This window comes from Gobio gobio, assembly GCF_949357685.1.
Source record: "Gobio gobio genome assembly, chromosome: 4".
Classification (NCBI taxonomy): domain Eukaryota; kingdom Metazoa; phylum Chordata; class Actinopteri; order Cypriniformes; family Gobionidae; genus Gobio; species Gobio gobio.
In genome coordinates this window covers 51196466-51267044 of record NC_137100.1, presented here as the reverse complement: position 1 = coordinate 51267044, position 70579 = coordinate 51196466, and the positions used below count along the sequence as shown (strand labels likewise).

The 70579-nt window shown below is 39.7% G+C and overlaps 3 protein-coding genes across 4 annotated transcripts in view; 1 reads left to right on the top strand and 2 right to left on the bottom strand.

Moving 5' to 3' along the window:
• Window positions 1-18920, bottom strand: part of LOC307125438 (sodium- and chloride-dependent GABA transporter ine) — a gene marked incomplete at its 5' end in the record, with an annotated part of 38064 nt that extends 19144 nt beyond the window's left edge. Inside the window, 4 exons of the mRNA XM_079815287.1 lie at window positions 190-341; window positions 524-734; window positions 16999-17133; window positions 18662-18920. Coding sequence (XP_079671413.1) covers window positions 190-341; window positions 524-734; window positions 16999-17133; window positions 18662-18920 — 757 coding nt within the window. The remainder of the gene's footprint in view (window positions 1-189; window positions 342-523; window positions 735-16998; window positions 17134-18661) is intronic.
• A 7771-nt stretch (window positions 18921-26691) lies between these two features.
• On the top strand, window positions 26692-57204 carry limk2 (LIM domain kinase 2). The gene is made up of 16 exons (XM_079813985.1): window positions 26692-26886; window positions 27522-27618; window positions 38594-38729; window positions 43172-43281; window positions 44103-44294; window positions 46577-46682; window positions 48701-48909; window positions 49060-49246; window positions 49629-49715; window positions 50028-50159; window positions 50729-50785; window positions 53398-53463; window positions 54018-54195; window positions 54404-54459; window positions 55917-56074; window positions 56963-57204. The coding sequence occupies exons 1-16, from the start codon at window positions 26871-26873 to the stop codon at window positions 57123-57125; spliced, it is 1950 nt and encodes a 649-aa protein (XP_079670111.1). The 5' UTR covers window positions 26692-26870; the 3' UTR covers window positions 57126-57204.
• Window positions 57205-61584: 4380 nt separating this feature from the next.
• Window positions 61585-70084, bottom strand: pik3ip1 (phosphoinositide-3-kinase interacting protein 1). Of its 2 annotated transcripts, none has more exons than XM_079814879.1 (6): window positions 69807-70084; window positions 69412-69525; window positions 68921-69040; window positions 66350-66544; window positions 66179-66257; window positions 61585-63108 (listed from the first exon to the last, which is right to left on the bottom strand). In XM_079814879.1, exons 1-6 carry the CDS (start codon window positions 69874-69876, stop codon window positions 62892-62894), a joined length of 795 nt encoding a protein of 264 aa, XP_079671005.1. In that variant the 5' UTR covers window positions 69877-70084; the 3' UTR covers window positions 61585-62891. The 2 variants fall into 2 exon arrangements, with proteins under 2 accessions (XP_079671005.1, XP_079671006.1); XM_079814880.1 differs by having other exon boundaries at window positions 61679-63108; window positions 68921-69037; window positions 69807-70081.
• Between the last annotated feature and the right edge of the window lie 495 nt (window positions 70085-70579).

Genomic DNA, 70579 nt, shown 5'->3' with positions numbered 1-70579 from the left:
AAAAATGTAAAGGTTTATTCGCCTGAACAAATATAGTTAATATTACAGTTAACATACTAAGCCTTTTTGAACACAAACACATAATTTTTTATTTTTATAACAATAAAAACACTATCATTTTGTAGCTTAAATATTCTAATGTGCCCTAAATTAGATAATTAAAACACATTGTATCTATTCTGAAATGACGTGAGCTCTGAACTCTGACCTTTCCGGTGGATTTGACCCCTTTAAAGATACAGAAATAAACAATGGCCCAGGCCAGGACTAGGAGGCCAAAGAGTTCCCAGCGAATCCCTCCAGCGTGCTCAATCCCTCTGGTCATTTCTAGGACCTTATGACTAAAAAAGAAAAACACAGAACACATTGCAATTGGATGGATGGATGAAACTTTTCAAAATTTTCCATTTCCATTACAGGAAATGAAGAGTCCCCCAATACAGTGACATTACATACACAATTATAATCAACCTCTGACAATTCTCACCAAATATGGCATAAACCAATTAAATCTGTCACTCACTCAAAGAACTGTTGACTGGCTGATTGCAGATGTGTGGCATTGCCAGGAAAACCAGTGGAACAGTTGCCAACTGCATTCCACGTGTTATTGCAGGATTGCCATGGCAAAGAGGGGCTGAATGAATTAAGCAGGTAGTAGAGAGCCCAGGTCATGAGCACGTTGTAGTAAGTGCATAGCACATAAGAAATCACCACCGTGGCAAGCCCCACACCTGAGGACAGACAAAGAAACAGTGAGACACCAGAAAACGGCAGAGTTTCATGTCACCTTATCCGAGTCATATTGGAACAGCACTTAGGGCTCTTCAGAGGCTCTGAAATAATTAGTTTAAAAAAAGAATAAAACCGTTGACCTCCAGACGTAAATTTTTAGGTTGACGCACAAGTTTCAAAAGAATAGACAAAGCAAATATTCATGACAGATGTTTTCATTTCACTTTAGGTCAAGTTATATTAAGAGAACTCTTATCTGACAACATATCTAAACATACGCTAAGAAAAGAAAACCCAGTTTCTCATTATTCTTTTGTTATCCTTTCTGAGTGAATATGTTGGTGGTTGGCCAAGACACCAGGGGTTTCTTATGGCTCCAGAGACCTTGTGCAAGAGGTTCTGGGAGAAGTGTATTTTTTGTATTATTATTGAGGATTGCATGAATAAATCCAGTGAGGCTGTTCAGTGTTATGTTGTAGCTCAGATTTCAAAAGACTTCAGCAACACACAATCCTGCAGAACTAAAACATGTGCTTACATGTGATCCCGATTGAATTGATATTGCGGGGTATTAAATGTGTTGTTGGAACAAGTCGTCTCATAATCTTGATTTTATGAAAAACTTAAGCTTCAAATAGCTTTTTACCACTTACTTGTAGCTTACACCAATGGTTCTTAACTGGTTTTACAGTATCAATTGGTGACCCAAATTGTACAAAAACGTATATAAAAACTTGTTAAAAACAAACTTCTGCATAGGCCAAAATGTGACCCTGGACCACAAAACCAGTCATAAGTTGCACAGGTATATTTGTGGCAATAGCCAACAATACATTGCATGGGTCAAAATTATAAATTTTTCTTTTATGCCAAAAATCATTAGGATATTAAGTAAAGATCATGTTCCATGAAGATATTTTGAAAATGTCCTGCAGTAAATATATGAAAAAAAAATATAATTAGCAGTAATATGTATTGCTAAGGACTTCATTTGGACAACTTTAAAGGCGATTTTCTCAATATTTTGATTTGTTTGCACCCTCAGATTCCAGAATTTCAAATAGTTGTATCTCTGCCAAATATTGTCCTATCCTAAAAAACCATACATCAATGCAAAGCTTACAATTTCAAAACATTGACCCTTATGACTGGTTTTGTGGTCCAGGGTCACAAATATATCAGGCCAAACCACTTGTGTTAGGCACAATCAGAACTGTATTCTTTTATGCTGCCAAATTGGATGAGGGGATGCTACGCAACCTGTCCACGTAAGTATCTGCCTTTCATGAAGTGACTGATGCAAAAAAATATCATAATGTTAAAGGCTGTGCATGCAATTAAACTCGAACAACAAAAGCTGAGAACCACTGGCTTACACAATAGTATTTCTTTCTTAAAGCTGCTGTCCGTAACTTTTTTTGTGTTCAATATTTACAATAAATATTGAATAATAATAATTATATAATGAGAATATACAACATGAATCCATTTTCCAAACCGTGCTTTTGTCTTACCCTGAATCATTATGGTACACTTATAATTAGTGTTTATATTGGGACTATTTCAGACCAGACTGGTAGGAACCGCTGCGGAGGAGCACAGTCCCTGCGTGACTCACCATAGCCATAAACAGAGAAAAGTAGCTCTGGCTGCAATGTTCTTCCGCAAAACGCATGCAGTTCTGTTTATTAACCGCTAGAGAGCAAAAAGTTACGGACTGCAGCTTTAATGATTTCATGTTAATTGCATCCTGAAAAAACAGAGAAATAGGACTCTTAGCACGCCATACAATATGTTTTTCTTTATAAAGGGATTCAATGGCCAGGGCTAAACTTAATACACTTCACTGAAATTCTGAACAGACTTGCTTCCAGCGTTTTTGATTCATTACTTCCAAACTGTAATCAGAATTTAATCTCATATTAGCCTGAAGTGAAACAGAATTTGATTTAGAAACTGGATATGAACATCAGGAAGATGTTTAAGAATTAAGTGTTGAATAATAACAAAAACATTCCTCAAAGACCCGTCCAGTCATCAACAGAGTTCTTCAAATAAGCTTTTACCATTAAAAAAAAACCTGTACAGAGACAGGGAAAAAATGCTATATTAGCTATTCTTAGTGATATGTTTAAGATTTACTTGCCAAAACAAACAGTTCTGAATTCAATATTGACAATATAGTCTATTCTGCATGACCTAGATATCTTGTAACTCAAATCAACATGGTAGGAGGGTGACAATGCAAAGATCACAGATTTTTTTTCACCATGTTTTGATGCCAGCTTTAAATCCTTGGATTAGCTTTCATCACTCTCTGTGGATCTTGGCATTGTTTTGTGTCCTATTCCCACTGCCTAAATGGAATGTTCATTAGTTGTTTCAGGTCTGAATAGTAGAAGGCACTGAAAACAGGAATGTTGTTGTTGGCACATTCTGTGGAGCCCGTTCAGGTCATGTTGAGCATTTTGTTCTCCTGAACTTGAGCCTAAATTATTCCACTGCTTAACAATAATATAGACCAGAGGCATTATGGGATTATTGGATGTTCTACTTGAAATCCAGAATTAACAGTCAAACTGACCGAGATCCACTGCATGTAACAATAGTGTAAACGTTGTGTTAAACTTGAAGTTATTAAAAGGTTTATATGCATTTCTAATTGAGAACAAGTTTGTTTGAGAACAAGTTTGAACTTAAAATACCATCACATATTATTAACACTACTTGACGCGTAAATATGTATTATCTTTCAGAGTAAATAACCCCTAAATCCATACTGTTATTATCTTATGGACAACAGCTAGGCCCCAAATATTATAAGTGCACAATGCAAAGTTTAAATTGTGTAAACAGGAAATCCAATTAAGTAGTCTATAAATTATTTTAATATGGTTAAAATATTGGCATATATTAGCATGTTAAATCCTAAGCATGAAATGCTCTATGGGCAAAGTAGTAATAACATTAGCTGTATCAATCCACAGCCTAAGAAAATGCTCCACTCTTCTACACAATGGTAACCCAGTGTAATTTAAAATTGTTCTAATATTCCCAACACAACTGAACATTAAACACTATCAAGTATCCCCCTTTGCTCATCTTGCTCAAAAACATATTAAATAACATTTGCATGCTGGGAATTACAGTTTCAGCAAAAATCACTTTCGAGTACTTGACTGGTTCACATTCGCCCAAAATAATTGAATCTAGTAGATTGCACATTATAGAGAATTCCATTAATCGAAAGCAAAGAAATCAAGTTTAGAAGAGAAACGCAACTGTATTGCATAAATCGCAAATAATATAATTGAGTAAATTGGACAATAGGGTTTTTTTCAGTGTCGTGCATAAACGAACCCATATAGAATTCATCCTCTCCCAGGTACCACATGAAATCCTAGCACCAGTTCCACATTTTTTGTATCACATTAGTGCTGTATAACTGGACATAAATGCCTGCACACACACTCTCGTTTTCCTGTTTAGTGCACAGTAAGTCATTCCAATGTTTTGTTCTAAATGAGCAGAGTGTTAGCATTTTGACCTTGGGAACCTTGTTATATCATGCAACCCTGATGTCAACAATGGTTGAAGGCTAACCCATTAGAAAACTCCAGGGACAGAAGGGATACTTAGGTACCAAGATAGAACCCATTAATAAAAGTCCGAAAGATATTACAAAAGTAAAAGGAGGGGAGTTATTATAGAGAAGAGCCACTGAATAGCCCATTACTCACTTTTTCTGGTGGATCGTCAGAAACATCAAAAAGAATGTGACATAAGAGTACATTTCAGTCAATAGAATATACATAAAGAACTACCTACTTCAGTCCCTCTGCTAGCAAGGAGCCGTAATCGGCTGAAATGAGCCCTATATCAAGGGACGGACCCAAAAGATTTGACCGGGTAGACTATCTCTGTCTTTGAGGAGAGAAGCCTTTAGTTAGCAGGTGAAAGAGTCAAATTTAAAAATAAAAAAAGGAAAATGAAATAAAACCAAATGATGAACAGTGATGGCTGACCTTGATGTTGACACTCACTTTAGTCACAAATATGTTGCTCTCCATTTACAGAATTTAATTGTTGAACTTTTATTTTTATTGAATTAAAATTGTATTTTATATTTATATAGTATACAACAATTATAATATACATATATAATTACATTAATATTTTCAATACTTTTGTAATATTTTATGAAATATAACAATAATAATTTAACTAATTTATTTATTTCCTCTATTTATTATCAGTAATAAATATTCTCAAGAAGTAATTATGTTGTTTTCACTCATGTTTTCATAAAAGTAAGAGTTCAAATATAAAGACAATTGATTCAGGTACAGAACACAGGAGATCAGCCATCACCGGATCATCAGATATGAAATGCCATAGATACAGGTCCACACATTTTTACAGGGAAAATCCAACACAAGGGTGAGAAGATAAGCTTTGCACTCGGTATCCATCGGTATCCATGCTTGAACTGCCATGCAGAGAGATGGGTTGATTCACTAAACATAGTCCAGCAAAATGATAACGGGTTATTGACATGATGTGCATAATTTTGTGTCCATTTTGTTTAAAGCTGTAATTGGAAAACTTTTGTACTTGTATGTTCTCAAATCTGTCAAGATGGCACAACAGCAAACATGGGTCTTTTATTATGAAGGTAAAAGGTAATAACAGTAAGCATGATAATGCATCATCCAGAGGGAAAACTGATAAAAGTAGATACTTTCAAGTATGGGACACTTTACACTTTCCATGTCAAGAGGTGCAACCAATGTAACTAGGATTTTTTTTTTTTTTTGTATTAAAAAAAAATATTTGTATGAACTTTGTTAGCATAGGCAAAAGCTAAAACAGGCATCCAAGTAGAAGCCTGTTCAATGTAAGTTGCAAAAGTCAGGTGGTGCAATGGCAATAAATGCCCCAATATGATACAAAAAAAAACATTATTTAAGCTAAATGAAAAACAAATTTTAGCAAAAATTGTCTATTATTAGTTTAAAAAAAAATAATTATTGTTCTAAAATGTTAGTTTCAAGTGAAATATATTACACTTTCAATAATTTTCATTAAAATCTTTTAAATAATAAATGCCACTATCGTATCAAGTAAATGGGTCACACTTTATATTAGTATATATTATACTACTATTTACTTACATACAAACATGTTAGGTATGATGTACTTGCTAATGTTGTTTTGCAAAACACTTGTGCTGCTATTGAAGTGGGATATGGGTAAGATTAGGGACAGGTTTGCTGGTATGGGTAAATTTAAGGGTGGGTTAAGGGGTAAGGGAAGGGTCAACAGTGTATTTACAGATATCATCAACGATTTATCACATGTATTTGAAAAAATTAAGTACAATGTAAAATCATCTATGTACACAATAAGTGCATTGTATCAAATTGTTAATCTAAATGTTAGTACATAGTAGTTAAAGACATTTAATATAAAGTGGAATTGAAAACAGATCCGGCTGCAAGAGAAGCATGACTTTTTTTTACAGTGTATCTAACCAATCTATTGCACTGTAGCCTATTCCAGTTTCTATGTTCCGAATGTAATGTCATGATTTATTCTGCTTTTGATCAATTTACTGCTTTACCTTTGTTGACAGTAAAAATTAACAATAGAAACAAATAGAGGCCTGTTCCATAAAGTGCACTAAGAAAATTGGGGATTACAGCCCAAATCTTATCTTACTTGATTTAAAACAAATCAGTCGTGGTTAAATGGTTCCATAAAGGATCATTTAAGTTCAAGAAATCCCACTAATTTAACCCAAGCTCAATGAGACAAGATCATTTGATGTGCAAGCTACTCTTAAGCAGATCTAAAGGTCGATCATGGATCAAATCAATCCACCATGGCAAACAGCATATTTTGTGCTGCTTAATGTGCTTGAGACGTGGTGCTTTCCTCAGTGCATAACATACATTTCACAGGTATATGCTCCATCTGTAAATGTTAGAAAGTCATGCCAATCTTTCCATTTTGCCGTCATGAGTGGACAAGGCTTATGCAAGTAAGTCTCCTCTAAACTTCACAGTGAACGAGCGCTGCTGCACGCCAAACTGAGCGCAATAGAATAGGAGCTCAATTATTCTCACAAAATATACAATTCTTTATAGAGATATAACTTGTATTAAAGTGGAAGAGATGACTTGCGTTCCACGCTACACTGAGGCGCTACAGTGATCTGTCACGTCACATTTAGGAGCGTCAAAACACCACTTATTGTTTGAATTTCGTGATAAAATGGACAGAATTTGAAAGTTGACACTTGTTTCTTAAGTAACAAAGCACAGTGCTTTTTGCGATTATTGGATGAGCAGTGCGCTACAAATGATGTTTAGGGTAGGGAAAAACCGCAGACCTGGCAACCCTGGCTTGAACTACGAACCCTGCTTTAATGTCACTATTTTTTAACTGTTAATGCGCTATTGTATTGTCTCGTTACGTTAACTTGCCCTAAATTCAACATTTATATTTATTCATTTTGCAGACGCTTTTAGGGCTGCACGATTCTTGCTAAAATGTGAATCACGATTTTTCTCCATGGGAATTGAGATCACGATTCTCTTACACGATTCTCATTTTTTCTTATACTTTTAAAAAAAATGAATCAATTTTAAATAAAAGTAATTATTTACAATTAAATTAAAATGTAGAAACAACAAATGTAGACAGACTAGATGTAAATATATGCTTATTACTGTTTATTTCTATTTTTATGATTATTTAATATCTTGCCTTGTGGAGAGAGGGTTTTTGTTGTCTTATTTCGTTGTTTCATTTTGTTTTTGCGTTTTTGTAAAAAATGAAAACTATAAATAAAATATTTTTAAAAAAATGTTATAAGAAAATGCTTAACATGGCTTAATGTACTAAGACAGTGTTACAGACATCCCAACCTGAAAAAAGTCATTTCAGGGAGGTACGCCCCCCCATAAAAAAAAAAAAAAAACCTGAAAGGAGGAAAAGTATCCCGAATTTCACCACAGAACATGACTTTACTTGTATATTATAATATAATATATCATTAATATATAATTTCTATAGGCCTATGCAATTATTTGTAAAAAAAAAAAAAATTGTAAAATTATGTAGATCACTTTTACTATTTACATAAGCTGCTTAAAGGGTTAGTTCACCCAAAAATGAAAATTCTGTCATTAATTACTCACCCTTATGTCGTTCGAGACCCGTAAGACCTCCGTTCATATTCGGAACACAAATGAAGATATTTTTGTTGAAAGCTGATGGCTGAGAAAGGCTTCAGAGGCCTCCATTGGCATTCAGTACACTTATACTCCCAAGACCGATAAAAGGCACTTAAAATGTCGTTACAAAGTCCATCTCACCACAGTGACTCTACAATAATCTTACGATGCGACGACAATAGTTTTTGTGCGCAAAAAAAAATCAAAATAACACCTTTATCCAGCTTGTTATTGCCTTCCGCGTGTGCCTCCACGACGCATGCGCGAGAATATGACGTAGCGCCGGGGTTCGGGATTCCATGAAATGCACACTCTAACCCCATGGAAAAAGGTGTTATTTTGATTTTTTTAGCGCACAAAAACTATTGTCGTCGCATCGTAAGATTATTGTAGAGTCACTGTGGTGAGATGGACTTTGTAACGATGTTTTGAGTGCCTTTTATCCGTCTTGGGAGTATAAGTGTACTGAATGCCAATGGAGGCCAATCTGAAGCCTTTCTCAGCCATCAGCTTTCAACAAAAATATCTTCATTTGTGTTCCGAATATGAACGGAGGTCTTACGGGTCTCGAACGACGTGAGGGTGAGTAATTAATGACAGAATTTTCATTTTTGGGTGAACTAACCCTTTATAGTATTTATGTAAACTGCTTTTATTTATATTTCATTGCAACTTTAAACAGGTCTAAGGAGTTTGTTGTTTTCAGCAGCATGATCTGAGGGAAATACACGGAAGTGAATCGCCAACATTAAGAAATGAGATCGCATTTATGTTTGAATCGAGATCGTGATTTTTTTTCGATTAATCGTGCAGCCCAAGATTTTATCCAAAGCGACTTACAAATGAGGAATACAGCAAGCGATTCATCTACAAGAGGCAGACAAACACGAGAAGTGCTCTAAATACAAAGTTTCAGACATTGCTTAGCCTTAGAGTATTATAAGATATAATAGGGAGTGATTAAAAGAAAGTCAAAGACATGATATATTTTCTTCACACACACACACACACACACACACACACACACACACACACACACACACACACACACACACACATGTTGGGTTTTCATGTTTTATGGGGACTTTCCATAGGCGTAATGGTTTTTATACTGTACATACCGTATATTCTATCCCCCTACACTGCCCCTACCCCTAAACCTAACCCTCACAGGAGACATTCTGCAATTTTACATTTTCAAAAAACATCACTTAGTCTGATTTATAAGATGTTTTCCTCATGGGGACCTAAAAATGTCCCCACAAGGATGAGAATTTCGGATATTGCTATCTTTGTGGGGACATTTTGTCCCCATAACGTGATGATTACCAGTCCACACACACACACACACACACACACACACACACACACACACACACACACACACACACACACACACACACACACACACACACACACACACACACACACACACACACACACACACACACACACACACACACACACACACACACACACACACACACACACACACACACACACACACACACACACACACACACACACACAGTACGAGTTGCAGTCAGACATGTTTTTCCGCACCCTTTTGATTGACAAGACACCATCGGCCCTGATCATCGGCCGATAGTGAAAATTATTGCTTTTACCGATAACAATTATTGGCCGATACATTGGTGCATCTCTAATATATTTAAACATTTGATCATTTACAATATACAATTAGTAATTGGCAATATGCAATATAAACGATAGAAAATTGGCCTACGATAGAGATTTGCATGTTGATGACGCAATCTACCCGCGAAATTTAGAGCCACGAGCTGATTGTGCATTGTGGCTGCAATGCATCAACGTATTCGTCATCTTGAGAAAACATGGCTGAAAGCAAAATGGAGGAGCTGGTGAAATAGACCGGTACAAACATCCATTATTTGGACTTCCGACGAGCAGCAGCAAACTATACTCTGTAGAGTGTGTGGGGCAACAGTTCCGACTAAGAGAGGCATATAATAATTGCCTAATACTGGAAGTATTTCTCTAATTCACAGTATATGTTCCTTTATTAAACACAAAAAGTGTCTCAAGTACTACGTTTTGGACATTACCCAGAGCATCATACGTTAGGGTAGGGAAGGAGTAGAGCACTATAGAAGGAAAATAAGGAAAAGGATTTTTTTTTATTTTTAAGATGAGGTTAAGTGCTCACGGAAGAGGTGCGTTTTCAGTTTTTATTAAAAATATCTGTGCATTACTCAAAATATTTTTTTTTGCCTAATACTGAAAGTATTGTCAATACAGTGTCTGCTCCTTAAGTAAAAAGACAACAGTATTTCCTGTTCTCTGCATCTTGTTGGCATTTAAGAACGTCTCGGTTACGTATGTAACCCTCGTTCCCTGAAGGAGGGAACGGAGACGTACGTCGGAACTGACCGACGAATTGGGATCTATTTTCAGAGACCAATCTACTTCGAGTGTATAGAAACGAGCCAATAAACATTGGCATGCGGTTCACGCACCGCCCCGCAGCGCGGGTATAAAACACGGACGTGAACAACGCATACCGCTTTTACAACTGAGGAGCCGAGATGTGACTCGGGCCTGCAGCTGAAGCACAGCACCTGGCGATGGGACGTACGTCTCCGTTCCCTCCTTCAGGGAACGAGGGTTACATACGTAACCGAGACGTTCCCTTTCAGTCGGTCACGTTCGACGTACGTCGGAACTGACCGACGAATTGGGATCCCTACAAAAACGCCAGGGTGCTGGCCCTTCCAGCGCCCTGCTCAAGCTCACTGGGTGCTCCTAGTTGGAGCAGCAGACAGGGTTTAAGCAAGGAGGTCCGACACTGCTGTTTCTGCAAGACCCACTCAGCGTGACTATTGGATAACGCTGGGAAAGCGTGCCCGTCTCGGGAGATGGTACGCTGCGGAGCCACGTCCACCGGAGGAGGAGGGTGGAAAATACTCATACGGACTAACCTATCTGGGTAGTAACAACATATGGCAGTCTCTGGGGTGGTTCCAACCTGGTTCCAGGGGGGAAAGAAGACCGCCAGAGACGACAGAGCGGGCTCTGTCAAGGGAAAGACACGGGGCTATCCGAGTAGGGTAGCAGGTACCGTGGAAATACACATATGGGGTCACCGTGAGGGAACCGCTACATATGGACCCAGCCTAACACACACGTTCCACAAGCATACGGGTGCAGGCCTGGTGTCAGATGGCCGCCACGTCTTGACACCGAAGGGGTGACGGAGGAGCTCGACAGGGTTCACCATTTCTGGGGAACACAACTGGAGAAAAAATAACGCACGTATCCGGCCATAGGCGGGAGTGGCGTAGCAAGCCGACACAGGAACGGGCACTTCGCGTTTACCGGCAGTTGGAGGCGAGTACACGGGAAGAAACCGGCTCCACACGGAGGCTATAGAATCTAGCGAACGTGTTAGGTGTCGCCCAGCCCGCAGCTCTACAGATGTCTGTCAGCGAGGCACCTTGAGTCAGCGCCCAGGAGGAGGCAACACTCCTTGTGGAGTGCGCTCGCAACCAGAACGGGCAAGGCACGTCTTGCGATTGGTACGCTAAGACTATAGCATCCACTATCCAGTGGGCTAACCTCTGCTTGGAGACAGCCTTTCCCTTCTGCTGGCCTCCGTAACAGACGAAGAGCTGCTCTGAGGTCCTAAAGCTTTGTGTCCGGTCAACGTAAGCGCGAAGAGCGCGGACGAGACATAAAGCCAGGGCTGGGTCTGCTTCCTCCGAGGGCAGCGCTTGCAGGTTCACCACCTGGTCCCGAAAGGGAGTGGTAGGAACCTTGGGCACGTATCCGGGCCGGGGTCTCAGGATGACGTGAGAGTTACCGGGCCCGAATTCTAGGCACGATTCGTTGACCGAAAGCACATGCAGGTCCCCCACCCTCTTGATTGAGGCCAATGCAGTCAGGAGTACCGTCTTCATAGACAGGATTTTTAACTCAACGGACTGCAAAGGCTCAAAAGGAGGGCCCTGAAGTGCTCTGAGCACCAGGGCTAAGTCCCAAGAGGGTAGCGAGATAGAACGAGGAGGATTTAGTCTCCTCGCACCCCTGAGGAACCTGACGATTAAGTCATGCTTCCCTAAGGATTTACCTTCCACTACATCGTGATACGCCGCTATTGCTGCGACGTACACTTTCAGGGTGGAGGGAGACAGCCTTCACTCCAACCCATCTTGTAGGAAAGAAAGCACAACATTAATCGAACACTTCCGGGGGTCTTCGCGGTGAGAAGAACACCAGTCAACGAACAGGTTCCACTTCAGGGCATAGAGGCGCCTTGTAGAGGGGGCTCTAGCTGAAGTGATGGTGTCTACCACTGCCTGTGGCAGGCCACCTAGAACCTCCGCGTCCCGTCCAGGGACCAGACATGGAGTTTCCAGAGGTCTGGACGCGGGTGCCATAGAGTGCCCCCTCCCTGAGAAAGAAGGTCCTTCCTCAGGGGAATCGGCCAGGGTGGGGCTGTCGCGAGGAGAGTAAGTTCGGCGAACCAGGTCCGGTTGGGCCAGTAGGGCGCAACTAGCAAGACCTGCTCCTCGTCCTCCCTGACCTTGCACAGAGTCTGTGCTAAAAGGCTCACTGGGGGAAACGCATATTTGCGTAGGTCCCGGGGCCAGCTGTGCGCCAGTGCATCTGTGCCAAGGGTACCCCCGTTCAGGGAATAGTACCACTGGCAATGGGACGAGTCCGGAGTGGCAAACAGGTCTACCTGTGCGGCTCCGAAAAGGTCCCATATCAGCTGGACACTCCGGGGGTGGAGTCGCCACTCTCCCGGAAGTGGACACTGACGAGAGAGCTTGTCGGCTGTCTGGTTCAGCGCACCAGGGATGTGAATGGCACGAAGCAACCTCAGATGCTTCTGACTCCACAGGAGGAGGTGGCGGGCGAATTGGAGCATGCGACGGGAGCGCAGACCACCCTGACGGTTGATGTACGCAACGGCCGCAGTGCTGTCCGTGCGGACCAGTACGTGTTTGTGCTGAAGCAGCTTCTTGAAGCGACTTAGCACAAGACGTACCGCCATTAACTCCAGGTAATTGATATGCCAATGCAGCTGGGGCCCCGTCCACAGACCCGAGACTGCATGCCCGTTGTACGTGGCCCCCCAACCCGAGGCTGAGGCATCTGTGAATACCACAACATGCCTGGACACCTGTCTTAAGGGCACTCCGGCCCGTAAGAACGAGGGGTCGGACCAAGGGTTGAAGGTTTGGCGACAGTACGGGGTAACTGGGACCCGATACTGGCCGCTCTGCCACGCCCACCTCGGGACTCGGTCGTGTAGCCAGCGCTGAAGGGGTCTCATATGAAGCAATCCGAGCGGCGTTACCGCGGCTGCAGATGCCATATGCCCCAGGAGCCTCTGAAAGAATTTCAGTGGGACCGCCGTCCTGCTCTTGAATGTATTCAAGCAGTTCAACACTGACTGGACTCGTTCCTCTGTGAGGCGCGCAGTCCGATTGACCGAATCCAGCTCCATGCCGAGATAAGAGATCCTCTGCGTGGGACAGAGTTTGCTCTTCTCTCGGTTGACCCGAAGGCCCAACAGGCTGAGGTGACGGAGCACCAGGTCCCTGTGTTCGCACAACTGCTCCCGAGACTGGGTGAGTATAAGCCAGTCGTCAAGATAGTTGAGAATGCGAACGCCGCGTTCTCGGAGTGGAACAATGGCTGCCTCCGCGACTTTCGTAAAGACGCGGGGCGACAGGGACAGCCCGAAGGGCAAGACTTTGTACTGATATGCCTTCCCCTCGAACGCAAAGCGTAGGAACGGTCTGTGTCGAGGAAGGATAGAGACATGAAAGTACGCGTCCTTCAGGTCGATCGCTGCAAACCAATCTTGGGGACGGATGCATTCGAAGATGCGTTTCTGCGTTAACATTTTGAACGGAAGTCTGTGCAGGGCCCGATTCAAAACGCGCAGATCCAAGATTGGCCGTAACCCACCCCCTTTCTTGGGTACAATGAAGTAGGGGCTGTAGAACCCCGACCTCATATCGGCTGGAGGAACCGGCTCGACCGCGCCCTTCGCCAGTAGGACATCGATCTCCGCCCGCAATACATGGGCATCGCTGCTCCGCACTGAGGTGAACAGGATGCCCTTGTATTTGGGGGGCCGGTGCGCGAACTGAATCGCGTAACCGAGTCTGATGGTACGGATGAGCCAGCGAGACAGCCCCGGGAGCTCTAGCCAGGCTCCCAGAAACTGAGCAAGCGGGACCAACGGCACCACAGACGTACCCGGGGTGAGGCAGCGAGGTGGAATGTTCAGACCTGACTCGGACGGCCCGGAGGCGACCCGGAGAAGGGTCTGAACATTCCGAGGTGGGGCAGTGTGTGGGAGAGAAGGCCCGGGGGCGTCCTCTAGCCTCACACTGCCCCCTGGCGAGAAGAGGGGAAGACTGGAGTGGCAAGGCCCGGGGGCGTCGCGCACAACGATCTTGGCCCTCTTGGGGCCCAGGGACATAGGAAACTGCTCTTTTATTGACAATGTGGGTACCACTGAGCTCCGAGGAGCTAGTGGCAGAGATGTTATGTTGTTGGCCCCCCGGGGGGGAGGAGTGCGGACACCATCTCCCTCCGAGCAGATCCATCCGTCCCTGGGCTGCCCGTCTCAGGGCCGCTTACCCTTACGTTTACCGGCAGATTTAGCGGGGCCCTGAGCGGGTTGGGCGGCCCCCTTGCGTCCGGCGCCCTGCTTCCCGGGTGGAGGCTGCTGCTTGGGTTTAGCAGGGGCGGAGGCGGACGAAGGAGGACGCCCTCGGCGACGAGCAGGAGGAGGCGCTGGACCCGGCGGAGGGGTGAAGGCAGCAGCGGTCCGCCGGGGCAGGATGTTCTTGATCGCCTCCGTCTGCTTCTGGGCCACCGAGAACTGTTGGGCGAAGCTCTCGATGGCGTCGCCGAAGAGGCCGGCCTGACTGACAGGGGCGTCGAAGAACCGCACTTTGTCGGTTTCGCGCATATCAGCCAGGTTCAGCCACAGGTGGCGTTCCTGGACCACCATAGTGGACATCGCCCGACCCAGGGAGCGGGCAGCGACTTTCGTCGCCCGGAGGGCGAGGTCCGTCGCTGTCCGCAGTTCCTGCATGATCCCTGGGTCGGCACTACCCTCGTGCATCTCCTTGAGCGCTTTGGCCTGGTAGACCTGCAGGAGCGCCATGGCATGCAGCGATGATGCGGCTTCCCCGCAGGCAGCGTAAGACTTGCCCAGTAACCCGGACGAGAACTTACACGCCCGGGAGGGGAGACGCGGGGCATTCCGCCAGTCGACCGCGGCCCTGGGACACAGTTGCATCACCACGGCGCGCTCGACCAGTCGATCGATGGCGGGCGCTGTAGGGCGCCGACCACGACTTCGTGAGCTCCTGATGCACCTCCGGGAAGAATGGCACTGGGGCGGGGCGCTGAGAACCAGCACGGGCCGCCCCGAGATACCAATCATCCAACCGCGAGGGTTCGGGACACGGTGGAGGGTTCCACTCGAGCCCGACACTCGCGGCGACCCGGGAGAGCATAGCCGTAAGCTCTGGATCCGGCTCGGACAACGCTGCCACACCCGAAGGGGGCAACGCAGCCGGGTCGTCATCTCCAGAACCCATTAGCTCATCCTCCGATGCAGCCAGCGAAATCATATCCTCAGCCGGAGCCCCAAAGGAAACGGCCGGCCCCCCGTGGGAAGAACCAGCGCGCTCCTCCGAAAGCTCCACCGGCGCAGTGGAGGGTGGGAGGGGCCCAAGGGGTTTTTGGCCCGTCGGGGAAGCCCTGACCGTCACCCTCAGATCTCCACCAAAGGCATCCGCCAAAGTAGCAGCCCTCTGCTTTGCAGCGGGAGGACCGCTAGATCGGGAGATGCGCATTGGGACTCCACCCCGTTTGAGGTATTCGAGCCTAGATCTAAGCACTGCGATGGTCATGTTCCCGCAATGGGAACATGAGTCATTCACGAACGCTGCCTCAGCGTGTTGAACGCCCAAACACGTGAGACAACGATCATGACCGTCAACTGGGGACAGAAAACGACGGCTTTACGTTTGTTCCTTGTCAGACTGTATGAACATGATCCCCGCTGTAAGCCATGTCACACTGTAAGATCTAAGTTGTCATTAATGTCAGACTGTACGATAGCCAAGGCGCGCTAAAAACGGACGCATGCAAGAAAACTTGTCCGGAGTTTTATATCATCAATCAATGACACATTCGGTGACAGTGAGCTGCATACACGCGGGATTGAAATGGTGGCTACAAAGAAATCTCTAGCGCTCATTTTGGTCATAGTTTGTCTTGAAAAACGAAGATAATTTGACGGTCGTCCTAGGAGAAATCACACTGCAGGATTGTGTGCCAAATCTTCTGACACTGCCAGAATTTCGTGGTAAAATTTGATCGCAGCGGTCATTAATCGGCTGCCGGTGAACATGTCAAACTAACGATCAAAGACTTCAGATTTTAGCCAAGGATCAGAGGAATCTTTTAGGATTTGCTAATTTGTCTCAGATGGCCAAATCGTGGCCAAAATCGCACAGTGTGCGCCCGCCTTTAGCCTGACAGTTAGTCTGCCTTGGACCAGGTTGGTTTCCCAGCATAAGTTGCCAGAGTGACTGAGCGTGCGCAATGTTAAATTTGCTTTATGGAACCAAATCAACTGACAATGACTCAGACTAACCGAAAATAAGCCTGGCGTATTTGGTAAACTTGTTTTATGGAACAAGCCTCTGTCTGGACATAAATAAATCACTGATAAAGCAAAAAATGCAACAAGGTGCACAGCAGGCAAAGCCATCCAGAGATTTTACAAGGATTATATCTTTATATAACTTATTTCTAGAAAAACTAAAATTCTTTAAACTCATTTGATGCCAAATCATAATTCAACAGACAACAGTTCAACAGCACGCCATTAGTTTGACTGAAATGCCAGATCAATAAGACTTCCCATTTGCTGTACTATGTTTGGATGGTAGAATAAAACCCAGGAGATGTGAGTGATTGGGACACATGGGCCACTCACCTTTGAAGAGGGGACATATTTTAGCCAGAGCGTGGACTGGCCCCAGGTGAGTGTACTGCCCAACAGCGAACTCCATGAACAGCAGTGGGATACCACAGAGAAACAACATGATGAAGTAGGGAATCAAGAAAGCACCTGGAACATGTGAAAGATTGGAAAACAAAACATGAGGCAAGATGAAATTATTATAAATAATGAAAATAAATGAATGATTAAATATTCTTTAAATAAAACTGACACTGTTTTTAATAAATATGTTGTATTGCTTCAGTGGTCACAAATGTATTATTTTTGTCTTCATAAATTCGGGATAGTATATTGACAATGGTCACAGTCCTTTAATTCAATTTTCTTGCAACTCATGTTAATGCAAATTTAACATGAAAAGAGGAAGTGGCTTTCAGGAGGGCAAGATGATTTATTGAAATGCTCTGTAGATGAAAAGGCCATAAATCTATTCCCTCTGATTAAAAAAAAAAAGAGAGGAAATTTTACAAAAAAAATCAAGAACCTGAGGTTGTGAATGGTTTTACTGTCTATGAAAACACAGGTGCAAAAAGCTAACATTCATCTGGACATTATGGATGTGCGATGCACACACTAAAAGAGCTATGTGGTTTTATACAAACATGAAAAAACGGGAGGCAGAATTATCTGCTGTGAACTTTGTGACAGCTGTCCTATAAAATTAACGGTTGATGAATATTCATGAAAACAACAACCCATTCTAAGTCAGTTAATATGATTTAAGTCAATGATTAACAATGGAAAAGGGGTCAAAAGAACAACATAAACTTGTAGAAACGCAAAGATGAAACAAAATCTGGCGTGAGAAAACAAGAGGCATAGGCCTATCCAATGGCACAAACTCCTCGGTTACATCTACGGTTACATCTTATAGTTAAACAACTGCCACAAAATTAGCTTTCAATAAATAATCTAAATATAGATCAAATAAACATAATATAATGGTCATAAAAATATCGTTTGAAGTGCAAACTACTTAGAAAAATAATCTCTGTATTTATTTCTACAAAGATTTAGATTTTTACTTTACTCTACCAAGAAAGGTGGTAGAACAGTAAGTAAAAGGTATTATAAGACTAATTTCAACATAAGTGTAGCCTACACAATTTAATCATTATATTAAAATAAGCCATTTCAAATATCATGTTTGATTCATGCCTATCAAGTAATTACCTAGGCTTTACTCTATTTGACATGACCACAAAAGTGCCTTTTCATAAAAAGGTCAGAGTTCTATGATTATATAATGACCTTGGCATACAAAAGGGGTCCTCTCGGTGTTACGTTATTTTGTCACATGACAACAAAATGGCTTCCTGCATGGTTATGTTGGTTGCCTACATTGACTTTTTTAGAAAGTACAAGTTTTTTTTTCTTTTTTTTCCAGATATTAGACTAATATTCTATACAAAATAGCCACGACGTTTTCCATATTTTAGTCTCAGTAATATAATTGGTCATCTCTGGACACTCAAAATGCTCGTAGCTATTCGTATTGTTAACTGTAAATTATAATTCATGTTCTAGAGAAACCCATTCTGTTTACCATGGTAAATTAAGACAAAGATGAGCTAGACACGAGCGTGGCTAAGCACTCTGGTGATTGCTGAGAGGAGCAGCAAGAGTCTTCACTCACCTCCTCCGCTCCTGTAGCACAGGTACGGAAAGCGCCAGACGTTCCCCAGACCCACCGCATACCCGATAGTGGCGAGCACAAACTCCAGACGTCGACCCCACGTTTCTCTTGGTTCCGTTATCTGGTGTTCAGCCTTTGCCAGCCTCATGGCTTCAGCATTGCCTGGTGTCATCTTAGCGAGATCTACCTCCTCCTCTCCAGGCTGCTGCAATGCATACTTAGATGTGCTCGTAGTCGTGTTCTCAGCTCCAACTCCCATCATTACAAAACGTTTACAGCGCAATTTTTTTATTAGGCTATTAGCGCTTAAAATGTAAATATTAGCGCATTAAAAAGAGCTATTTTAAGGCAAAGAAGGATGCATCAGATCAGTCATTCAAAACGAATTAGCTTGACACTGTTACAATATGCCGGTATTACAAATTTCACTATCACCGCTCTGTAGCCTACTATTACAAGAAATGAATGGTGCAGCATATATTTGGCTAACTAAATCTACCCTTATAAAAAACGAGATCCCGCATCCTCTTTTAACTGTTCCGAATACATAATATGCACTAGTTGTTGCTTATATAGCTCAGTTACACAAGACCAGCCCCTTAAAGTATAGTTTCCTATGTTACATAGCTGTCTCCATTCTGACTTCCTTCGGCTCCGCCCATTGAGGGACGTCAGGCGGCTGTTTATATATAATATTCATTGCTGGTGGATGTGGACAATTTAATTAGAAGGACAACAAATGTTATATATAAATTAAATAATGTTGATATATGTATATATTATTTAAATGAAATAATAATAATGTAATTTGACTTTTATTGAACAACTTTTTATTATTTTGGGGAAATTTCATATAGGCTACAAGAAGAATGAAATGGTCAGGATCAAAGCCACATTTTGTTCATTTTCTTCAGGAGACTATAAGGACTATTGCACCAGTTTGGGGAACATTGTCAATAAAAAAAAAAGCAAGGTAGACGTGTCATATTTTTTAATGAATAGCCTATGCTAGCTATATAACGCTATTCATTGCTCACGTGCGAATTTAAAATCGAGTCAAATTGGTTTGTTTACTTCGTGCACAATTAATGTAACCTGTATTACCGAATTGAAACATTATACATATTGTAATAAAAGGTTTTAAACTTGATAACGTTTGATTGATATTAAAAAGGGATCGTTTGGCGCTACACTGGAATACAAATTTTAAGGATTATAGATTGAGCATATTGTTGACCAGTATTTCAGTAATTTAATTTAGCAACCTAAAGGTTTAAGTTTACACGTAACATCTTCCCTTTCACGCAATCGAGTAAATGCACTTAGCCCTATAGGATTGTATTGCCGACTCATCATGAGTTGCAGAAATGGGAAAAAGAGAGGGGCGGTACCATTAGTCAAATGACAGGGGAAAAGGCGGGATTTTAAAGTCAGCCCGCCTTTAACCGCATTCATTAATAAGGGAAATAGTAAGGCTAAGGCTTTTGTTTAGATCAGTACATTATATTCTAAACAAACAGATCAATCCCCACATTGTTTTTTTAACAGGTTTTAAAGTCTTGCCGCAAGCTACATAAATTTATTGCATGAGGACTTACTGTATCATAATTCTTCCAAAATAGTTTATAGCCTAGCCTACTTAATGCTTCAGTGGTAAAATTGCTTTTTTTTTTTTTATCCTGGTTTTGAATATAGCCCTACTAAATCATACTGGGTTTTGTTTCTAAGTGATTTCTAAGCTACCAGTGAGTGTTTCCTTTAACAGCCATTATAAGTGGTCTGGTCATCATAAGTTGACTTGGTTGTTAAGTGTTCAGAGCGTGGCAAAAAAAATAGGGTCAGTTGTTCTGAAACTCTATGCTTCTGGTGTGCTCAGCCCAGTTCTGATTATGTGGGCATTGTGCCTGCTTTAACCTATGGGCGGAAAAATGAAAATGCACAAGTTATAGCCTACTCGTGTATACATTTGTGCAACAGGTCTCAGCATGTAGATTTGCACATATGAAGGATTTTCAGGGGGTTGTATGTGTATATGCACATCTGTCTCTCTTGTGACATGAACAATCCAGTTTGTCAGTTCCTTAGTGATGGTCTTAAAGTGCAGTGGAAACACAAGCAATCTGTATATTGTCCTATTCTGAGTTCCAGACCTCTGAGAAAGCATTGACCTGTTTCATAGGACAATGGATAATCTATGGAAAATGGATATTATCATCCCCATTTCAGCAATCTCATTCTGACTTTCAATCTGTGAGCGAAGGGTAGCAAACCAGAAAAGCCACTTGACCTTTCAGACACATTAACTCTTTTTACATTTAGTCAAATACACTGGGAGGGGTTTGTGTGCTACATGAACAGAGTGGATATGGTGCTCAAATTCTTAGTTTAACAATGTAGAAAGGTGCAGTAGAAGGCGTCATCATGAATGCATTCACCCAATGACTTAGGAAAAATGAAATTATTTAGGCATGCATTTACTTTTCTAAGAAGAATGCTTTCAGTTCTAGGTTCACATCACATGAGCGCCCTCTACTGCTCAAATGGCTGCTTCTCTCAAATAGAAAAACTCCTCTGACTAGAATCCAATTAAATCAGTAAATACAAAAAATTAAATGAGTTACTACCTCAAACTCTATGTATTGTACATAACAATGCTGTAGTGTTATATTAAAGGCTGCTGTCGGCCACAAGCCACGCCGTACACACCCTATACCAGGGGTTTTCAAACTGGAGTCCGGGGACCCCCAGGGGCCGCAAGAGAGTGACAGGGGGTCCGTGGAAAAGTCTACAAAAAAAACTATAAACAAAAATTTTTATAAAAATAATAATTAGATTAAAATAAATGAGTATAAATTAGATCTAAATAAATAAATAAAATATTAGTTTGTTATTAATCATCAAAATTTTATAAATTGTATATAATATATATAATAACTATTAGATTAAAATTAAATAAATAAGAAATAATAATGCATTACTACATGCAGAACAAAATACATAATAATGTAAATGAAACTAGTTTTAGATTATTATTTAGATTATTAGAATTTTTTGTTTATAAATTGAGTGTTGATAAAAGAAAGATGCCTTTTAAATTTTAGGATGGGGGTCCCTCACAAAGGGATGATCATATTTGGGGGTCCGTGGCATCTAAAAGATTGAAAACCCCTGCCCTATACCGCACTTGAACCAGCGAGGTACTCTTCTGCTCCCCTTCTCCCATGTCACCATTACACAGGGGGTGGAGCATGGATGGAGCCTTCCCATATTGAACATTTAATAAAAGTTCTCCAACGCCAAATTAATAAAATACAACGTTAACATTAACACATCCTTATCTGTAACCCAGCAACATTTTGAACACACTACAATACATAAAATTGAGCAGACCTTACAATTATTTAACAAAGTTTTACTTGGTTCTGTTATTAAAATTCGCAGAGCGACTAAGTACTATACTAAATTGGAATATGAGATGTTCTAGTTTCATGAGAAAATGAGTGTTAGAGATTAAAAAAGAGAGCGACCTCAAAAGGATGAACAAATGAAAATAGGATACATTTGCATAACTTTGAACATTTATTACCAGTTTTTTGATCCTTTGAATTTGAGTAATCCGCACTCTAACAATCAAAAGATACAAAAGGCACCGTTGGAGGATTCTCAGAATGCTACACTGGCCGAACCCTTTTGAGGGCGCCTCAAATATTCTATTGTGTACTTACAGTAAGTGACAGTGTTCATTCATTGTCCATCGAATCGTCATTTTCAGTGTGTTTTTTCCCTCTGAAACAAGATTCACTCAGTGTTGCCAAATAAGAAACAAGCAAATGGTGCTTTTTCTTAACCAGTTTTAATACACTATGGCCTGATTTCACAGACAGGGCTTAGATTAAACCAGGATTAGGCTTTAGTTTAGCTAGGACATTTAAGTAGCTTTTTTAAACGTGCCTTAAAAAAAACATTACTTGTGTGTATCTTGAGACAAAACAATGGCACCTGCATAATTTGAGATATGTCAGTGCGAGCTGTTTTCGGTTAAAACAGCTCAAACATGCATTTTAGTCTGGGACTAGGTTTAAGCCTCGTCTGTGAAACCGGGTGAATATGGCAAAATACGACACCCCTTTCTTACTAGCAGGTTTAGTATTACAGTAATTCCAGTAAAAATAAATCTTAATACTATGCAATACGCATACAAAAATATGGTATGAAAGAACTTCACTGGCCTGCACAAGTCCACACCAGTCCCAGCAAAAACTTGTGCACAAGGACATTATCATGTTGGAACAGAACATTTGAAATAGAAAATCCTCTTTAAGATGTTAAACAAAGTTAAAAACGTACATTCTCTAGAATAGTGAATATTCTAATAGATTAAATCATCGGTGAATACATTCTCTTTTTGAAGTGTGTGTGGCAGTGTTGTAGTCAAGACCACCCAATCCGACACCAAGTCGAGACCAAGACCAATGTGTTTTGAGACCAAGACCAAGACCAAGGCAGGGGAGACTGAGTCAAGACCAAGACCAGATCAGCACTCTTTAAATTCATCTGATCTGAGAAAGATCTGAGAAACAACTTATTTTTAATCAATATATATAATTAGAATAAGACACTAGCTGTTACCAATCAAAATAAATCATTAACAACAAAATTCATCTTTGAACTGCAGAGGTGGTAAAGAAGATGCATTTGAATTGGTAAATTACAAATGCACAAATAATGTTGAGAATAATGTTTTTTTTTAACATTATTGAATGTTTGTATAAAAGCAATATCATGTTTGCAGTCATGCTCAAATGTGTGAAAACAGCTCTCTTGCTGTGATATTGTTTAATTATATCTTGCTATAATATAAAAATCCAGATCTCACACAAATACTTTTTTGCAACAATATCTTGAATTTTGTGTGCATTTGTGTTACTTTTGGGTAACATTTTTGACAATCCCTCATTGATTTCTGAACCAGCACAATAAATAAATCAAATTAGAAATAAGTTATTGATTACATCTGAAGCAGTACGTTTCACATCCAACTACATTAATGCTGTTAATAAATAAATCAGACAATGCACCGGGAATTTAGTAATATCCCAGCAGTTGTGGTCTTGACCGGTCTTGAAACAAAATCTGAGACAAGACCGAGTACAAAATGTAGTCGAGACCGAGACGAGACCAAGGCTATGTTCAAAATGGCATACTATCATACTACTCTTGCTATGTCTTCAGTATCCAGTATGTATACAGTGCATAGTATGCGAATTTTCAGTATGCATGGAATTCCTGGATTACCTAAACTGGAGGCGGGGATTAATTATAAATGTAACACAAACGTAACTTTAGCACGTATTAGCACGTAAATTGTACTTCTCTTCGGCAAGTTTCCAATCAAGTGAAATCAAGTTTATAATATAAAATTTTATAATACATATTTTTATTATTAGTATTGGTATTAATAATATATCAAAGCTAGAGTATATTGTTACCTGAACCCTTAAAATGATCTGACCTAATGTAGTCCGTTTGATTCAATCATGTCAAACCTACGTTACCACATTAAGCACATTTTTATGTCAACATTTTTTCAGTGTACATTTTTTTGTTGAGCAAATAAAATTTCATTAAAAAATCTACAGATTTTTAGTAAAAAACAAGGTTTCATTTCACAGAATCAACTTGACTTTACACCAACAAACATTTTATGGGTATTTTTATGGGTTAGATCAAGACCGTTGGTGAGGACAGTCGAAAGGTAAGACATTTTCACTCAGGTTTCCACATAAAAAAGAATGGTTGGCACATTTATTTTTAAGGTAACATCCTGCACAGCTGTGTTGAATTAATGTTCAATGTTTGCCATGTGACAACACTGTAGCATACTACTCTGAAACTGTAGCGTACTGTTTGTTGCATTTTGTATACAATTTAACACACTATTCTTTAAAACAAATAGTAGGCAGTATGCACTGTGTACTGGGCAGTAAGGTAGTGTGCCATTTTGAACAGCCCAAGACCTTCAAAAAAATTGTTTTACTGGCATTCCAGCGTATGACGTAGGACGTTCCGGTGAGAATATGCTCTTGTGAGAACCAAGTTTTGTTTTGCTCTATCCTCCGTGCTCCCGCGTTCGTCACCAGAACTTATGCTACAGCTGCGTCCTGCGTCATACGATAGAACGCCAGTCTCTTGTGAACGCGCGTACGACAGTTAGCGGAAGTTAGAGATTACAGTTTGTAAAGTTTTAAATATGGATTTTTTTCTTACACAAACGCATTGCTTCGCTTCAGAAGGCCTTTATGAATACCCCGGAGCCGTGTGGATATACACTCACCTAAAGGATTATTAGGAACACCTGTTCAATTTCTCATTAATGCAATTATTCAATCAACCAATCACATGGCAGTTGCTTCAATGCATTTAGGGGTGTGGTCCTGGTCAAGACAATCTCCTGAACTCCAAACTGAATGTCAGAATGGGAAAGAAAGGTGATTTAAGCAATTTTGAGCGTGGCATGGTTCTTGGTGCCAGACGGGCCGGTCTGAGTATTTCACAATCTGCTCAGTTACTGGGATTTTCACACACAACCATTTCTAGGGTTTACAAAGAATGGTGTGAAAAGGGAAAAACATCCAGTATGCCGCAGTCCTGTGGGCGAAAATGCCTTGTTGATGCTAGAGGTCAGAGGAGAAGGCGCCGACTGATTTCGACTGAAATAACCACTCGTTACAACCGAGGTATGCAGCAAAGCATTTGTGAAGCCACAACATGCACAACCTTGAGGCGGATGGGCTACAACAGCAGAAGACCCCACCGGGTAGCACTCATCTCCACTACAAATAGGAAAAAGAGGCTACAATTTGCACGAGCTCACCAAAATTGGACAGTTGAAGACTGGAAAAATGTTGCCTGGTCTGATGAGTCTCGATTTCTGTTGAGACATTCAGATGGTAGAGTCAGAATTTGGCGTAAACAGAATGAGAACATGGATCCATCATGCCTTGTTACCACTGTGCAGGCTGGTGGTGGTGGTGTAATGGTGTGGGGGATGTTTTCTTGGCACACTTTAGGCCCCTTAGTGCCAATTGGCCATTGTTTAAATGCCACGGCCTACCTGAGCATTGTTTCTGACCATGTCCATCCCTTTATGACCACCATGTACCCATCCTCTGATGGCTACTTCCAGCCGGATAATGCACCATGTCACAAAGCTCGAATCATTTCAAATTGGTTTCTTGAACATGACAATGAGTTCACTGTACTAAAATGGCCCCCACAGTCACCAGATCTCAACCCAATAGAGCATCTTTGGGATGTGGTGGAACGGGAGCTTCGTGCCCTGGATGTGCATCCCACAAATCTCCATCAACTGCAAGATGCTATCCTATCAATATGGGCCAACATTTCTAAAGAATGCTTTCAGCACCTTGTTGAATCAATGCCACGTAGAAATAAGGCAGTTCTGAAGGCGAAAGGGGGTCAAACACAGTATTAGTATGGTGTTCCTAATAATCCTTTAGGTGAGTGTATTTTATGATGGATAGATGCACTTTTATGGACTTCAAAACAGAAACAGCCATTCACTGCCATTATAATGCTCGGAAGAGCCAGGCCATTTTTTTTAAATATAACTCCGATTGTATTCGTCTTAAAGAATAATGTCATACACCAGAGTTGATTTACTTTAGGGAGTAAATCATGGGCTAATTTTCATTTTTGGGTGAACTCTCCCTTTAAGACCGGTCTCGAGTAGCCTACTACAACACTAGTATTTGGTGCACATTGCACTGAATAAAATACAGGCTTATAACAAGAATTGTGAAACAAAGAAAAGTAGTGCATACTCTACGCTTCGGTCCACTAGCGATAGATGTCGCTGCGGTATCATTGGACGTGGCCCGGCTTTGTCGCGCAGTCTGTTGCAAACGCTCCTGTTTCAGGTGATTCTGTTTGATCCCTTCCGGTCTCCGTACATTTCTATCTTATGACGTCATCTGGTCGGACGAGCGAGAGAAAAAGAGAAAAACATTGAACTTGCTAGTAGGAAGCATTGTTGAAACATTGTTTCTCCCTCAACTTTCAGCTGGATTGTGAGTCTTACGCATGAATCAGAAATGGAGCATCTCTGATACGCGGCGAGTGAACTTCAGACTTTTCTGGACCAGAATGTGAGCTTGAACAAATATCATTAAATCAGATCAGGGAGGACATGGACGAACGAGAAGGTAAGGATTACGCGAACGATGTTTACTTTTGTGCCAGAAAATGTTAACTTGAGCTCCTTTAATACTTACTAATGAATTCTTTGTGTTGTTCAGACACTATAACCCAAAGGTTTTCAGATCAGATGCAGCAGAAACTAACATATAGGAATTTGCTCGTTCGATCGCTTGTTTTTTTTGTGTGTGTAGTTGACGTTTGCCGAATGTATGTAACGTTAACGTTAACTGTATTCATAATTTCTAAATATTCATATGGTTTTCTTTAATACATGTTCAGAACGGTTTTGTGTAAGTTTTTTGTGTAAGTAAATATAAACAGCTAAAATGGGCCCCTTGTTTTTCATTTTAAAAGAATTGGGAGACATATTTTAAAGCAGCGTTATTAGATCCATTACATTTAGATGATTTATTTTAATGGTAATATGCTAATAAATGGTCTAAATGTAACGCCATTCGCTATAATAGCATAGATGTGCAGCGCGAGATAACATGATGTGAATATTCAGCTCGTGTTCACAAGTTTTAAAACACTAAATGTCCTGCATCGAGTTGAAAGTTAAAGGCGTGGGGTTTCCCACGAAAACAATTCTCTGTATGAGGTGCCAGTTCTGAAAGTTCCTCTGGTGTTTGATTGACAGATGTGACGGAGCGCGCGTGCACGGGCTGCGGCGGGAGGATTCAGGACGCGTTTCATGTGAAGGTTCTTCAAGATGCCTGGCACAACACATGCTTTCAGTGAGTCTTAACTTGATTTCTTTTTAAACTGAGCCAGATTGGATGGGAATGGAGTGAAATAAACACAAATGTGTTTGATTGCTTTTCTTGGATTTGCCTACTTCTTTTTAAATTCTTATCCTGCTGAAAAACTCTCAAACATTTTAAACCTGCCTAACATGGTTCGCTAGTTTTAACTGGTTTCCCAGTCTTGTCTGTTGGCTGGTTTTAGAAGGATGTCCAGCTGAGGCTGTTGACCAGTTAGACCAGCATAAACCCGATAAGCTTTAAACTTTTATGATTTTCAGCCTGAGAATTGTTTTTTTTTGTCTCTCTTTTTTTTTTAAAGAGAAAAATATCCAGACTATTGCATTCAAACGAAAGCATTCTGTATTGTTTTCTTTCACACCTACACTGGTATTATGGGCTGCTTCGTTCAATGAAGCTTGTCAGCGACTACTGGGAACTCCTAGAACCTTCAGCTTAGATGTTTTGTTTATGTAAATGTGTGAGAGAATAGTTTATGTAAAAAAAAAAAGTGCAATGATGATTGAAATGACTAAAGTTGTTCTTCCTTTTTCTAGCTCTCTTAAAGGAGTAGTTCACTTTAAAATGAAAATTACCCCATGATTTACTCACCCTTCAAGCCATCCTAGGTGTATATGACTTTCTTCTTTCTGATTAACACAATCAGAGTTCTAGTAATACATATCCTGACGCTCCCAACTTTATAATGGCAGTGACAGGGTCCTTTGAGTTTGAAGCTCAAAAAAGTGAATCCATTCATAATAAACGTACCCCACACGGCTCCGGGTGGTTAATAACTTTTAATTACTTTATAAAGTTTTAAATATGTATATTTTTCATACAAAACCCCATCGATTCACTTCAGAAGGCCTTTATTAACCCAGGACATCATTTAACATTACTGTCCTCAAGAAACATTTTAAGTCAAGTTAAGTTATTTTTATTTATAAAGCACTTTATACAATACATACGATTGTTTCAAAGCAGCTTTACAGTGAACAGGAAAATTATTTAATTATGCGATCATGCAAACAGAGTTAAATTCGGCTGTAAATAAGCTCTGTAAAGAAACTAGTGTCATTGTTCTGCTGAAGTGAGTTCAGAGTTGATTCAGTTCCGTTGTAAATATAATAAATTAATAAATTAGTTTTGGGGGGCCTAATTTATACTCAATCAGACTTTTAGACTCATTGAATCTGATTTGAAAGACAAGTTTGAGAATGACGTCCTTGGATGTAAACCCAATGGACTTAATGCTCCCTAAAAGGTAGGAAAAAACCCTCAAGTCAAGTCATTCCAAAAGTCCATAGCCAAGGTTTATGGAACAGTTTGGTCATCATGATCGAATCAGTCCTGTGCTGGGAGACTTGGCACCAAATGGAGGCTCTGGGGGTTCTCAGACACCGTGTTGTTTAATGAGGGCAGGAATTACTCCAGTGCCCACAACATTTTATGCAATCTGGAACAATGGTACAGCCTAGGCCTTTTTTCCCCAGTTGATTTTTTTACATGGTTGGATAAATGTAAGTTTCCCAATGAAAACTTTGTTGTCTCTGGCTTAATACCATCACAAGGTTTATTGCTATAGTTTGGTGCTTGATTACACATTTAGTGATTAACTTCTTTGTACTGTTTAATTTATAACTAGCTTAATTTAGTGACTCTTTGTTCCTTCTTATCTCTCTTCTAATCCTTCTTATGTTATGGCAGGAATTCCCTGTTATCCTGTACGCATTTAGTTTGCAGTGCAGGTAGGATCTCCTCTCTGGTTAGTTGTCACATTCCCAGACATCGGCTCATAGCTCCACAGGACAAATGCAAGCCTATTTTTTTTTCCCCCTTTCTGCCCCTTTTGTGATTGGAGGGACAGACTGAACTCTTATGCTTAATGAATGTTCTAACTATAATTATGGGAGGGACTGGAATGTCTTCTGAATGCGTCCAGGATCTGAATTTCCCTATTTACTTGCATTTAGTGATTTATGTTGCATGGAGTTAGTTATATAGTGTTATAGCCAAAGTTGCCACATTTTGTTGTTTATTATTATTGTTGCTTTTGTTGTTGTTGTTATATTTCACCATATTTATGTGAGAGTACCTGCAGATAGCACTTTTTAAAAAAATATATAAATTATGGTATCAATTGAAGCTTTTTTGACCATGACAAAATCCATATTTAAAATAATCACCCCTGGCATCTTTAAACACCTGGGGCCTGTTTCAGAAAGGAGGTTCAACCAACTCTGAGTTTAAACCTGAACTCTGAGTTGACTTACTCTGAGATGGGAAACTCTGAGTTTTGGGTTTCAGAACAGCTGAATTGAGGTAGTTCAACCAACTCTGAGTAGACTGACTCTGAGTTAAGCTCATGCATTCCAACTATGAAAAGCCACGATCAATGGAGCTCCGAAATTACGATTCACCATGGCAACAGCACCCAACAAAAAGACGTTTGCATACTTCCGGGTCAATACACAAGTTTAATTCTTAATTATTTTAATTAAGTTTAATTTTCATGGTATCCAAAAGGCAAACAAAGAATGTGGCTGCAGCTAAAAAAAATAGATTAAAAAAACATAATTCAATCAGGAAAAGCTTTAAGCATAAAATGTTCATGGGTGTTGGTTTAATGACTTTACAAACATTTGACATATTAAATAAATATCATTCAGTGTCCAATGTGCAGCAGCTTTTCCCACATAGACCCTTTTCACAGTGATGACGTGTTTTAATGGTCATCAATATCGTAAATCCTGCAACGTTTTTTGTATTTTTTTTTAATGTATGTACATTTATAACACTAATACTTTGTATTATATTACTTTTGCATCAAATTACAAAAATCAAGTTACCGCTGCTGTGAGAGTGTTTCTAATACAGCGTCTATGGGAGTGATAGTTAAAATTAACAACTTTCTCTCTTTTCACTGCAGTTATCAATCTCACTGTAATTTTTCCATCTTTTTGAAAGTTTTGAAATCACTATTGTGGAGTTTTTCTTTTGCTATTTGAGCAAATGGAGACACAAAAATATATATATTTAATGTATTCTCTCATTCACCGCTATAAGAGTTAACCCAACTATGACGACTTCAGCTTCGGAAAACCCAGAAATGTGAAAAGGGTCTATGCTCTTTTCTCATAATGAAATGTTCTCTGATCCCACCTGTTACATTTATTAATCAGGGGAATGACATTATTGACTTCTACTCAGGCCAGCCAAACACCAGCACCACTGACAGATGAAGAGGAGATGGAGGAAGAATATTAACACCAAACAGGAAAAAGAATAAAGTATTTGTAGGAAATAAAGATGACTATAAAAATTTAAATAAATGTATTTAACAGCTGTTATACCAGCTGTTAACCAGTGGTGGTTATGGCATATATCTCGTACTACCATCTGGCAGCATCCTTCCATTCCATACAATAATCCGTTTTCAGAAAGTGTGATGATGGGTATATGAGTGTCATAAATGCGTCCAACCACTGGAAATCCTAAAGGAAATTCGAATTATTAGGTTACTTCTAGAGGATTATCAAGTGAACGTCAGGATCCTGTATGAAAGGACATGCCATTTTTGTCAGTTTGACAGTGTCCTCATGATGAAAATATGAGCAATGAATGTTCCTGCAAAGAATGCTTTTCTTACTTAGTATTTTTGTCAAATGGCAGAAAATGTAATTTGTTTTAAGTAAACTTTGCTTACTTTAGATTTAGATTAAATTTATAATTTTTTTTATATTTATACTTGAAATACGACCAAAATACTCAGTAAGAAAAGCATTTGTGGCGTTTGAATGAATGAATAAAGTATTAAACACTGCTGATGCTTTAAAAAGCTGGAGAACGAAAGAAACTCTGGGTTTACCAAAGAAAACCTGCTCCTGACCAGGTTAGGTTCACAGAGTAAGTTACCCTGGTAACTGACTCTGAGTATAAGTTACCTCTCTTTCAGAAACAGGCTTGACTTACCCTGCTTTCTCGGGTTTGACATACCTCCCATTCTGAAACCGAAAACCCAGAGTTTCCCTTATTTCAGGGTTAACCTACTCAGAGTTTTCACTTAACCTCCTTTCTGAAACGGGCCCCTGGCTTTTTTAAGCAGTGTTTAGTAGGATTTGAGGATGTTTTTTAATGTAAGGTGATTATTTGGATGGGACTTTCTATGTCTGCTCCCTTTATTTATTTATTTTTTATCTTTATCATCTAGTTCTGTGAATGAGGTAGAGCAGAGCTAATAAATGTGATGGGGTACCTGCAAGGATCAGGAGGTCGGAATACCAGTTGCGGTCAGCAGAATGTGTCTTTGTTAATGTGAATGCAAGAAGAATGAAGGAAGTGAAGAGCTGTTTGTTCTCTGTCTGTCATGTTTGTCTAGAGTATATGTCAAGGTTTGAATAATTTCTTTTGTTTCATCAAGTGAAGCCTGTTATTTTTCCTCTGGGTGTAAACTGGAACAGGAAAGAGAAGTGAAAGAGAGAGATTTCTTGAGATACCTGGCCATCTAAAAGTCATTGGTCATTGTGATTTATTATTTTAATGTCCCAATAGAAATCGGTTATCTCTGTCATATGTTTGAATTGTATATGATTACAATGTAAAATAACGATTTCTATTTTAATATATATTTTAAGATAGAATTGGGCTATTCCTCTTATGGCAAAGCAGAATTTTAAGTGGCCATTTGTCTAGTTTTCAGTGTCGCATGTCTAGTGTAAAAAAAACCCAAACATACCAAAATTAATTTAAACTTTTCATACTAAGTATAGTACAAAACCATTAACATATTTCCTGACATATCACTTAGCGATATAAATATTATAATTCAACTTTATTTGGAGTACTTCTTTATTGCGCAATGCTCATTTCTTAATATTAAGCCTAAAATGTGTTATAATATCACTATTAGTAAGGATAGTATTATCACTGTATAATATCAGTCTTTAAATGCAATATATTTAAATTGTACCTTGTAAAAGTATACTTGCAATAGTTCCTTTTTTTTAGCACAATTAAATATACTTAAAGGGATAGTTCACCCAAAAATGCAAATTCTGTCATCCTTTACTCACCCTCAAGTTGTCCCAAACCTGTACGAGTTTCTTTGTTCTGCTGAACACAAAAAAAGATATTTGGAAGAAAGAGCAACCATTGACTACCATAGTATTTTCCCCCCTACTATGGTAGTCAATGGTTGCTCTATCTGCTTGGTTACAAACATTCTTCAAAATATCTTCTTTTGTGTTCAGCAGAACAATAAGACTCATGCAGGTTTGGAACAACTTGAGGGTGAGTAAATGATGACAGAATTTTCATTTTTGGGTGAACTATCCCTTTAAGTACACTCCCCGGCTAAAAAAAATTTGCTGTTTGGATTTAAATAGGCAAATGCTTGAGTCCATGATTGGATCATTGTTGCAGTGATTATTATGTTTCTATCATGTTATATGGCAGCAGTTCTTCTAGGCAATGTCTAACCTAATTGATGGAGTGTGTAGCATTTAATTTCTTAAACGACCATGTAGGAAAACACTGGTCAGGATGACAATGTCAAATGTTATTTCCATTAAGAGGTGCATCAATTTTTGGTCAAGATCTCGTATTAACAATGCAAGCGTCAAGCCCTCTGTAAAGTCTACTCCAGCACACCCCAAAGACTTTCAATGAATTTAAGGTCTGGACTTATTTTGGATTATTATCTGGTGCCAATTCATGTGTGAAAATAATTCTTCATGCTCCCTCCAAACCATTCTTTCAGAATTTGAGCCTGATGAATCTTGACATTGTCATCCTGGAATATGGCCATTATTTGTCTTTCTACATGGTTGTTTAAGAAATGAAAAGCTACACTCTCCATCAATTAGGGTTAGAAGAACTGTTGCCAAACATATAATATGCTAGAAACATAATAATCACTGCAATAATGATCCAATAATAGACTCTTAAGCATTTGCCTATTTTTAAATCCAAACAGTAAAAAACATTTTTGTTTGGCCATCTTTAGTTGGACCTCAGCGCTACTTCTGGATAACTAAAGTGTAGTGAGTATAAAATGATCTAGTCTTTAGACATTAGACTTTAAGTATATCAATTTAGTATACCAAAAGTACAGGGTATTGCAGGGTATTTATATTAATTACATGAATATGTAAATGTATTTATTATAGTATACTTAGCATAAAATAAATGTGTTTCTAATATATCTTGGCATATTTATTTTTCAGTAGTAGGAACGATCCATCAGAAAATATTCTAACAGGCTGATTTGATGCAATTTTCACATTCAGATTATCTTTGCTGTCATCTAATGCTCACTTTAAGTTGATCTTTAAGAACATACATTATTTATTAACACTATTAAGTGTAATCTCTAGCAAATATCAGGATGCATTTTTCATACTGTTTATTTATTTAAATTACAATGCTGCAGTGCCTAAATCCTTTGAATGTTTAAATTTCAACATGAAAAACAGTTATTATGAGCTTATCTAAGTTCTGTGCATTGGTATTCTCCTTTTGGAACACGTCAGACATGTTTTGAAATTAATGGCCAAAAACGTACCAGTCACATCTGGTGCACAGGTGAAAGTTTGTCATGTGTGCACACCTGCTCAGCCTTTGCAATGTCCTCCTCACAGATGTTTGTTCACTGTGTTTGCCAGGGGATGATTCACAAACCTTTTCATCTGCTATGATGTCACTGTCGGAACACAGGTTGCCCAACTTGACGTGAGCAGGTTTCCCCCCACAGGCACACAACTGGTGTTCGTAGACTGGATAACACGGTTCTACCCACTCTGCGTGGGTGACTGACTTATTGTGTCTGCCTCTAGAAACAGAGCTTGTCAACATTCCTCCAAACAAAGGCAACAATCGGGCTTATGGCCAAAATCTAGCCGTTCTGTTGACAGGCTTGAGGGTTTGGTGGCATTCTCACACTAATGTGATCATTATCAGAACTTCTCAGCACTATGTTGCTTTTCCACATCCTCCCCACGTTCATTCCATTGAGTGGATTTTTTCCCCCAGTTTTCCCCATTTCTTTTCCTCCATTTCCCTTTTTTCTGGCACATGGAGTACCAGAGAGAACAGCCTTCAGCAGGACATTGCATGGCAGACGCTTCCCTTTGGCACTTTGTGTTGTTGGGTTTGTCAGAGAGTTGGTTTTGTGTAATAGTTGGCCTTCAATGTGCAGAGCTCGATTTAGATGCAAAAAAAATCTGCAACGCATAGCTCTAAACGTGAACAGAGAGTTCTAAAATTAGGGGGAAAATAACTAGAACTTACTTTTAAGTTAGTACATTTCCATTCATACCACACACCAAGCCATTCATGCTGTGTGCCAAATCAATTTTAATAGGGTATTAAAAAAGATTAATGGTTGATACCTTCGGCTTTGGAGAGTATTCGTGTTTTTCCTCATTGTGGAAATAAAGCTCATTGAACCTCTGGAACATGGCCTGGAGATGATTTCCTGCCTGGATGCATTGGTTCAGACCTGGTGGCTGTCTACCTCCTTTCCTGACCAGAGTCTAATAAAAAATAAGTAACTGTTTTACAAACAACATGACTGCTTTTACCATTGTTAGAGAGTTTAGTCCTATTTTACCACCCTGCAAATATATTGTACTTTCATGCCTCCAGGTGTTACCATTAATTATGTTACCAGGTGTGCCCTTGGAGCATTAAGGACTTAGAATTTTGTGCTGAATTGTTGCTTTACTCTCAGTGGAAAATGTGGCCATATTCACTCCTTACACAATTATTTTACCTGTTTCAGTTCTGTCCTAATAGACTTAAAGGGTTAGTTCACCCAAAAAGGAAAATTCTGTCATTCATTTCTCACCCTCATGTCATTCCAAACCCGTGAGACCCTTGTTCAAAAATATCTTAATTTCTGTACAGAAGACGATGAAATCCGAGAGCTTTCTGACCCCCCCATGTGACTACAGTGGTTCAACTTTAATGTTATGAAGCGACAAGAATAATTTTGTGCGCAAGAAAACAAAAAACTGTAGTAACATGGACTATTTTAATGTCTTTACTACCTTTCTGGGCCTTGAAAGGGGTAATGGCGTTGCAGTCTATGGGGGGTCAGAAAGCTCCCGGATTTCATAAAAATTACCTTAATTTGTGTTCTGAAGATGAACAACGGTCGACATGAAGTCAATTAAATGAAAGTTAGTAATCAATGACAGAATTTTCATTTTTGGTCAAACTAAACATTTAAAACCTACTGTGATTTAATAATGATCCAGGAACAGTGTTGTGATAACTACCTAAAAATAGCATGAATAATAACTACACAGTACACAGGTGTAATGAATGATACAATATATTGATTACCCATTGGCAATTGATTTATAAAATGATGTAAGTCCAACTATTTGGCAAGAAAAGAACAAACAATTTGGTGAGGGTTTTGTCTACATAAAATGACCTCCAAATAATGCTTGGGTGCTGTGGGCCGTTGCCAGGGAATTTCTATGTGATTGCTAGATTCTGCTGTTTTGAGCTATCATTCGTATTTGGACAAGTACAAGTAACACATGAAAGTCTAATACTATTGACTGATTATGTATGCATCTCTGTATTCTTGTGTCTGATAACTAACTTGCAGAACTTTTTAAATGAAAATGATTTAAATGATCATACTACAACTGTAACATAAATATGGTTATTGTTATTTGTCATTACATTACATTTATGCAGTTGTTTTATGATCACTAATAAGTGCACACACACTGTACAGTGACTAGAGCCCTGCATTTCTGCCCGAGCCCGATGTGCCCTGACTTTTTTACTCCCCTAGGGCCGGGCTTTGGGCCATTTTTCACGTCATACCTCAAACGCGGGCCGGGCTTCGGGCCTTTTTCCTTCATTTTATATTTTAGACATTCATTAATTAAAGAATCAATGAGATGTGCTGCGCTGGTGGAAACAACATGAGACCATGATACCGCGACTGTCAAGACAGCTCACACAGTGTTTAGAGTAGGCTGGCGCGGGGCTGGCGCGGGGCTGGCGCTATGCAGCGCATCGCCGCAAACCAACACGCAAACGGCCGCAAGTGAAACTGAAAATATAGGCTACGTCTTCGATGCTCAAAAACACAATCATCTTCATTAAAAGGAATGAGACTAAATGTTCTTACCAGTGCTTAGGTCGCTCTCTCATATTGCGGTCTTTGATCTTGAAATAAGCTGATGAATAGGCCTACCTATAATGCAGCTCATAGCCTATCTGTTGCTTTCGTTGACGTGAACTCTGTTAAATGTTCATATAGCGCGGGTCGGGAATTGAGGATCGAATTTATATTCATTTTGTAGAGAGGTGTAACTGTAAGGCAAGACGACCAGCATTTTTTTGTTTTTGTTACGATTGTGTAGCCTGTTTGCGTGCGCCGTTGTGAGCAGCCTGCCTCAGCTTGTCAAAAATGCTTTTTATTAGGCTAAACGTTTAAACTAACATTATTGCTTGAAATGTTTTATATCTATGGATTTTATTATAAGCAAGACAAGTCCAGTGTTGATTTGAGAGGCTAAATTGATCAAACATGCGGTGAACTCACTGTCGGCTGCTTGGTCGTTACTTTAACAAACAAAAAAATGCTTCAAACATTTTTCTAAATTAACTTATTAATGAAACGAAACAAAATATAACTACTTTGACATTAAAATCAAAACTGAACTATTTTAATGGCTGCAACAATATGTAATAGGGAGGATAAAAAAACAGAAAAAAAAAACACAGGCTCCAGCGGACTCGGGCCGAAAATTTTGATAAGCTGTCGGACATGGTCCGGGCTAGGACCTCAGCGTCTCGGGCCAGGGCCAGGCTAGGGCCTAGATTTGAGACCCGTGCAGGGCTCTAACAATGACTATATGAGCGGGTCTTGGTGTATATTTAGCAGAAATATTTTAGGCATTCATCATGGTACTGCCATTTGCCTCCAAGGCTGTTCTTTAAAGTTATGGCACCCATTAGGTGTTTCAAATCTGATGTAGGTCCCAGTTGCCCCCCTCCTCACCTCATCTAGTCTGGAAAAACAAGCTGTTGCATGTAAAGAGGAACTTTTAGCTTTTCACTCATCCTTCCCCGTCTCCCCTGGACAAGTGATCCTTTATTGTTTTAAAAAGCCTCAAGGTGCAAGTGCTCTGCAGTTCAAAGTCTTTAATTGGGTTAATTTTTTCTTTCTGGTAGGAAGTAGATAATGGCTTAAAGTGGCATAGCTTGTATCCCAACATAAGGTTCTAATTGTAGGTATAGGGTGGCTGAGAGAAGAGTGTATGAGAGTATTTCATGACTTTTTGGCTCGTGTCCCAAATTCCTTAACTATAGTGTTTGTATGTGTTGCCCGGTTGGACTTTGTCTCAGCCATGATTGAAAGAATGTTTTTGTACATACTGTTTGTGTCTCCTTTGACATCATTGACCACTGCTTTAGCTTTACCTCAGATACTAAGAAAATATGCCATAAAGTAGATTGTACTTTGTGAGATATATGTATGGCTGAAACACTGTAAACATTTAATCACTTATTTAATGTTTGGTAAATGTTAAAGTTCAACTAACAATTAAATAAGTTACTCATCCTCATGTCATTCCAAACCTGAATGACGTTCTTTTGGCTTTGAAACACAAAAGGAGAAATATTGAAGAATATATTGACCACTTGGACTGTCAAGTTTGGAACGGAATGACTGAGAGTAAATGATTGTTAGGTGAACCGTGAAATATTTCTTTAAAAAAATATGCGTGAAATTCCCAATAACATGGTGAACATGTCAAATACCTAAAGCAGTCACATGATTTGGTACTGAGCAAAGCAATCCTCACTTGCTAAACATTTCAGTCAATCAGGTTTCTATTCTCTCCTGGAGAGCTGAATTCAGATCAGTTGTTTAAAGGAACATCTGCAAACAGAATGTTTCACTTACAGACTTTTCCATTGTTTCCCCTCCCAGGTGTTCTGTGTGCTCTGATCTCCTGACAAACTGGTACTTTGAGAAAGAGGGGAGGCTGTACTGTCACAAACACTACTGCGAGAAGTTTGGGGAGTTGTGCCATGGCTGCTCGCTGCTCATGACGGGACCTGCTATGGTAAGAAAAGCCATGTAAACGTGTCTGAATTCCAGGGCAGTGTGTTTGTTTTTCCAGAGAGTTTCAGGGGGAAAAAAACAGAGAGTAAAGAAACTGACTATCAGTCGAAAGGTCTTAAGATCATTTCAGAAGGTTCTGCTAACCTGCGCAAGAACCACTTGGATAACTTGGCATTGTCTCATTCAGTAAATATTTACATGGATAAAAGAAGAGGTCTAAAGAAAGCAGGTAAAGTCAATAAATGCAATAAATGCAGATGTTTTTCATAGTCCTGAAGAGGTCACTGATAAGGTAAAGGGTGGTGGCTCTCTTTTCCACTCCTAATGTGAGAAGTGAATCACATTTGAGTGATGCTTTTGGGAGGAAAGCATATGAAACACTCTTTATGAAGTCCCTACAGCTGTCTCGCAAAAGACCAAAGCCCTGCTATATCCGTTACATTAATTAGAATATATATCAAAGGTGAAAGTTACAATTATCCAAACTGTCATCAGATTCAGCAGAGCTTGTGCTATGGTGTGTCATTGATAAACTTGCAGCCCATCCATTAACACAAATTAAGATAAATTGAAGAATGTTTCTATTGATTTTATGGTAACACTTTACAAGTAGTTTCATTAGTTGAGGTTATTTAATGCATTAACTTACAATGAGCAATACATTTGTTTTGTTATAGTACTTATTCATCTTTGTTAACATTAATTCATACAAATACAACTGTTCATTGTTAGTTCATGGTTGTTCAGGTTCATTAACTAATGCTAACAGATACAACTTTTGATTTTAATCGTGTATTAGTAAATGTGATTAACATTATCTGAGATTAATAAATGCTTGAGAAATATTTTTCGTTCTTATATTGTAAATATTTTTATTCCTACTAGAAAGTTAATTGAGCCTTACTTTCAAGTTCCAAAAAGGACATAAAGGTAGTTTAAAGTAAATCCATATGCACAAATATGCAGATTACATCAATTATAGCGACACACAACCTTAAACATAATCACGTCACATGTCCAAACGTTTGAGCATCACCATATTTGATGTCAAATATAGTTTTTATTTGAGAGTGAATAAAGGCTTAAATTGCAATCTGTTCCTTATACAAAGTAATAGTGTTGTAAATATACCAGTTGAGTCATTTCGTGTGACCTTTTATGTCCTTTTTTGGAGCTTAATATAATAATGATATTGGGTGCCATTGACTTTTTACTAAAACGGACAACTAGCTGTAACATTCTTCGAAAATCTTCTTTTGTGTTTCTTTGTTCTTCTTCTATGATATATAACTTATTAGTTTTCTCACATGTCTCAAGAAAATAAATTAATCTCATTCCTGACGAGATCTCAACTATAAATGATCTCATTCCTGTGAGCAGGAGGACTGTGATCTGAAGGCTGGAATGGCCACAGTGTTCCATCATGCGTCTGGAATGCCTTTGCATGGGCTTCAATGAGGAGCTTTGTAATCATAATGCTGATGGAAGCTGTATCAATGTGAGAGAGGCTTACAAATCCATCTCTCATGTAAATAAATCACTGCTCACAAAAACAGGTAGTTTTAAATGGGTTAAGAGAGAAAGGGGGGAGAAAGAGGAGAATTTGCCAGCGAGCAAAATGCATAATAGGCCTTTTCTGTTTGGGCTTGGATTAATGGATGCCAAGTATTTCTGGTCAGGGTGCGTTGCCAGTTGTGGGCTCAGAAGCAAAAGGAGTGGGGTGTCAAACCCATTGAAAGACAGGCAGGAAGAAGTCACATCCTCAAAGCTGAAGTGCTTGTTTGAATATGTTTGTGTATTTGTTCATTGACCATCCATGATAATGATAAATCTTTTCTTCGGCTGCCTGAAAGTTCCTCATTGTTCAGTTTACTTTCTTCCTTCATCTTGGATTTAACTTTTTATGTCTAAAGTACTGTACTGGTTATGTCACCAATTTTTAGCACATCAAATTTTGGGTGAGAAATTGACTTTTCTTTTCTTTTTTTTAAAGGGATAGTTCACCCAAAAATTTAAATTAGCCCATGATTTACTCATCCTCAAGTCATCCTAGTTGTATATGACATTCTTGTTTCAGACGAATAAAATCAGAGTTATATTACAAAAGTCCTCGTTCTTCCAAGCTTTATAATAGCAGTAATTGTTGCTCTGTTTCTGTTTTTTTAGTCCATAAAAAATGCATCTGTCCGTCAAATAACGTGCTCCACATGGCTCCGGGAGGTTAATAAAGGCCTTCTGAAGCGAATCGATGCGTTTATGTAAGAAAAATATCCATATTTAAAACTTTATAAAGTAAAGTTTCGACCGATCGCCTTCCGTATTCAATTTATGGAAAAAGTGTTGAAAGTGCCTCTGCCGTTCAAAAGGCTTCCGCTACCAGGTACGCTTGTCAGACGTCACGTACGCATCTTGAATTGCGAGAAGGCACTTTCAACACTTTTCCACGGAAGGTGATCGGCTGGAACTTTATAAAAGTTTTAAATATGGATATTTTTCTTACACAAACACATCGATTTACATCGACCCGCGTGGAGCACGTTATTTGACGGACAGATGCATTTTTTTTATGGACTTCAAAAACAATAAAGCTTGGAAGAGCCTGGACTTTTTCAATATAACTCAGTTTTTATTCGTCTGAAAGAAGAATGTCATATACACGTAGGATGACTTAAGGGTGAGTAAATCATGGGCCAATAAATCTGTTGTATGTTCAGTTAGCCGTGGTCATGTGACTCCTTGAGTCCTAAGGGAGGGGCGGCTCTTTTACAATGTACTGCTGGGAAACAGCCTGTCAAATGCACATTCACACTCTACTGTAACACACAGGCGGGTATGACGTTTGTGAGTCGTGTTAGCACACAAAAAAAAATGAGACCTCATGCTTACTCAGAGGTTGAACCAAGTGTCAAGCAGTTCAACTAACTGCCCTTGAGCAAAGAACTGTAAACGTAGACTTGGTGTACTGTAAATGAAGACCGTAGCAAAAAAAAGCACTGTAAATGTAGACGATGAGAATTTTTATTACATCACTCCCATACTCTGTCTGCTCCACTGGCTTACCAGATGGTCAGTTGGTGTTATTTTTATATAACGTGTGTATGTGTATAATTATTATTATTTCTTTCCATGCTATGTCTATATAGCATAACACTAAATAATAGTAATAAAGTAATTTGTAATGGTGAAATGCATTTCTATTTTATGCTAGAATGAGTGATATCAAAACCAAGTAGGCATAAAATCCTCTAATTGCCTGTCTGCATGTTCTACACTCTGATTGTTGAACAGTGTAGTCTGCATGAGGAGGTGTGGCTTACCCAGCCGAGAAATTACCCAATAATTTAGTTAGTCAAACCCTGGGACCGTTGATTCACAGCTCGGTAAACATAACTGCTAATCTGTCTTTTGTGGTTCACATTAAAAGAAACCTCAGCGTGACCTCATACTTTCTCCATTCAGCCAGAATGAAAGGAAGAACCAGAGGATTATTGGTTAAGCAATTGGCAGTTATTTTTATATTGAATTTAAGAGTTTGTGTGCCATCATTAATGTTGCACTTTAATGTTAAAAGTGCAAGATGTTTTTTAGGGAAGTAGATTTGGTTTTGGTTAGTGTTTGATTGAAGTTAATAGAATGTGCCATATCAAAACTGTATAACTCTGTATAAAGTGATTAGGATATTCAATTGCTTACAAGGTTAAAAATGTGTTTTATTTATGCAAATTAATTCTGTGGAATTCTATTTGCCGGCGATTAGTAAATGGATGTTTATGGTTAATGTATTTCCAGTAATCTCAGGTTAAAATGTTATGTGCAGTTACATATTTAAAGGTCTTTTTCCGGTTTATTCATTTCTCAGAGTAAAATGTCAGCGAAAGTAAAATGTATGAAAGTAAAATAATACAGTTTTACCCCAAACTTTTCTGAAAACCGTTTCTTCTTGTAAATGTGTATTTTCTACGATTTATATGAGGGAGTTCAGAGCGAGAGCCTGCATTAGATGGAGGTAGGAGGTGTTCAACAGAGATTGACACAAATGTTGTGTTGTGTAAGAGCATGGGATCATGGTTATGGAAAGGGTCTGGTGGCCTTATGTCACTTCTGATAACAGACGGGCCCAGACACTTACAGGTGTTACAGAAAAATATAGCAGACATGCTTGCGTCACTGCCAAAGAATGAAGACGGAACGAAGACCGTACACCGACACAAAGCAGATGAAGCACAATGAAAGCATGATCCTGCACACCTGGGCTTGGCAGAGAGAGCAGTGAGCATACACTGAGCGTACAGGAGTATTCCAGAAAGATTGTATCTGGACCACTGTCCGGGCTGGTGTTGCTGGCACTGAGGATTTTCTTTTGGGATGTCCAATATGGGCTTTTGGAGCGAAATCATGAGGCATCTGATGTTCTGATCTGCGCTGGGTATTCGTGTGTTTCAGGTGGCAGGAGACTATAAATACCACCCCGAATGCTTTGTGTGTTTGAGCTGCAGGGTGGTGATTGAGGATCAGGATTCCTATGCCTTAGTGGAACGTACCAAACTTTACTGGTGAGTAACTTCACACTTTTCAACTTCACATGTATTAATTGTAGGCTATACCGGTGGAGAAACTTTACACACGCTAGCTCAAGACTGTATTAAGGATGCCTCTGTGTTGCCTTTACATATCTAGGATGACCAGATGTCCTGGTTTTAAAAGATGTGTCCTGACAATTCACCAAAAAAAAAAAAAAAATTTTACAAAAAGCTTACATTTTTGCAAACAAATCAGCATTGCAGGTAACCAGGTAAATTTGCATCTCTATTATTATTTTATATGATGATAGATGGACACCTACCATGAAAAAACTGTGAAACCCCTGTTTGTCCTGGTTTTCTCTATAAAAAAAAAAAATCTGGTCACTCTTATTTTACAAACTATACCGATGAAAACTTTACACAAATTAACTGGCGAGGAAACTTTATGCACATTGGGCCTTTTGTAAATTGCTCATGAATTTAAACTGTCCGTGGGTAGACTTTTCACATTAAATTCAAACTGTGGGAATTTAAATGTACATTATATCCAAACAGTACTGGTAAACAGCAGTAATATTTGATATAATAATAATAATTATCTCCTATTTCTTAATCAAAAAGGCTTTTTAATTGGCTTCTTCATTTTGTGTGCATTTAATTTGCTGTTTCTCTTCATTTGTTGTTTTCAGTAAAGCACAGGCAGGTTGACGCACATCTGAGTGTTTCATAACATGTCTGGTGGTGACTTGCTCTTGTCAGGTCTTGTCCTGTTCAGGTCCTAAAAGGTTTGAACTCCAGTGATGTTCATCAACTTCTCTCTCTCTCTCTCTCTCTCTCTCTCTCTCTCTCAGTGGTAAATGCTACAAGCAGGAGGTCCTGACACCGATGTTAGAGAAGCGTGGTTTGGTTGACTCTCCAACAGACCTGCTCCCTCACACCGTAACTCTGGTATCCATGCCTTCCGCCACCAATGGAAAAAGGGGCTTCTCTGTCAGCGTGATTAGAGACTGCACCAGTGCCACGGCCAGTGTCCAGGTCAAAGAGTAAGTGAAGACATGCAGAATTATGGGCTGGGTTTTAAGTCCAATTAAGTCGTTCACTTGGATGTACTTCATTGCTTATGTTGCACGAGTGCCCACTACTGGCAGTCCCCTTGAAATGTGTTTAAATTTAACACCCTAAGCCCTTGATCACTTGGAATCTGCTATGGAGTTGATTTATTTAAAGTTTTTTCCCTTATGAATTATTTTACACACCATTCTATAAGCCTGTATGTATGCTTGAGCTGTTAAAAATGAAATGTAAACAAACATTAAAGGGATAGTTCACCCAAAAAGGAAAATTCTGTCATCATTTACTCACCCTCAAGTTGTTCCAAACCTGTATGAGTTTCTTTGTTCTGCTGAACACAAAAGAAGATATTTTGAAGAATGTTTGTAACGAAGCAGATAGAGCAACCATTGACTACCATAGTATTTTTTCCCCTACTATGGTAGTCAATGGTTGCTTGGTTCCCAACATTCTTCAGAATATCTTCTTTTGTGTTCAGCAGAACAAAGAAACTCATACAGGTTTGGAGTAAATGATGACAGAATTTTCATTTTTGGGTGAAATATCCCTTTAAATATGTATGAATATATCTATATATTTATATTAAATACAAAAAAAAACCACACAAACGAAAATAACAATACAACAAACTATAAGTGTTTAAAAACCAGTCAGCCTAAGGTAGATACGAGTATTTCTAAGCGGTTAAATGTTAATATAATGCCAATATCATACACTAGAGTTGTGTTTGGTGGGGGTAAATTCAATTAAAGGGTAACTAAACCCTAAACCAACTTTTTTTAGTTAATGATCTGTAATACTGGGGCTTTATTAATGCTGTTCATTGATTCGAGTAAATGTTTTGACATTTGAGTATAAAGGGTTTTAATTCTATAAAATATGGTGTAAAACCGCCAAAGTGCTGCCCTCTTAAGGTTGAACGGTGGCTACTGCAGTTGAATTTTCCTATTGGACGTTGTGGTACATCGTGACGTAGGATGGTACCTCCAACGGCTCACTATCCGCGCCCCTGGCACGAGCTCACCACGCCCTCAGAAATGTTTCCCCCAAACACATGATGAGAACGGCTTCACTCCAGTATGAACTGTCATATTACATGAAGTGGAAACATTATGAATGAAACTGACTTGACACTTGCTTTAACATTGTATTGAAGAAAATACGGTTAAATAATGCAGTTGTCAGTACACGTCAGGCTTTTCTTGCGATATTATTGCCGCCCGTCATGTGTACAGATAATTTTCATACATGAGACGCGCCTTCAAACCCTGACACGCAAGTGGTTGCCGCGAACGCAGATAGATTAGGTCAGTTCTCTTGCGCGGCTGCTTCACTAGCATCGTCGGCATCGGGAGTTAACGCAGTTTGAGCCAGCAGCTCGCATTGATAAGGCTCCGGGTTTGTGTCTGTTACAGACAATCCACCCTCCTCCACTTCAGGTGAAGGTAGGAGAAATGACCGCTCTGTTGCAAAGCTGGCGTCACTCCAGTCATTCTCCATCTTTGCGACTCGCGAGTCAGACAGCTGTCAATCAACCTGTTACTGCGGGTCTCAGGTGCACGCCCTCCGCTCACCCCCGCCCTCGGTTCGTCCCCTCTGTGTCCGCCGGGCTCTGCCCACTTTTCCAGCATTTTTCAAAATTTGCCAGTGGGTGGAGTTAAGCTCTGAGCAGGGGTTTAGTTACCCTTTAAGTGCGATCTGCTTGTGATGTCACAATCATGGTGCACTGTGATCTGTGGGTCTACCTGAAGTAGACTCGCTCGCTTGGTTAAAATCGAGGGGTCGAGGGTCTGTCCAAGCAAACTTCCCTCATCCACTTGACAAAGTTGTACGCACTTTAGAATGGCAGTGGGAATTCACCCGAGGAGAAGTGTTTAGGGAAGTTTGCGAGTGCATGTCTAAAAGTGGAGTGGAAAAAACTTGATGCATCACCTACTTGCCTTACTTGAGATATTCGTTTGAATTCTGGTTAAGCAACCAGTCATATTATGATGAATATGCTGAGAACCATTTGGAATAATTGAGTCTTGAAGTTATTTATCACCTCACAGATTCACCACAATGTCACCACACCCCATGCCAGAGACACTGTTAATGCCACATGGAATGTGTTGCATAACTGTGGCGATACGACTGCTCGTGTTGGTTTAAGGGCACAAAATGGATGCAAAACCATAACAGAAAGCTATGAGATTTCTCTCATCATTCTTAACTTGTCTTTTGATGAATATCTCACAAAACATTATCCTTACAGGGTCAGAGGGATGCATATTAGTCCAGAGGTTCGGAACGCCATCCATGTTGGGGACCGAATCCTGGAGATCAATGGACTCCCAGTGTCAGCTTTGATGGAGGAGGAGGTACTTTCCATTTGTTACTGCTACCATGCTTGATATTAGCTTTGAGGTAAGGTGAAACCGTGCCGCGCTAACGTGTTGAAGCAATGTGACAATACAGAGGAACGTCATAAGCATTTGAAATACAAACTGTCATACCATAGCCTGTCCCAGCACATACAATGACACTCCTTTCATACCTTGGTAATTACTTTAACCTGGTCATGCACTGAATTTACATTACTCCCTAGAAACAGACTGTTTGTTATATGGCTTTTGATGTGTTTTTGGGTTATCATAATCCATATGACACTTGGCGCGTCTGTTGTGTTTTTTTAAAGGGTGTTAATGTTGCAGAAGCAACAATTAGTTTTCTTAAGAATAAAATGTAAGAAGTCAGGCATGGGTTTAACTTAATGCATACCTGTGTTGGGAGGTTTGTGTGTAGATTCTAGTACTGAAGTGACTCGTCAACTCCTATGTAAATGCTCTAAATTCTCAACATGCACTTGTTAATGTCATTTGCATTTACCCAGCGATTTGAATTTGAACATTTGAATTCCACTGCTTCTCGTCTGTTGAAATGGATTTGTGCCTTAATTTAATCATGTACCATTGAGGTTTTAGGACTGACTTTGTTTGGCAGCCATCTGCCCGATGTAATAAGCAGCCTGAGGTCCCCTTAATCCTAAAAATGGAAAATCGTAAAGTCCTGAAATTAGGGCCTGAAATTAGAGTGCCTTTTGTGTGAATGCAAACACGTTAAATGCTTTGTAAATCATTGCAGAGAGTACGTTTGAGCTGCACATCTCCCTGCCTCGCACCCACGGAAGCATGTAAAAAAACAGAATGCTGTATGAATGCAGTCGTATTATGCACAAAATATGGGATTGACAACCGTATTCTAGTGCTGTGTAAAAATTCACTGTAATAGTCCAAATACTTAAGCTGCCTTCTCGTTGTTTTGTAGGAGAGCCCCGGGATGTTTTCTTTTCAAATGCTCATAAAAGTTGTGCTGCTGTGGTTTGCCATTTCAGTTTTACAGAGCGTGCAGAGCACCATTTTATTCGGTCTCTGTTAAAAAAATAGCCACACTTTAGATTGGGCTCAATATTCTTGTAATAACGGCTGATTATCAGCATGCCAAGGAGCCGGTGTTCTGTCGATTTGTCCTACCTTGTCAGATTTTTCTGCTACCTCCCATTAAAACAGTAGGTAGCACAATTCGACAGCAAAAAATGCTGCCAATCAGATTGTGCTACCAGCATCCTATTCATCTGATTTGAGGCTTTATTAATATCCATACCTACCCCTACCCTTAAAACTATGTAAAATATTTTAAATAAATAAATATTAAATATGGATGCAAAATGCTACCTATCAGATTGTGCTACCAGAATCATATTATTGTGATTTGCTTTATTAATATCCATACCTACCCCTATCCCTACCCTAAACCTACCCTTAAAATGTAGATATAAAAAATATATATATATATATATATATATATATATATTGATGTGGGCATGCGCAGTAAGCCCTGGTAGGACAATCTGACGGGTAGGATGAAATGTCTGGACACCGGCATCATCGAGGAACATAAACAACACAATGAATCGACGAATTCCTCACAAATCAACTAATTTACATAATCAACACAATCGTAATCGTTCCAGCCCTACCTGAAATGGAACATAAGTGCAGTTACAGAAAGCTGTTAGATGTCTTAATTACTAGATGTCCAGATTTGTCATCCTGAAAAATCTCAAATGTATTCCACTCTTTCTGTGTATTACATAATCTTAAATTTAGCATTTGCGTTCAGGGTTTATCTTTTGCACCTTTAGAAAGACCTTTTGTCTGGTGCCAGCTTTGACTGGTTGGAAAATCAATGTTATCTATGTGAACAGCACTAGTGCACAATGCTTAAGTTTTATGACTAAATGCTGTCCTCTAGCTTTTATTGTTATTGTGGCGCACTGGCGCTTATCAAAAACAACCAGATTTTTTGTGACCTTGTGAATACTGATTGGTCGTTCCAGGTGGAGGACCTCATCCATAGGACCAGTCAGACACTGCAGCTGTTGATGGAATATGATCCAGTCAGACAGCGCCTGGACCGACTCCGTCTGGGCTCTTCCCGCAATCACCTGGGTGTCCCCGCAGCCTCCCGTATGCGTCTGTCCTCAGATGCTGAGGTTGAACGGAGTGACACAGTGGACAATAGGAAGTTAAAGAGGAGGTCCCTCAGGTAACTAATTCAATCAGGTTTCACCACTAGGCTTGTGTAGGTTTAGCATTCAAAACCGGTAAATATTAAATACATTACACACTTGTTTATCCTTTTCTAATAGCTATTTGGGCTTGTCCAGAATTAATAATTTTATCTTGTGCTTTGTAGACGTAGCAACAGCACCTGCAAGTCTCCAGTGTCTTCATCTCCTAAGGACCCTCAAGTTCTGACTCGAGATATTGGGCGCTCTGAATCCCTCCGCTCTCCTTCCAGCTGGTCCCACCGTATCTTCCGTCCCTGTGACCTCATCCATGGAGAAATCCTTGGGAAAGGCTTCTTTGGACAGGCCATCAAGGTGTGCATATGATTGAAAACGTATCTTGTTTTCTGTGCAATGCAGTGTATAGGTGGTCACTGGTTCCCCAAAGTTGTCTAGACGAGCTGTATCACTGCATTGAATAAGCTTGGTTCAGTGTTGGAGGACAGGTTCTGTACAGGAATTGCCATGGTTCTGATTCCACTGCGTTTTCTTAATCATTGCATTTTCAAACAACTTGGCTGAAGAAATTTCTATTGCCTTGGAATTCCACAGTGCAGGATTACAGTTCCATTCACAACTTGCAGAAGAATGCAGATATTCAAGAAACCCTAAATGAAGACTATTCGGTTCCAATATTTTTAAAGAACTGGAATCACTTTTTCGATTTCCAACCCTAATACTGTGTGATCTTCTGTAGGTGACCCATAAAGCCACAGGTGAGGTTATGGTCATGAAGGAGCTGATCCGCTGTGATGAAGAGACACAGAAAACATTCCTAAAGGAGGTATCAAGATCCCTTTTTTTCCCCTGCAAGTATCTCTCATTCCTCCATCTGATTACCTCTTAATTTGTTCCTCTCTATCTCTATATCCACTTTTATTCTTTCCATCCCTTTGTTGTCTGCTCCGGGTCAGTATCAGAGTGTGATTTAAACAGCAGATAAAACAGATCCATGTGGCGCCGGGATACAGTGTTGCTGTAGGGCTTATTTTCTTCAGAGGAAAAGAGACTCGGTCTTAGATTTATCCAGTCTGTATTTAGATTAAGAATCTCAGCAATTAATATTTCTCTCACTCTCTCTCTCTCTTTCTTCCAGGTAAAAGTGATGAGAAGTCTTGATCATCCACACGTTTTGAAGTTCATTGGGGTTTTGTACAAGGACAAGCGGCTTAATCTGATAACTGAGTTCATTGAGGGAGGCACTCTGAAGGATTTTATCCGTGACACGGTGCGTCCTGATTTTAAAATCCCTTTTTTCCTCTTGCTTCTAGGAAGGACCATACATCATCTGTTAGTGTTTTAGTCTTTGTCACTGTCTCTGTTCACCTGAGATGAACTTAACAAGGGGAGAGGGAAAGGAATAGGGACTGGAAAACAAACATTTCTGTGAAATGAAAGGGAGAAAATTTTGTTTTGTGGTTGCATTAGATGAGTGATATAGGAGGTATGAAGTGTTTCCAGGTGAGGGATTCTAGTGGGAATCTTTTCCAGATCACCCACTGGGTTTGCTTCAAATATGGGTTTCAACACCAAACATAAGGTTAACAGATGATATACCTCTCTCCTTTAGTCTTTGATTGTTTCTCTCAAATGCACTATAATGTTTTCAATAAAAGTGTGTCCGTGTTTGAGTAATTTGTGTCTGTAATAAGCGGCTGCCGTTATGTAACGATTTCCTCTCTATTTAACGGACAGCATAGCGTGCTGTCACACTGGGCTGTATAATAGTGTGGTTATAAACTAGGCCAGCAATTCATCTCTCTCTCTCTCTCTCTTTCTCTCTTTCTATCCCTACAGGACTCATTCCCATGGGAACAGAGAGTTAGTTTTGCAAAGAGCATTGCATCTGGAATGGTGAGTGGGCTTCTGGGTCTGCACATATATAGCATTGCAAAACAATATAAGCTATTGTTCTACAATATTTGAGGCACTTTTGGATCATAGCTGACATATTTTGAAAGAAATGGTGAGAAAACAGACCACAAAACCCGTTAAAAATGTTCTTAGTAATTATTTGGATTTTAACATTTTTTTTTCAACTTCGCTTAGTATGCAAAGACTATAAGACTTCCGTTGGTTGATTGAAGTGCATCAAAACGTTATTTTTATAATATCCCAACCAGTGTGATGCAGCAACATTTGGCTCAACCAATGGCTATTTGAAACAGTCATCATTTTGCATTACGTTTGGTGTCATTAGAGGAGCAAAAATACTAGTATCAACACATGCCTAAATTTATTAGTCCTGTTAAAGGATTAATTCACCTCAAAATGAACATTTCCTGATAATTTGCTCCCCCCAATGCCATCCAAAAGGTCCATGTCTTTCTTTCTTCAGTGGAAAAGAAATTCTCCACACAATGGAGTTCAATTGCAACCAAAATGTTGAACGTCCACATCAATGCAGTTTCAAAGGGCTTTGAAGTGCTTCAAATTGTACTGCGCGAACCCAACTGAGTAATAGGGTCTTATCTAGCGAAACTATCGAACATTTTCTAAAAAAAATTCAAATGTATATACTTTTGAACCACAATTGATTGTCTTGTGCTGGTCTGCAACGAGCCAGGCATTACGTAACGTACGTTGAACAGGTCACGCCGAACGTGGGCGGAAGTACCGCCCTATTGTTTAAAAAGCGAACGTTCCAAGACTAAAACGCTTTTTTGACAAAACCGTAAAACAATGATACATTAAATAATAAATGTCATTCAACATAAAATTTGAACAATCCTCCTTTTCCACACTTTTGAACAACGGGGCGGTACTTCCGCCCACGTTCGCCGTGACCTTTTCAACGTACATTACGTAATGCCTGGCTCGTTGCAGACCAGCACAAGACGATCAGTTGTGGTTAAAAAGTATATACATTTGAATTTTTTTAAGAAAATGACAATCGTTTCACTAGATAAGACCCTATTACTCTATAGCTGGGATCACACAGTACCATTTGAAGCACTTCAAAGCCCTTTGACACTGCATTGATGTGGACATTCAACATTTTGGTTGCAATTGAAGTCCATTGTGTGGAGAAAAATCCTGAAATGTTTTCCTTAAAAAACTTAACTTAATTTCTTTTCCACTGAAGAAAGAAAAGGCATGGACATCTTGGATGGCATTGGGGTGAGTAAATTATCAGGAAATTTTCATTTTGAGGTGAACTAATCCTTTAAAAGAAGCACCTGTGACATCTCCATGACATCTCAGAAATGACACGTCAGGACATTTTGATGGACATTTGATTTCTATTTCTGTTATCACACTGGGTAGCCCCGCCCACTGTAAAAAGTAAATGGTCCAAGACGGCTTTTCACTAAATGTGTTTTAATTTAGAGATGCACAATATATCTGCCATATTGTTTATTTTTATATTTATTGCCATCAGCCATTATTGGATATTTATCTGTCTGTCAATGTTGGATATTTAATACTAGTTTATGGCTATTTTAAGATTTAGATCATCATCTAGCACTAATTAAGGGATACTCATAGATTATGGCAAAAATGTAAACCTTGAAGAGGTTTCTAATAATTCCTGAACAATTTCCAATATGTGTGGGTGTGTATTTTTAACAGAAAATATTGTCTGGAAATTGCATGCCTATTCTGATTGGCCACGATTGTGTCGGGCCATGCAATATTTTCACTTCCATCGTGCACACACATTACTTGCCGCCACAAATTAACAACTTAAAGGGTAACTTCAGTGATTTAGCATTAAGCTTCGTATTTAAACTGGGTCATTTATGCAGTAGAAATGTGAAATTATTTTTGAATTTGGTGCCTTCTAGACTGAGAAAAGACAAAAAAAATGTATTTTTGTCTCCTGTGGATGAAAGACAACAACTCCCAGAATGCACTTGCTTCGCTGCCCTACGAGGCCACTCCCTACACCGTCGTTTTGAGCTTCATAGTAATACAATCACTTCGTTCAGTTAGAGAATAAACACTACAATTAAAAACTGAACGTGTTTTTTCAATAAAGTGTGAGTGAGCCGAACGAAAGTCACGTCACAGATGCAGCTGTCAGATTTCACGAAGAGCAGAGCTGAGGTAACGTTAAGCGCCAGTCTGGCACGTTTTCAGATCGCATATGGAAGCTTAACTATCACAGGAATTTATTTAGGGGGGAAAGTACCATAATTAGAATTTTCTACTGATACAAAGCCTAATGCTAAATCACTGAAGTTACCCTTTAAATTACACCTGGTTAGGACACCGTTTTACCCTCATCTCCAAGAGCATGTGCATCTCAAATAAGACTTCACTGAGTAGTTGAGGAGACAGTGAAGCAACTTCCTGTTTTGTTGTGCCCTGTTGCCTAGCGCTGCTGTGATGCACCACTTAAATTTTTTGTTGTAGTGATGATCAAGTGGTAGATGTCTAATGCACTTCTGACTTTTCTCATTCTGCTCAGACACAACCTCTTTTTCTTTCTTCTCTGATTGATTTTGTTCTTATTCTTTCAGGCATATCTGCATTCAATGAGCATCATACATCGAGATCTAAACTCTCACAACTGCCTGGTCAAACTGGTACGGAGGAGTTTCACCCATTTCACTTGAATTTAGATCAAAGTCTACACTTATTAGGCCTTGCTTGGGAGTCCTGGTCCTAGAATAGCTGACAGGCTTGTTAGCAGAAACAGAAAGGCTAAAGTAGACAAGCAACCAGAAACAAGTTATGTAAGAACATTTGAGCAGGGGAGAGAAAATGCAGTAAAGGGTGAAGATCTGTTCACACTTGAGGATTGTTTAGTTTAGTGGTTGCTGGCTTGTTGAGTTAGTGGTAGAAGATAAGACAGGAAATGCTGTCATTCACATATCCTGAGTGAATCATTCATGAAAAGCTATTTAAAGAACAAATGGCATGCCTTTGGGACTTAAACATTTAGACATGCACAAAGAGTTTAAAGCTAGGACTGACTCCTGGTGTTATCAAGATTTTTGACAATTTACATTATTTGTTGTTTTTTTACTATGTTGTACTCATAAACTTTATCACAGACATATTTATCTGTCATGATAAGCATTTTTGCACATTTAGCATAAATCTGTTCATCTTTGCTCTACTTGTCTGACCCCTGCAGGACAACACCGTTGTGGTGGCAGATTTTGGTCTGTCTCGTCTAATCATGGAGGACAAGGTCAAGCAACCACCCCCTGACAAACCAACCAATAAGAAAAGGCTGTTTAGACGCATTGACCGCAAGAAACGCTATACGGTGGTGGGGAACCCGTACTGGATGGCCCCAGAAATGCTCAATGGTGAGAAGAGAGAATTACACTTAGGATCTTTGAATCAAGAAAACAAATAAAGATAAACTAAATACTTTCACATGCTGCGCCTGAAAGATAAAAAAAACTTCATTTTATAAACTGCTTACTAGATGGACATCATAATGTAAATGAGACAACATGTAACATGTAAATTGTTGTGAGAATATTTGTGTTCATGTTTTTTCTGTTCCTCCAGGTAAACGCTATGATGAGAAGGTGGATATTTTCTCCTTTGGCATTGTGCTTTGCGAGGTAAGAGTCTTTTGTAGTGGTAAACATCTCACAGATTTTATGGCATGTCTTTATGATAGGGCCGGGGTGCTCCGATTGATCGGCAACCGATCGGTCGATAATCGCTTTGGGATGATTGATCGGCGGTCTCCAAAAAGGCCGATCTCATGAACCGATCGCATGCTGACGACACATAAAACCCGCACCTGCCGTGAGAGCTAGGGCATGATATGCAGCGACACCGTCTCATTCTCTTTCCAGCGCGGGTAAAATAATTATAATGCTGAAGGTGTGGTACAATTCATATTTCTATATTAAATAACTTACGCAGTCATTTGAAAACTTTCTGTGGGACGTAAGTTCACAAACAGCGCGCGTGAACCTTTCTCTCCCTTTCAAAATGCTCAAATGGCTTCACATCAGCGCATCGCATGTTTATCATTTGCATTTATTTTTAAGTCTTGCCAGTGTTCAAACCGCAGCACTGGCGCGCACGGTCTGGAGAGACACACACACACACACACACACACAAACACAGGCCATCTCACAAAAAGCTTGCGAGTACAAATTGCGCTGAAATGGTCAGATACACACAAATGTATGTACTAAATGACCGTCTTGATGAGTATGCACGTAAACCCCGTCGTGAGTCGCGAGTGAACGTTTGTGCAACTGCATGTAACCGTATCCGTGTTCGCTCTTAAAGTGACAGCTGTAGAATAAACTGCAGCTGTCTCTGAGTTTCTCTTTGTCTTGTGTTGTTTGATGAACCTTTATGACACTCACTGCTCTTGAATGACTAACTTTTGCAACCTTAAGTGTAAGGATTAATCTAATTTAATTTATTCAGGGAAGACCAATATTAATTTACATTTTATTTCTTATTAAATGTCTTTAGTATTTCTTACCTCAATACTAATGTTAGACCTACCTGAAAAATGTTTTTTAAAAACAAAAATGCACTGCATGATCAAATATTTAGGTGAGATAATTATATACATTTATTATATACATTTATTTGGGAAAGATGGCCTACAGTAGCCTTAAGTTATCTCATTTTCTAAAATAAACACTTGGTGGTTCTTCAAGATCTTGACTCAGTTAATTTAGAGTTAGTTTCATTTCTACAAATGGTGCAAACTCTGCAAGATTATAGATAAAAGATTGCCATTCCCCTGCCATTCTGTGATCGGCAATCGGCAGATCATGATCTTGGTAATCGGTGATCGGCCCCAAAAATGCTGATCGAAGCATCTCTACTTTATGAGCACAGCATGTGCTCTTAGAACGAACTGTCATATATGTAAGGCACTTGCAAATGAATGTTGGAATGCCGAAAGCAAACGTTACGCTCAAATGGTTCGAGTCAAAACGGCTACATTGCATTCTCGGTTATGTAAGAGGATGCTTGAAAGTTTCATCATGTTTATTTCTCTTTCATTTGTCATTCATCCTTTTTTTGCTTATTTTGGTAATAGATTATTGGCCAGGTTTATGCAGATCCAGAGTGTCTTCCGAGAACGCTGGATTTTGGGCTCAATGTGCAAAAATTCATAGAGAAATTTCTTCCTGAGCACTGTCCTCCTGCTTTCTTTGCATTGGCTGTGGGTTGTTGTGACCTCGCCCCTGACAACCGGTAAGTGCCACTGTTTTGTCACAAATGCCCTTCTTTTTTAAGTACTAATGTTGAAAGTGAAATTTCCTCACCACAGTGTGACAGATGTGAAACGATCATTTCCCTGGGGTGGTGTTTTGTTGTGATTTTAAAGATCATGGGTGTGTTTTTGGCGTAACATGGCATCTCATCTCCCATTCCCTTTAAAATCCAGTTGCGCTTGCACCATGGCGGATTCGCTATTTACATGGCGGAATATATAAACCCTCAACCTGATGAGTCAGTTTAAATACATGGGTGTAAATAATAGCCAATTTCATTCATCATTACTGCAAATAGGTCATTCTGATACATGCAATGACTATCCATTGTGACATGTAGGCATTTTTATCTTCATGTACACAATAATCTTTACATTGTAATCCTTTTATTAGTAATATTTAAAAATGTTTGTGTGCTGCTGCGCGTCCCTGTGTGTGTAACAAGCGTGTATTACTAACACGCCCTTTAAATAACACTGCGCTATTGAAGACCAGGTTTCAGTTGGTCAATGGCACAGTCGTTTTCAGTTGCCTCTAAATAGCAACTCGTCTGAACACACCTCGTTTTCAGACGAGCACGCCCATGGGCGAAAAAATGGCAAAAATGCATTTTCTATTTAAACAACGTGCCGCAGGATGTGAAAATGACAACTGTATCTGGATGAAACTAGTAAAAAACACTTGCGTTGTGCCTGGCGCCGCATTGCGCAGGGTGTATGATAGGGCCCTTCTTTTCAAAAACATTAAATCTTGCCAACCCCAAACTTTTGAACAGTAGTGTATCTAGCTATTATGGTTACTAAAATGACCCTGTAATGGATGGAAAGGCTTCCCGTTCTTACCTCTTTCCTTTTCCTGTCTTCTTCAGGCCTGCTTTTCAGAAGCTGGAGGACTGCTTTGAGGCATTAACTCTGAATCAAGAGTTGAATATCCCTCTGCCTGCTGAACTGGATGAACTTCAGCAGAAGTTTTTAAGGACTCATGGACCCAGAGAAATTGCCTCTGAAGACCAGGAAAACAACAGGAACTAATCCAATGGCAGCACATGCTGAGATATGGGTTGGATTATTATTATTTTTTAATGAGTTTACAGAACTGAATCAGACGATTTACCTTGGGTTTGCATACTGGGAACATGCTCATGTGTTCTCTGGAGAGGATCTGTCATGAGATGCAGAACTTTGAGGGCATTCTAGGACCGCAAAGGGTTCTAGGCAAGAGATCTGTTGAGGGAACAGAGACATTTCAGTGACCGTGAGCTTCTTGTTGCTTCTATCTGATTTGGATGGTTTAGTTGTGAGAGAACCATGTAGCTCAAACCTTTTAAAGAGATAGTTCACCCAAAAATGAAAATTTGATGTTTTTCTGCTTTACCCCCAAGGCATCCAAGATGTAGGTGTCTTTGTTTCTTCAGTAGAACACAAATGAAGATTTTTAACTCAACCGTTGCCGTCTGTCAGTCATATAATGCATGTGAATGGGGTCCAATTCTATTAGAGTAAAAAAAAAACATGCACAGACAACTTCAAATTAAACCCTGCGGCTCGTGGCGACACATTGATGTCTTTAGACACGAAACGATTGGTTTCTGAGAGAAACCAAACGGTATTTATGCTATTATTTCACTTCATATCAGACGAATGTCATCAGCTCTCCAGACCGCCATAACTCCCTGTGAATAAGGTCAAAATACCGGCGCCATACCATATGTCATATATCGCAATACCATAGATATATACATCGATGCCTCATTAGTGCCTGCGCGGATCGGTCGAATGAGGAATCTACGTTTATATTTCTATGATCACGCCGGTATTTTGACCTTATTCACAGGAAGTTATGGCGGTCTGGAGAGCTGATGACATTCGTCTGATATGAGGTCAAATAATAGCATGTATACCGTTTGGTTTCGTGTCTGAAGACATCAATGTGTCGCCACGAGCCGCAGGGTTTAATTTGAAGTTGTCTGTGCATGTTTTTTTTTTACTCTAATAGAATTGGACCCCATTCACATGCATTATATGACTGACAGACGGCAACGGTTGGAGTTAAAAATCTTCATTTGTGTTCTACTGAAGAAACAAAGACACCTACATCTTGGATGCCCTGGGGGTAAGCAGAAAAACATCACATTTTCGTTTTTGGTTGAACTGTCCCTTTAAGCTTTCTACTAGTTAAGTGATCGAAGATCTCCCTGATGAAGTTTCCAGCAAATGTCAGACTAATGAAAATTTATAGTGTAGCATCCATTACATTCATCGTTAAGGTTTTTTTTTTTGTCGATCACAGTGATTTAAAAAAGTGTGGTTGTGTGAATCTCATGAAACCTGTCAAGAACATGTCTGGGTCATAATTCACCCCACAATAAATAAGGAATTTATCTGGGTTTAAAAAACAAAACAAATTTAGTATATTTTGAGATGAAATTGTTGCACATAAAGAAATGTGGGAGAAAAGTGCTTAATTGACATGGAAATGTCACCGTAAGAGTGTTACAATTAGGGTGAAATGTGACCTGGACCTGCTTTTAAATTGTAAACAATATTGCAACTACCTGAACTCTAGGAATGTATATAAATCAAGTATTGTTGGACCACGCTGCCCCCTGCAGGTAGTTGTGCTTATGTACACGCAATCCCTTGAATGGTTCTGTACCACTAGCACTTAATGTCATGACCTCTGTAACTCAAAAACCCAAAGACAGAGTGATAAAACTGTTATAAAAGTAAGTAACATGCTTCTGAGTTCTGATATGGTTTCCAATGTGTAGTTTCTTGGAAATGCTTCTTATATCGTAGTTCATTCCTGGTACATCAGCTATTTGAAAACTGGAGTTGTCTATTCCGCTGTCGTGGACTCACCTTGTAAATATATCATGACAGGGCAAGATTTTTTTTTTCTCTGTATGTAAACCTGCTCTGGAGTTGTATTCTCCAAGTGAAATGATAAGTGAGATCGTAATGCTGGATCTTGACCGGCCGTTTCTAAGAGTTTTGAGCTTGTGAAACAGCCCGGAATCAAAATTTGTGAGGATGTTTGAAAATGAATGTCATCCTCACTTTGATCACAACTGTTTAAATTAAAACTGGATATATTTTTGCATCTTTTGTATAGATTTGATGTAGTGTTGGGATCATGTGGATTTGTAGTTTGCATATGTAGAATGTGAAAAGCTGTATAAGAGCATTTTTTTTTCTAGTCTTATCTGTCAATGGTACTGACATGTATAAAATTATAACCACTACTTGTACGCCACAGGTTTCTTACACTAATGTTTCATGAATAAAGATGTAATAAAGTGTTGGTTATATTCATTTGCTCTCTTTTTCAACAATTTCATATTTTTTGTAAGTGTTTAATCAGCCACAGAGAGGCGCTGTTGTGTAAGTATATGGTGCTCACGGTGGTTACTATGATCGGCATGCCACTGTTACTACACCGATCAGGCATAACATTATGACCCCTGACAGGTGAAGTGAATAACACTGATTATTTCTTCATCAAGACACCTGTTAATGGGTGGGATATATTGGGCAGCAAGAGAACATGTTGACCTCAAAGTTGATGTTAGAAGCAAGAAAAATGGACAAGCATAAGGAAAGTGAGTTTAACAAGGGCCGAATTGTAATGGTTAGATGACTGGGTCAGCACATCTCCAAAACTGCAGATCTTGTTGGGTGTTCCCGGTCTGCAGTGGTCAGTATCTATCAAAAGTGGTCCAGGGAAGGAACAGTGGCGAACCGGTGACAGGGTCATGGCGGCCAAGGCTCATTGATGCACGTGGGGAGCAAAGGCTGGCCTGTGTGGTCCGATCAACCAGACGAGCTACTGTAGCTCAAATTGCTCAAGAAGTTAATGCTCGTTCTGATAGAAAGGTGTCAGAATACACAGTGCTTTGCATTTTGTTGCGCAAGGGGCTGCATAGCAGCAGACCAGACAGGGTGCCCATGCTGACCCCTGTCCACCTCCGGAAGTGGAGACAGTGGGCACATGAGCATCAGAACTGGACCACAGAGCAATTGAAGAAAGTGGTCTGATGAATCACGTTTTCTTTTGCATCACGTGGATGGCCGGGTGCGTGTGCGCCACTTATCTGGGGAACACATGGCACCAGGATGCACTATGGGAAGAAGGCAAGCCGGCGGAGGCAGTGTGATGATTTGGGCAATGTTCTGCTGAGAAATCATGGGTCCTGCGGATGTTACTTTGACACGTACCACCTACCTAAGCACTGCTGCAGACCATGTACATCCTTTCATGGAAACGGTATTCCCTGGTGCCTGTGGCCTCTTTCAGCAGGATAATGTGCTCTGCCACAAAGCAAAAATGGTTCCGGAATGGTTTGAGAAGCACAACAACGGGTTTGAGTTGTTGACTTGGCCTCCAAATTCCTCAGATCTCAATCCAGTCGAGCATCTGTGGGATGTGCTGAACAAACAAGTCCGATCCATGGAGGCCCCAGCTCGCAACTTACAGGAATTAAAGGATCTGCTGCTAACATCTTGGTGTCAGATACCACAGCACACCTTCAGAGGTCTAGTGGAGTCCATGGGTTGACGGGTCAGGGGGACCAACACATTATTAGGAAGGTGGTCATAATGGTATGCCTGAACGGTGTATAGTATGTAACGTATACTGTGAACAGCTGATGAGCTTCTAGATTTGATCAAATTTGATAAAACTGTGTCCCACAATGCAGCGGGCTTGACGTGACAATATCTATTTAGACATATTGCGACTTTTTCTTGACCCGTAATTTCATTGGATAGAAAAGTTCAATATAACAGATGCCACTCTATGGTCTAAACGTAGGCTACGGATAATGAGTTATAGTGCAAACCTGGTCCTGTAGCACCCCCCTTCAAGTTTAATAGAGACTCCAAACTTCCAAAGTCGAATTCAAAACGGCATTTTATTTATGTATATTATTTTGCGAGATGGGGACGCACCTTAAAGGGTCGTTTTAAACCCAAGTGGGCATAGAGATGTCGTCTGGTGGTGGTACATGGGGTCCTCTGGTCCTTCGCCTTCAACGAACGAACGAAGCCGCGTTATTAGCATACACGCGGCGGTCACAAAAAGACGTAATTGGCGTAATATGATAACGTGATCCTGAGTGGCGCGCGTCCATTTAAACCAATTTTTTTTTACGGTCTATGATTTAAACCCAATGTAAATACAAAATATCTTATATAAATTACATTAACTGAATATTAAACAAGAGAAAATTCATTTATTTAAAATTAAATAATTAAAATTGTTCAGCAAGTGCTTTGTAGAATCGTCAAAAAAGGCAGTTTACTGTTTTAGACTGTTTTTGATTAAATAAATGCTTGTGACCCCCAAGCTTCTGATCAGCAGAGTATTATGTACTTTCAAATAGCTACTATTTGTAAAAATAAAAATAAATAAAAATAATAATGAGCCGATAATATTCTCAAAGTATACTGCACAGTACAAGTAATCCACTCAGAACCTTTTTTTGTTATTGCTCATTTACTCCTATAAGTGATAGGCTAATAAGACATGAATTTGTAGTGTAAAATATGGCAAGATAATGTAAAAAAAAAAAAAAAAAAAGTATGACAATACAATTTCAAACTGAATTTATTTCACAGCAGTACAAAAACCTGCCAAAAAATAAACATACAATGTTTTCTGGAACCTTAAACAGTTTTACAGTCCAATAAACCATGGAAAAACAAATGCATACATAAAAATAAAAATAAACATTTCATACACTCAAATCTCTGCAAAATGAAACCGTAGTATATTATTTTAATACATCATCTTGCACTCTCTTTCGGTCTCTGAAATCTAGTGCCTTAATGGAATAACATCCAACTCTTACACAACCTATTTCTCAGCAGTTCATGCTTCATCAAGTCCACCGTTTTACTTCAGCCCATCTGTATGGTCAGGAACAAATGAACATTGATACAAAAAAAAATGTAACCAGAGACCACGAATCAGACCCATTCTGATTGGTTTGCTGAAGTCATGACAGCGCTCACTTGCTCTCTATCAGATTGTAGCCACAGAAGCAATAATACATTCAAATGTAATTTACTAAGGCAAGATCTCTGGAAAGCTTTCCTCTTCATTTAGTCAAAGCCTTCACCTGGCTTGGCTCTAGCGTCCCAGGCCACATGATCTGCCTAATGAATATGGATTTCTGGGAAAGACTCAATTAGCCCTAGCTGCAAACCAAAGTTCCCTATAGAACAGCCCAGCTGTAGAGCAGCAGATTGTAACACATTTACAATTTCCGTTTCAACTCAACCGCATTAGGAACAGAAACAAAGAAAAAGGCAGGAACGAAGATAAGAATGGATTGTCTTCTCTTTCAAAACACCTGATCATCTGATCCATCGACACTTCTTAAGAAGACACGGAGCAGTTAACGGGACTGTCGCCCTCTCATTGGAGTTTAACAAGCAGGGAGTATTCATGCCCTGTGATGATCTGCACGAAATGTACTCGCAAGAATCCTTGACATGCATATTTATACACAACCACCATTTCACCCTTTCCAGTGTATCCCCATATGTCCTACTTTCCCCAACAGCTTCGTTGAGGAAATAAGGACACAGTCTGGGTTCCAAAAAAATCTTTCCACCGCTCTCTCAGGGCACATGCCCTACCTTTACCGTGAAACCGTGCTGTAAAGGCAAGGTAAAGAGAAAAGAGACGACAGGCAGAGGGAGGTGGACGTGGAATTTGGTCCTTTGAGATTCTGCAGTGCTGCATATACATCTTAACAAGACGCCTGTCGAGGCGCTCATCCTGTTCCCCCATCAGGCTCCGGGGGTCCCCGCTGTCCCCATAAGAGGATCGGCCCCCTCTACGGGCTCCTGAGTGGGGGTCTGGTTGTTCGGTTCAGCCATGATGACGATGGTGTTCTCGTCCACCAGCTCGCAGGTGGGATTGGCGAAGGCAGAGAGAGGAAGAGTGATGCGATGCATTTCGCGCTCATAAACGCGTTGCTCGTGCTGTTTCTTGAGGTCACGACCCCTACGGGATGAAAAACATAAGCATTTTACTTCATTGCCACACACAAATTTATATGTAATCTAAACTTTAGTCATGTTTTATGTCACTTGTCAACTGATCAAATAATAGAATGGGGTCAGAGACCACCAGTGAAATATAATTTTTTTTTTTTTAATTTTGGCATTTAATTTAAATGTGTTGTGCAGTGCTGCTCAAATGTTCCTCCTGTGTAAAATATTCAGTTCGAATGAACTTTGATTCAAATATGACTACTTCAATCATTAAGAGCCTGTTTTTCTTAGGGAAAAACATCCCAGATTTGTAATGTTTCAATGATTTTCACTGTACATAAAATGAACCTCTGGATATTCAAAAGAATATTGAAGCTTCTGTCTCGGCAGCACAACCATTCTGAATTACATAATCAAAATGAATGACTTATTCTGCAGTGGTTCCACTTCATTTTCTCTGAATATTTTGAAGATTATTTCCATGTGTAATATTATCCATTTCAGTAATATTTCACAGTGACGCACTATAGACAGGAGCGATTTGTCTCAAGTATCACCTATTTTTGGCGTCAAGATATAAATGTGCAACTGTAGAGAGAGAGAGAGAGAGAGAGAGAGAGAGAGAGAGAGAGAGAGAGAGAGAGAGAGAGAGAGAGAGAGGAGACCAGGTCTAATTCCTCATTCGCTGCCAAGCAAGAGACGGATGCCAATGAACGCACTCCGGTTCCTAGAAGTGGTCGTGAGAGACCATGGGAGCTGAATGCTGGAGAAATGTCACATCGCTGGACACACCCCTGTCTATCCTTCCTTTCACTCTATCTCTCTCTGTCTTGCCCCTTCAGGCTGTGCACAGCAGACCTGCGACATGTTATGCAACCCTCCTACACTTCCCCATCACTGTGTCTGCTGTGAGCTCTGCTTTATCACAACTGAACTGAGCCGTACCATCTTAATTTCTCTTCTTTAAATTCACAAGCTTTCTGGCAAGAAGTAAAGCATTTGGTTGAGGAGGTATGAACATTTTGAATATATGAGATCCATGTGCGATTACATCATACCATGTTTCATGTGGGTGACATTGTCCCTAATCCCACCTCTCAGCTCAACAGCCTGCCTCTGCTTATTAATACTCAGCCAATTAATCGCTAGAAATATGATGACATGCGCACATAATCAGCTGACGCACGACCACGTTGCCTAAAGCTATTGGGTAATCCAAACGAGTAGAGATGAGTAGAGATAGAGACGAGTTTTAGACCTAAATTCAGATGTTTACTGTCATTTATTCTAAGACGCTGAGAGGGTGAGTCACATGACACCTTGAAGGACATGTCATATATCACCACAAAATAAGAAAAAGCTAGAGCATTTTTATGAATATTAAGCACAGCTTTTAGTTTGTTATAGTGCCTTTATGACGATTTCAATAAAAAAAAAACTTGTAACATTATTTAATCTGATAAATAATGATATAGAATAATGTGAATAAAACATTGACTTGCTTAATTGTCATTAAAATAAGGCAAATATCAAATGGTCCAAAAATAAGATTCATTGTTTTTTATACTAAAATATATATATATACACGTCTTTGACTTTAGGCTGAAATGTAATCAAGACACACATTTCACACACTTCATGATGATGTGTGTGAAATGTGTGTCTTGCTGATGTGGCTTGATACACCTGCATTTGCATCACATTTGGTTCATGACAAGTTCTGGTACATTTTGATTAGGAATGTGTAAAACAATTGATATCTCTGAATATCTCTGAATAACAGTCATTCTGTTCCTCCCCAAACTGAACACCCACTTCTAAACATCAGAACAACGCCCTAAATATAGACAGTCAAGATGCCTCCAATATCTACACACACTCACCATCTCTCTCTCATGTGTCTAATGGCATTAAAGTGACACCGACACTGACAAACATGGTATGCGTTTCCAGCTAAAGCCCTGCCTTGTGATCCGACATTTTATTCCATTGAAAGCATGTAGCAAACTCAATGACATCCTCTATCTCTGTTCTACAGACAGCGCCTCTGAGCAAGATCAAAACCAACAAACATCTCAAAAAGTTCAAACACTATCCCAAACAACTGCTCCTCAACAAAGAGAAACTAATATTATTGTAAATTGTACATTAAGTACAATACCCAGCCAAAAAAGTCGCTTATGACTTATGACATTATTCTAGCACCAGAAATTGATGCACCTCTTGATGGAAATAAATGTTGTCATGTTATTTCCATCAAGAGGTGCATTCATTTTTGGTCAAGGTCTTGTATTGACAATGCAAGAGTCCAGCACTCTGTAAAGTCTCCTCCAGCACATCCCAAAGACTTTCAAAGAATTGGAGGTCTGGACTCAGAGGTGCCAATTCATATGTGAAAATGATTCTTCATGCTCCCTGCCCACACCAATCTTTCACAATTTGAGCCTGATGAATCTTGACTTTGTCATCCTGGAATATGGCCACGATGTGTCTTCCTACATGGTTGTTAGTTCGCCTAAAAATTATCCCATCATTTACTCACCCTCAAGCCATCCTATGCGTTTATGACTTTTTTCTTTCAGCCAAACATAGTTATATAAAGAAATATCCTGGCTCTTCCAACCTTTACAATGGGAGTGAATAGTAACTGAGATTTTGAAACCCAAAAAGCGCATCCATCCATCATAAAAGTAATCCATACAGCTCCATGGGGTTAATAAAGGCCTTCTGAAGCGAAGCGATGCGTTTTTGTAAGAAAAATATCCATAATTCTAACTTTATAAACTAGAATCACTGGCTGTGGAGTGTGTAAAAGCTACCCACTCCACAAATGGAGGTTAGAAGAACTGTTACCAAAAATATAGAAACAATCCCTGCAATAATGATCCAATCATGGACTCTTAATTTAATTCCAAACCGCGACTTTATTTGGCAGGGCAGTGTATATTAAGGGCCAAACATCTCCTGAGTCTCCAGAAGTGCTTTTTGTCTGTTGACCTTCCCTATTGATCATATATGTTGTCTATTCTCTGTTCTCAATGCACACTGTGATGGGACATTACGTTTCAGGTAATACTGACCGTTTGTAGAAGTATCCCATCGTGATGCCACCTCCAAGTAGGATGATAATGGCCATCATGAAGACGGCGAGAACATAACCTGCCAAGGCAGGGAGGATAACCAATATAAGCAGGAACATCTTGGTTTTCAGATTTAGTTTGAGGTTTTAATCATCTCATCCCAAGACCTACCAAGAGTCCCAAGGTCTTTCTTCTTCTTAGGTCCAATCCTGGCCTGCTGGCGCACTCCCTTCACGGGCTGCACCGCTGCGCCCTCCACCTGCGAGGGGAAGGAGTTTGCGGGTTCAAAGGTCTCCACCATCCTTGGGGTGAGTCCCTGAGTGGGGACAGTCACTTCTGGAGCCGTAGCTTCTGTGGAGTTTTGGTCTGTGGGGTGACAGAATGAACAGGATATGAGCGTTTTTCTGCTTTTTCTCGATCTGCAGTGCTAATGTAAGTCAGCTCTGCACTCCCATCAATTAACAAGTCCATTGGCATCACAGCATTGTACTAAACAGTTTTACTGTGGTCTGGGAGTGAGTGCTCTAAACTGACAATTTTGTCCTCTACTAGCCATGTCTTTTTACAATGTTTAAGTTGTTGTTGTTGTTGTTGTTGTTTTTGTCATAAAAAAAAACACATTTAAAAGTTACAATGAAACATATGCAGTGTCAGATCCTTTTTTTTTGCATATTGTGACATACATACGAGTGAAATTGATTATATAAAGATAAAAAAAAATGTTGGGATGGGAACTTGGTTTGATCCATGGGTTGTTGATTAGATGGAGGCAGATCTGAATGCGAGCTTGCAGTCGATTGTAAGAAAGGGCCAGGATGTAAGTGGACTAAATGATTGGAGAAGTCTGGAGTATGTCACCAAAGTGAAGATCAAATTTTCCTTTTAAAATAAAATATACAGATGGATGAATCATTCACAATAAGATCAATAACATCGATTTAGAAAATAGGGTAAAGTTTAATTTCATGTCAACTTTAAAACAACAACAAAAAAGATTTTGGCCAAATAAATGGTAACTGGACTGCATTTATATAATGCTTTCAACAGACCCATGGCCATCCGAAGCGCTTTACATATTGCCTCACATTCACCCATTCATACACCGACTGTCAGCAAGGCGCCATCCAGCTCGTTGGGAGGTCTTGCTCATGGACACCTCGACACTTGGTCAGGTGGAACCGGGGATAGAAACACCAACCTTCCGGTTAGTAGACAACCAACATCAGGGGTCTCCAAACTCGGTCCTGGAGGGCCGCTGTCCTGCAGAGTTTAGGTCCAACCCCAAATAAACACAAAAAACACTCACAAAGCCCTTGTAAGACATTGATTAGCTGTTTCATGTGTGTTTAATCGGGGTTGGAGCTAAACTCTGCAGGACAGCGGCCCTCCAGGACCGAGTTTGGAGACCCCTGACCTACATGAACCACTGAGCCACTGCCGCCCCAAAAACATGCTCCACACAAGTATGTGAACACAAACACTCATTATAATTGCTCATTATGTTCTGAAATGAGTCCGAATGCAATTCGCAGAACTGATATAATAGTGCGGTGGAATGCTATTTCAAACAAAGCTTTAGTCTTTACTAGACACACCAGGCAAATACTAGGACAATTTGTTTTTTTCTTTTCTTTTTGAAGCAAGTGTAATGAGATACAGTTTGGCTATTTTTATTTAAATAGGACATCAGGTGGATGGGATGTGTTTCAGAGGTCCCGTAGGAAGAATTCACAGTTGAGAACATTAACATGTGCCTAAGTTGCTGTCCCAGCCCTCTGGATTTTTTCCACCACCCTCTACTCTAAAAAAGTTGTTTACACACTCCAGCAGAAATAAAGAACATGAGGTCACAGCTCAGCTAGCCAATCAGTAGCTGTCGCCATGGTGTGCATGTTCCTCACAGCCAATCGGAATCACAGAGGGCGAGGCCTTGGCCTTCAGCTGCCGAACAAGTTTTCTTGTTTGTTCCTTTGTCTGTCCCAACTGAAGAAGCCTCAAGGCCGATGAGGAGTCTAGACTTGTGTTATTGTTTAACTTTTTATGTTAACTTTTTTAACTGTTTATCGGTCCTTGCAGCATGTTGAGTCAAAAGATAATTCTAAGGTAATCGCATCAGTGTGGAGTAAAATTGACCAAATGGCCTAGAGTCCTCAATAACAGTTTTTCTTCAAAGGAGGAAACAACACACTGCCATACTGTTTTTTGTTGTTGTTGTTAATGAACCAAATAAAATACAGTTTGGCCTGGCTTATCAAAAAAAGATAATGTTTAATTCAGCTGTAGTTTGTTTAGAGTAAGCTCAGGGGAAAGTGAATGTATTAAAATATTTGGCGCAGACCTTGTTCACTCCCCAGAGGATGCTTGCTTAAAGCCATTTTCTTTTTCCCAGAAAAAGTAAGATTGCACTTTTGTGCATTATGTAAATATTTTTAGACTAAAAGTTTGAGAATGTGGAAACCGAGTAGCACATTAGTAAGACCCAGTTGTGAAATGCCAGAGAAAGACACAAGTTAAATAAATCACTTTCATAAATCATAATTACATTTTGTGCCAGAGTGTTTAACCCCCACCCACCAACCAAAACCCCAAGTGCTTGATGCTTAATTTCATTACAAAAAACATTTAATTTAATGTCAATAATTTAGAATACATTTATGTGAAGATTTATATGGATCTATAAAAGCTGCTGTGATTTAAAGAGAGATGATGAGAGAGATGATTTTTGAGGGAGAAGATGGCTACCTTGGCATATCTTAATATCACATGCTTCTTTTCTGGTTTCTCCACTGGACCCAGAGACGTAGCACCAGGGCTTCTCTGAACCATCTGGGTTACGACAGAAATTGTGATTCCCAACATCTTCTGACAAGAAGAAAACAAACAATTAAACCCTTATATACGCTTATATATTTTCTATCACAACATTTCTATGTTTGTGTTTTTGAGTTGTAGTGAGTGTCTCCCAGACATGCCCTCGTCTGGATTAGGGAATTGTGATTGCTCAGCTTTTTGAGTTAGGGCTCATAATATCATCTGGGCGGCATGCCCTCTTTACATAACCATAATTAACTAAATCTATAATCAGCAACATTGACAGTTTGCATTTTGCACACTCTAATTAACGGATACAATCTGTAAATATGCATTAATGTACATATCTTAGCTTGATTTCCTCAAATACAATGTTTTGGGGTGTTATACAGTAAAACTATACAAAGAAATCAGGAAGTTACCCGTCTGTGAGTCTTTAAATGTCAGGTTTAGAGTCTTCCAGTTGAGGCAAATGTTCCCTGCGGATGTCTTCTGTTGCATTCCCCTGTAGTTCTCACCATTAGATGTTATACACTCTGTGTGAAAAACAAACGAACTTCATGTGATTTAGAAGATTGGTTTCAAATCAGTTTAATTTGGAATAAAGTATCCTAGTTACTATTTTATGTTTAAATAACAACAAATTCATATACTAAACAACCATAAGTTAATAAAAACTATTCATTATGAACAGATATGGAATGATAAAAAAATAGATGTAAAAATACAAAATGGTGATTTCCTTTTTTAAACTTAAAATAAAATATTTTTTTTTATTTTTTGAAAGCTATTGCAGCAAATTGAAATAGGATCTTACCTTCAACAACAGACGAGCTGCTTACCAAACCTGAGCTCAGCAGGAGCGCAAAGTAAAGCGGTCGAAACATTTTTATATTCGTCGATGTTATTAACAAGAAGAACAATTATTGTTCATGACGACTCGACATAAAACCGCTTAGTTTTAATGGAAGAGCCTGTGGTGAATGAATCGATCCACACTGCTCTCCAAACACACTGCAGTCGTGCTGTTGTTTTGGGCTCTGAGCTGGTAAACAGCCTGAATGGACTGATCGCAGGAACTCCCTTTGCAGTGACTCCGCGTCCTCCGGGTCCTAGAAACAAGCAGCTTCCCTGATTAGTATTATCAGTATGATGCATGGCACGTGAATGATGATACATGGACGAAATGACTACAATGTTCCAGCAGACAATCGATTGTGTTTGAATATTTTAATATAAAAGTATTATTAATTGATATATATATGGTAACACTTTACAATAAGGTTGTATTAGTTAACATGAACTAACCATGAACAACACCTCTGTTCAGCATTAGTTAATCTTTGTTAACGTTTGTTAATAAAAATCCAGCTGTTCATGGTTTGTTCATGTTAGTTCACAGTGCATTAACTAATGTTAACAAGATTTTAATAATGCATTAGTAAATGTTGAAATTAACATTAACAAAGATAAATAAATGCTTTATAAGTGCAGTCCATTATTAGTTCATGTTAACTAATGTAGTTAACTAATGTTAACTAATGAACCTTATTGTAAAGTGTTACCATATATATATATATATATATATAT

Bases quoted from the DNA above. Each gene is read 5' to 3' on its own strand.
- limk2 (XM_079813985.1), top strand. The intron at 46,683-48,700 runs GTACTTTCCATT...TGGTCGTTCCAG, and splicing joins CAGCTTTGATGGAGGAGGAG to GTGGAGGACCTCATCCATAG. The intron at 56,075-56,962 runs GTAAGTGCCACT...TGTCTTCTTCAG, and splicing joins GACCTCGCCCCTGACAACCG to GCCTGCTTTTCAGAAGCTGG.
- pik3ip1 (XM_079814879.1), bottom strand. From the start codon at position 69,876: ATGTTTCGACCGCTTTACTTTGCGCTCCTGCTGAGCTCAGGTTTGGTA. The intron at 66,545-68,920 runs GTAGCCATCTTC...GTCACCCCACAG, and splicing joins TGATATTAAGATATGCCAAG to ACCAAAACTCCACAGAAGCT. The intron at 63,109-66,178 runs GTCAGTATTACC...TTCATCCCGTAG, and splicing joins ATGGGATACTTCTACAAACG to GGGTCGTGACCTCAAGAAAC.